Raw genomic sequence first — 60,948 nt, 5'->3', positions numbered from 1 at the left:
ATTCTCCCAGTCCCTCTTTCTTATTAGGCCAACAAAGTACCACACAAATGCCCTATATTATTTGATTTTAACTTTCAATACTGAAACCTCAGTGTTTATGTACTAAAACTGTACATATGTAAAGTGCTCTAACACGGTCTTGTATGCACCACATAAAAATGCAAAATAAACAGCATGTTCGACACTGTACAGCCACACAGAGTAGACAAGCATGCTGGTACTTAGTTTTGATGAATGAAGAAAGGATTGCCCCTCTCATTTTCTGCAGATGACAACACGCCTATTCATTCCTGCAACTCTCATCTAGTGCTCCTAAGGTTCGGTTATGTGTCCCTGGCTGTTATATGTATGTAATATTCTTTCGGCCGATACTACTTCCTTCAAGTTTCATTATTATTTTCATGCCGGTTTGCCAAATATTGCTCTCATTTCCTTCCCTACCACTGAAATTCATAATTGATTCTTACCTTGCTGTTCAACAATATAGCGTTTCTAGGTTGCTCTCTCTTAACCCCTTTAAAACAAAGATTCTATTATTTCTAGCATCCGATCAACAGACACACGACTCTGAGCTTCTTTTTCTTCTGACTCTTATTGCGTCTACCCCTGCTGCCAAGACGCCACATTTGACTATTATGCATGATTAAAAATACAGAATAGCCACTCATGCCTGACGTATTTAACTGTTCAATATGAAGAAGATTTTATCATGCGCCGTTTTCATCCGTGGTTAATGCTACAACCCTTTGACTTTTTTTTATTCTCATTAAAACGTTTGTCCTCGTAAATCCTTTTTTCGTAAGATCTACGCCCATCTTAGACGATTCTTCAGTTCAGGTACCACTTGATACACCACTTTCCTCTCTTATTTCACCACCCTTAGCTCGGTTCAACTTTTTCCCCAAGAGGGTGCTATTTCCAGTACTTTTTAAACAAATAGCCGATCATTAATCTGTCCCTATCGTTCCAAACTGTTAAGCTCTTTTGTCTCCCTCAGCTAGCCTTCTCATACCACAGGCTCTAGCTAAAACCCAATTTCTGAGATCAATTTCTTTCATTTGCCATAAACTGTGGAATGCGCTATGTGCATGCAGGTACATGCAGTTAAATATTAACTTTCTTCAGATCTTCACACTGTTCATTTGAAAACTATGCCCAATAGTTGGATAAAGGTACTTTGTAAATATAATCACTAAGGACTTCAAGCTTGTACCTAAAGAGGGCGTAGGATTTTCAAGTTAAAGTGGATAAACATCTGTAAATCTCCTGAGAGTTATCTCCTGCATGGCTCTGTGTCTGAAAACCTCCCTTACGCCCTGCACAGCATCAATCATCAGTCTTCGAAATTACCATTTGTTCACTAAAAGGTGTAAAGCTGAACCGTGATATAGGCCTATATGTATGTCAAACAAAACAGTAGCTCAGAATCGCCTGGAAGCCTAAAACGCTATCACTATGCAAAAATAAGAAAAATAGTGATACCGCCACACATCAAAAGGGAGCTCCACCCACTCCCATCCACCCCCAAAGTATTCGAGCAGCTAATGCTAACCCCTCCCCAAATATCCAAAACCTTTACGCATTTTCTTTACATAGACAGTTAAAGTAGGATACACGTGACAAAAACGAAGTTTAGCTAATGGTAAGAGCAGGTGCCTTGCTTTTTTCATCTAAGTTCAAAATACCTTGAGAAAAGATACAACAGTGAAGAACTCAGAAGTGGGGATAACTTAATAAGTATTCTTGTCGTGCTGCAGCAACCACGAAAATGAGGCCTGTGCGTTTTAGAAGGAAAACAACCTAAATTGTTAGTAAAACATGGGCATGCAAAATGGTTGAGCTAAACAACATTACAAAAGTAATATACAGTACAATTAGACATAAATGAGATGTATCGACATTTCATCGAAGCCACATAAAGGGTAACCCTTTGACACGCCAGGCACTGTAGCTCGATGCTCACAAATCCTGGTTGCCAACAGCCTACAGTGAAGATTTACAATGAAACATGCAACAGAACATTTGGAGAATATACTACAGAAGCTTTGCACTGGTACAAAAAACAAAGAAAATGGTATTTCCATTTGTAACAGGGCAAAACATGGGGCAAGTATATGTCACTGTGTTTACAGACTAAGAAATGGAAAACAAATTACTCCCCGGATTAAATGGGAAAGATTAGACTAAACAGAAGCTGAACAAGTCAGTCCTTTTCATTATATATTTTACATTTTGTACGAGAATATGCTATTCACTGACTCCAATTTAATTGTTAAAAATGTTCACACATGAAATGTTATTTATAAGATCAAAGGTGTATTCTACGTGGTTAGCAATGGTTGCAAACTCCACTTTCACCCTGGTGCAAAACCCCTTCCAGTAAAATGTATTTACTCCATTTTGTATTAAACAAGCAATGGATTTGTTGAGTTTCTGCATTGGTGTTATTTCTCTGTAATTTGCTTGCTAAAGTAATTTACAAAAAAGTGTAGCAGTTCCTCGCCAGCCCTCCAAAACCATCCGTGCCTTTCCGACAATTGTCATGGAAAGAACTGTACAAAACATTAAAAAGGTTTCAAATTGTTTTAATACAAAAATGGACATTCAAAACAAATGCCTTTGATGATCGACATTTATGTACTTTTCTTGCAAAAGAAGACATGACAGTGAAAAAAGAAAACCAAATTGTATCATTTTATTAAATAACGAGATCAATCTTGCTGCAAATGTGGGACATTTCAAAAGAGAACAACATTAAAAAAAAAAAGAGGTTTGGTGACGCCGAAGTTTACTGGTAGTATAATTCAAGATTCATTCCATCGTGGATTTCATCTGGAGAAAACGATGTAGGGAAAATGTTCAACAGAAAACAGTTTGTCACACAACACGTTTAAAGTACAATTCAGTGTAATGCTTTGATGTAACTAGAAGGTAATTTGGTATTCTGTGCATATCCCGTTTGGTCACAATTGTTTTTTGGTCACAATTGCTTTTTGTACACAGTAAAAAAAAATTTTTTGTCTAAATGTAAAAATTAAGTAGTTTATCTATAGCTGCAGAAATTCTATCCTTAGCTTCGCTGGCAGTGAGATGTAAGCATTCTTACATTAGCTAACCCAACACCCTCCTCATATAAACCACCCTGAAACATTAGCACACTTTGCACTGTCTAAAGGTTAGTCAACAATATGGACATTTCTTTCTCCAACCAAGCACAATGACTATAGAGTAGGCCACCATGACTCCATCAGCAAGAAGACCAAAAGTGTAATGGACTCCGATATACAAATGAAGGCATCCCATATAAAGCGGTGGCTTCTCACCACACAGGTAGAAAAAAAAAAATACCACACCTTGTAATAAACAATATGCCCAACTACCTTTCACTACAAAACAGCAATTCTTTGAGGCGCTACATTAGACACTAAATGATCCTTCATAGATATTGGTGTGTATATCTGTATCTGCACAGATACACACACATGTACATGTTCATATTTAACATTGTAAGCAAGCATATTTATATCAATGTGTATGCATATATGTAAATGTTCATATAAACGCATGCACGCATACAAATTCTACAACTGCCCTTGATAGCTGGCCCCACCAGTTTTATCTGTGGTCCAATGCGTTCACCTAGTTTTAAAAAATAAATAAATACATAAAAAGACTCCTAACGACGAAGCAAATGTTAAACTATTTTTTCAGTTATGTACTTAAATTCTGCTGTAATTAAATGGTCTTATGTTTCTGGGTAGCAGGGACAAGAAGGTATGCACTGAACTTTGAATTCAACATTACAACATACATTCTAGCCACGGGAACTTAACTCACAAAGAAACCCAGCAGTAAAAGAACATAAATGGAAATCATATATTACGGAGTACGGAACAAAACATGTTTAAGTATTTCTGAAAAACAAACCCACCATCAGTTTCCAACTGCGTTTGCAGCAACTCTGCAAAGAAAGAATGAGCACGTAAAAGGAGCGATCCCCCTAACTGAACTCACAGTACTGAGGCTATTTGCAAATCTTTTGGGGTGCATTTTTTAAATCTGCATGCAACAGTCCAAACAATTGCTGTTGTCTTAACTATGTGGGCTCTTGGAAACCAAGAAAAACTAGCACCAAAAAGTGCTTGCCATGGATTCCCATTAATGATGCTGTTTTTTGGATACTGGCCTATTATTTCCTGCTAATGGAGTGGGGTTTGAGTATCCTGTTTTCAATGTGCTCTGTGGGTCCCCGTTTCACGACGAGTATGAGGTTGTCTGGAAGCTGCCTTGTCACTTGGAAGTTTGGCTTGGCAGATGGGACCAAGGACTGAACAAGGAGGTGTCCTGCTCCTGGCTGGGCACTAATGGCTAGCCCTGGGTGTTGTCTTCCTTATGAAACGTCTGTTAATGGGGGTATGGAATGTTTGTTAATTGAGTGTGAAATATAGAATGTGGAACCTGGTTCATATGGAAGGGGGGTGTAAGTACCAGGGGGTTGGACACTGTACATCTCACCTGTCATTCTATAGTCTGTATCTTGTTCTTCTCCTCTTGACATAATACTCCTGTAATTGCACTTAAACTCCACTGGGCACTTGTGTGTACCGCATTTCTTTTACATCTAGATGATGTAACCTGTACATGGATGTAACCTGCAGCTGCACCTGGGTTCAGTGTTGAAAGAGTTTCAAATCACCTAAACTATGATGGAGATAAGACCCAACACTATGCCCATTGACACCAAATGCTTTTTGGGAGCACCATTTTTGGCCTTGTTTATTAAGCCCATAGCTTATTCTAGCAGAGAGCGTAAAAAAAACCAATTCTTGGGATCAAAACAGATTCATCCTTGGCATTAACCAACTAGATGGCAGCAGTTGTCAAGACCCGTTTTTTTCTAGCTAGGTTCACTGAAGGCTGCCCTCCATCTCTTTTCATTGCCTCATAAGGTGCAGATTCTTAATGCCTTACTGCAGTGGTTCTTAACACCCCCCCCCCCCTTACCACATCCACCACTGAATCATTATGAGAACATTGGAACGTTGGCAGCTCCACTGAAAACAATGGAGTGCTGTGGGCTTTTACTGGCCGGTAAAAGCCCGCAGCACCAAAGCTTCACAGAGCCCGAGGGGATTTTAATCGCCTCGGGCTTCGCGAGGAATTTGTTTTATCTAATAGAACTTTCTGCCTGAGTGGCAGAATGTTCTAATAGCCTTAGAACCCGCCGTAGCGGGCTCTACCGGCATTTTAATTTTGATGCAAAGGTTGGAGTGTTCCTAAATTCAAATGAGGCCACCTATCGTCTATCATACTGTATTCTTTTAGGTGCACTTTGACTGCTTCCACAAATCAATGTGAGGACACCAAGTACATTTTTAGCCCCTAATTTTAATATAAATTTACATTTACAGAATGTTGTACGTTTTTCCTTTCTACATTCTTTCTTTCTATATAAATTAATAATCTGTTAATATTAATTTTCTAAGCAGTCACGGACCCCCTGAGTAAGCGTCGCAGAACAGGAGTCCTCGGACAACAGATTAAGAACCACTGCCTTAGTGTCATCTCGTTTGAATTGCTTCAATTCCATCTATCTCACACTTTATCTCATCTACAAGTTACAGTTAACCCGGAACTATGTCACGAGGCTGGCCCTGAGACTTCGCCAAATTGAACATCTCACTGTCCCTGGTTACACTGCACTCGCTCCCAGTAAGAGATCAGATTTTTATTTTTATTTTTTACGTCTGTCTTCTTGGCACATTAAGCCATTTTCATCCCTATCCAATCACAATTAAATTACTGTCCCAGCAGGGTACTGAGATCGAAGGACAAATTTCTCTTGGAGATTACAACGTTCCATCTACAGGCAGTCTGGGCTTTTCCATAGTGGTGGCTATTCAGTAGCCCCTCCATCTTTATCAAGATTCTTATCTGCAACACATTTTTCGAAACTTTTGGATTGCTATTGCCACAGTCAGGATGTTCTAAACACAATGAAAGTTGTGTGTTTCTTATCACCAACATACTCATCAGGGTGAAAGCTTCACTCTATAAATACAACACCTAAGCTAGTTGAAAGAAAACCTAAGAGGAGTGTGAGTAAGCAGGACAAGAAACTGTAAACAAAAGCAGAGTGTGGGGATGAACCCTTTGGGCCACCACTACTGTCCCTTTTAAAACACACATTTTGAAAGGTTACACATCAATGACTGATACTCTGGAAAGAACAAATGTAGTGAGGGCTGTTAAAGTATCCATGCAGTTGTCAAAACTGGCCAATACTCCCACCAATCAGTCACTGCATAATCATAAACATATGAAATTACAGTCGAGTAATAAGGGGAGAAAGCATTGATCTGCATTCACCATGGGTAGATGAGCCAAGTCATATTATATTTAGATATACTGAGCTCGATCAGAGGAGGGTGTCTGTGTTTAACGTGCCTGCTCTTTGACAAGCATTTATTTTAAGATATATGGAAAATAAGCAGATCATGGGTCTTGGTCAAGTACTACGATTAATGAAATTAAACTATTTGCTGTTGCATTCACAGTCCCTAGACCACTCAATGACAGAGGAGATGATATTAAACAGGACTAATGCAAAAATACTTTATATTTCTAGATGTTTTACACTACACAATTTACTTTGTGAAACAGATTAATGGGAGAGCATAAATGCTACAAGTACTTTGCAAGGGGTCATTTTTTGAAAGATTACACATGCAAATGTACAATTATTGCACTGGACAACATAGAAAATGGAAGTAGAAAGCTGGCTGTGCAAAGTATTTGTAACAAGACAGGTTCTACATGCTAACAATACCGTTTCTGACCTAAAACCTATAGTTAATAGGATACAAAATAAATAAATACTTGGAGGACAATCAGAAAGAAAATAATTTATAAGAAAGGATACAATCCCCCAACGTCACATGATCCTTAAAGATAGTATACCTGTAAGATAAAAATGTGTTATTAAAACAACAAGCACTTTTTCTATAATCTTAAACCATTACACATATTTATTAACATAGAAGATATAGAAATGAGTAAATATAATGATGAAACACTAAAACGATAGGACAGATCAGAGAGATCGAAGAAACAAGTGAAAACTTTACAAAGCCACAGTTGGTATGTGTCTATTTTATGGGGAACGAAGACAAGGATAAACAGAATTCGAATAAGCCCAGCATGGGCGAGTTACAAACATGTAAATTCAGAGGAAATGTACAGGTACATATTATACAACCCCCCTATATTCTCACCATGTAAGTACACACAAGAAAAAACAAACAATTTCTTAATACTCACTTGCTTTCAATCAAATTAATCAAACATGTTAAAAACAAAACAAAGGCCTAAGCTTCTGAAGACAAACGGCTCGAATACGATGAGGTAACAGAAATAATTTACATGATTTATCTAGTAAGCAGTCTCAAGAATCATGACAAAGTTTGTCAGATAGACCAAAATGCGAAGAAGGAAGACCACCAAATATACCTCATGCAAGAAGTAACTCTAACTTAGGCTATACTTGCTTACCACACCTAAATTAATTTTCCCCAAAAAAATACCAAATACGGTTTTGGGATAAGATGCAGGGGAAGGGGGCATGCAGTGGAAAATGTGTTAGCCATCTCCAGTCCTGTCACACTTGCTTGGGTTCTTCAATTGCCTTCTGTCAATGGACAGACTTCTGTTACCCACAATTTCTTTTTAACACCCTACCCATTAAAGTGAACTACTATTGAAGAGAGGAATACATCTAAAATGTGCTGCACTGGTCCCCGTTCCTCCAGTATTCAACTCTCTGTCTTAACATTGCAGGCAAGCAAAGAGATCTCGGGAACAAAAACTCTTATCACTGTAAAACCAAAATTCTAAACGGTACGTGCAAAGACAAAACTTCTAAGATGTCACAACAACCTCCTGGAGCCCTTGCCATCGGACTAAGAATGAACCCAAGCTCCTGATGTTCAGGAAAGCGCTAAGAACCCAACCTTCCATATATTGTAAATAAATGACTATCCTTGTTAGGGTCTACTGAGACTAGTTGCATACTTGTAGCATCTGGGGAAGGAGAGCTAAATAACAAACACAAAGTGATTAGCATCAGCAAACTAAAAGCTGCACATTTTTAATATAAATATGGACTCATAATAATAATAATAAGTGAACTTTAATGAGTACAAACCTAACTAATGAGCTAGGAGGTTCTCAGAACAGCTATTACTGCTACCAAACTTAATGGAAGTCTTTTTGCTGGGTCATTCTTTAGACTAATACCCCCAAAAAACATTAGAAAAATCAAGATGGTTATGATACTTGGGCTTCCAACCATTAACCAAGATAACCCTCTCTCCAATAGAGTTATTTAAAATCATTTTTTACAACTAAAACTAAGATTTGAAAAACAACTTGCTGCAATAGAACAGAATCAAAAATCTGTCATGATGCAGGGATACATTCACAAAAATATCTGTAAAAATAACAGCAGAGGCGTATTCCTAAGATAGAATGTAGTGCTATATAACGAAGATTATTTAAATGTACTGTACACTCTTAAATCATTGTACACTGGGTTTAATTTTCTTTGGCGTACAAAATGGCTATACGGGCACCAAAGAATCAGGTATAGTTTGCAGTATAAAAGGGTGCATAAATTGTAGGACACATTAATGTTAAAATGATTATTTAGGTCACAGAAGTTGTCTAAACAAACACTTTATAACTCACCACTTCTTGAGTACAATCTTGTCCCATCTTGTACCAGTTTGAGCAGCAATTAATTTCTTCAAATCCCCTATGGTATCTTCACTGCTAAGTAACTCTTGTTAAAGAAAAAGTACATATTATTTGAGGAGCACCTTAAAATAAAAGGGAATTTCTTAAGTAAAGACCATTAATCACTTATATCGCCAGAGAACCATTCTTAACTTGTTATACACTGCCTTTGGACATGCTGTTGAATAGAGAATCAAGGCTTCAGCAGGAGGATGAGCATGCAAACCTTCACCAACGGATCATTCTCTTTTAGCATAAAGGTGGAAAACCTAAGCTCAACATGCTTATATCATTCAGGGGTTTTCTTATATGTATAACAGGATAGTTCAGATGCTGGAGACTATGACAAAGCTTATAACAATTGTTCAAAACATAGGCCCTTTTACTCATTTATTTAGTTTTAGATGTTACAAAAAAGTTCCAGAGGAGTATGCGAGTGAATCCCGGTAGCATTTTACATGACAGAATTCAGTTTGTATGGGCTATAAAATAATTTTTGCATAGGATTTATTCCAGAAATGAGGCAGGAATTCAAAAGTATGCATCCGTCCAATTAGGTCATCAATCTTAAGAATATGTTTGGCTATACTTTGGGAGATTGATGTTGTTCTTCGACTATGCATGCTTGCTTGCACAAGTGTACTTCTCAAATTACTTATTTAACAGCTCTATCTCTAACAAATCTGTTACCTGAACATTTGTTTAAAAAGTTTTGTATTACCAAGTTGTAAGTTGTGCAAATGTTTTGTTGAAGCTTTACTCAATTGATGACTTTTTGTTAAGGATACTGAAAATATATTAGCAAATTTAAATATGGTCTTCGTCATATTAGGGCTTCCTGTAAATCAATCAAGCGTTCACAAAGCCAATAGTTCTTGCTTTTTAGACATACTGGCTTTGACACTGCAGTTTGCCAATACGGTGTAACACTTGTATAGAACAAAAAGGAAGGGTAAAAAAAAAAAAAAAAAAGCACAGTGACGCAACCGCTGTTGCCTGTCGAGTCATCCTCTGTTGCCAGTCAGAAGCCAATTAGACCAGTAAACCAGTAAATAAAATTACAAAAATTGCACAAAAACACAAATTAAAAATAAAATAAACTATGAAGTGAAGAGCAACAGAAGAAAATGTGCAAGAGAGCAACACAAGGTTGGGGAAAACTACATAATGTTGAGAACACCAGGGAGTAGGGGAAGAGGGTAGAGGCGGAGAGGGCTGGTATGTGGAGGGAGCACATGAGTGAGACAGCTGAAAAACACATGCACCCTCATGGAGTGCATAACCAAAAAGAAAAAAGTGGTTCCCTAAAAGTGACCAGTGAAAGGATACTAGTCAGCTAATTAAAGGAAAGTTTAAGAGGCTACGCTCCAGGAGAGGCACAAACATAAGAAGAAGGCAAACCACTGATTAAGAAGCGAGCAAACAAGAGTGATAATAAAGCCAACCAATGGTAAACAATGGGCCTTATCTCACAGTAAGTTCACAATAGGTCTTTTGCAACCATAAAGCTTGCACTGTCTGGTAGGCGAGATGTAAAAATGTGAAGGTGTAATGTTTTCTATTTCAAGCTAATTAATGTTTCAGTTCAGGCAAACAGCTTGCTTTTTCTTTGCCTTTTCTTGGACTTCAGTGCAGTAGACAAAGTAAACATACACACACATCTCAAGTCTACCTGTAAACTACAAAAGTTAAATGGGATGAATCAAACCCAATGCCAGACCTGTGAATCAGCTCCAGTTTCTATTTCTATGAAGGCCTGGTTGCCATTCTTTTCCAACATAAGTTTTTTTTTTTTTTAGCTAATTATATAGTTGATGCCATAAATTAAATTGTTACATAGTGCTTGAGTTTTATTACTCAACACGTCGCGGTCCACCTTGACTGTTCTAGGCACTGACAAGGATATACTTAGCTCAATCACTTTTTTACCTTTATTCGAATAGACTATATGTCGAGATTATGGGCCTCATTATAACTGCAAGGGAGTTGCCCAAGGTTGTGACCTGCCACCACTCTAATTACATTTATAGATCAGTCTACAGCTTCAGTTCTTGCCTCAGGTCAGCTCTCAGCCTTGGCAAAGAAAGGTATATCTTAGTTTGACTATCTGTGGATGATGCAGCTCCTATGGGTAGCTAAGGAAGAACTCTATGTATTAAGCAGTCTAACGCTTACCACCCATCATAAACCAATGTATCAAGTCAAAGGTAATTATACACAAACTAAGCTAAATACCATTCACTGATCAGAAATCAAAAGGTCATTTGCACCTTTGACGGGCTGTATTCAATTTCTGAGCCCACCAAATCTACAGGCAAGCAAATAAGTAAATTGCACTCTGCTGCTATTACACTTTAATTGTAGACTTGTCACATTATAAGGAAATACTGCAAATCCAGCAATAACTATTGAAAACATAGGCAAATCTAAATGTGCTCTCACATTTCAACATTGTTCAAAAAGTGTTTTCAAAACAAGATTCCTAGCTCTGACTAGCTACCACGTCATAAACTAGGTCTGCACTAGGTAGTGGACAAGATAATTAGATCACTAATTCTAGATACAAACGTGGACATGCTGCCATTGTAACCACTTAATTTAGAGTAAAACAGGAGAAGACGACATAGGGCTGGTGATTATCTAGGTTCAAGGTTGGACTTCGTATCATCAAGCAGTAGTAATGAAAGACATAATTTTTTACAGCCTGGTCCCTTATCTATTGAATTTTAACATGCACTTTATTTCTACTCTCTTTCATTTTTAGTGGGGGTTAAGGTTTCAGTTGAAATTTTACCTGTGCAACAAACCAAATGCTGTCATGCCAACCAAAGTGTAGTCATTGTACGTTCTCACAACCGCCACTGGACTATTACAGGTGTAAAAGGAAACCAAATCAGAATTAGAGGCGATAACAATTTAAGTTACACTACGTTTGTAGTTGTAATGTGACGTTTGCTAATGCTATTTTCCATTGCATTTTATTTTGACTTTGGTGTGTTGATCCACGTTTTCTCTTGGTGAAAAGTGTCAGAGACTTTTCACCAAGAATCAAAAACTTGTCACTGAATAGATAAATAAAACTTCTGATGCCTGACCAACAGATAAATCGTTTTTTAATATACATATATTTGTAATTCTACCTGAATTCAACAGCCTGTATATGTACGCCTCTGGATTAAAAAAGGGAAGAAAAAAAACATCTTTAGAATTTCAGCTGCCCAACTCAATACTAACAACTGAATCCCTCCAAAGAGATATTAAGTCTATGCGTACAAACATTTGTTTCAACACCCCGTAGGGGAGGGGTTAAGGCCCCAATTTGAAAGTCATCCTGCAAATGAGAGCAACCCATTATCTGACATGAGACCTAAATACAGCTTTTGCAATCTTCCCATCTAGGCCATTCCAAAACACACAATGTTTGCTTTCTCAAAGGATACTTGCACTTTACTCTGACTTTCTTCCCCAGCCGGTCGTTACACACAACCTCGATCATTTCTGCAGCCTGCGGGAAAAAAACAAGTTAGTGCCAGCAAAGGTATCACTTCTAGATTTATTAAGGAATTTTACTACGTTCCATAACATAATTATTTGCCATGTCTGTATGCCTGTGAGATTATTCACTCCTTACCTAAAACACTAACTTTGAAGATACATTTCTAATTAAGTATTGGATTTGTAGCACATAAGTTGCACGAAAGAAAGAATTCAGAGGAGATGAAGTGAAGAGAAGCAGGCAGAGAAGGAGATACTTTTGTGATATATTCCAAAGACAGCAAATTTGTGCAACAGAGAGTGAGAGGTTTTCCGTGACTTTACTAACCAGGATATGGACATCACTTCTGTTACTTCAGAAAAACAGAGAAGAGACAACAGGAAAGAAAATACTATTTTTGTTATTGGGTGTAAGTGAAGACTAGTTAACCATGTTCCACAACAGCTCATGGTATGATAAGCATGCTAAAACTAAAACGTGAGCTCTGCTCTTGGAACTTAATTGTCCAACCCCTCATAGCGCAGACATGGTGTGAAAGTGAATTCCCTATAGCTGGATTCACTGAATAAAAAAACTTTGCCCAAAGAGCAACACCTAAAGGAGAAGAGAGAGGTGGCTTAGCCACCAACATTTCAATCTGCTTTCCATCAGAAGCATAAGTGGTTTAAACGAGATGCGCTTCAGTTCTACCTTTACTAATAACAAGCATTGGCAATGCTAATCAGTCTCGGCAAACTGAGAGCTATAGGCACTGGCAACGTTAATGCATTTGTGTATATCAATAAGAGCAGTCGCAGAGCAGTACACAAATACATTTACACTGCCAATGCATACAGCTCTCCCAGTATGTCTAAGCTGGTGTCTGAAATGCTGAGTGAATGTAGTAGGTTGGAGATAGGGACAGTTGTTGGGAGGAAGAAGCCTTGACTGCAGCTAGGTACAGGACACTGAACGAAAGGATCTAACATGAAATAAAGAACTTAGCTGCTTTCTGAGTAGTTAAAAAAAAATATATATATAAAAGGGTACAACCTAACATTTGATTAACTAACTAATCGTTAGTTGAGAAATCAAAAAAATACAGACGTGGCACACTGCACTACCAGCACTATGGTACTGTTAATTAAAAGGTCGCATGTTTCCTGTTTTATGACCAATAAAGCATGGTTGACAAACGTTCTCTCATACTAGTCAGCGCACGTCCCCTCAAAGCAATGAAAACTAGACTTTAGTAGTGATGAGGAATGTGAGCGTTCACTAATAGGAACTAAAATTAACTATACAGCTTAGCAAAGGATAAATGACCACAAAAAGCTCAACCGCATTCCTGAGGCAATATTTATTTTGGTCTCTAACCAACGTTTTCGGCACTGATAAGTTCGCTTTGTTCTTGTCTGCAAATTGTTGTAACGTAGGTAATGTATGTAATTCTTTACACTTATGTATATTGATAGGTTAGCACAGTCTTGTGCTATGATGTAACATTAGAACCTTTGGTGTGGGGAATTCTATGGGTGGCGGTTGGAGTGGAGGAAGCTGGTGGTGAAGGATCCTCTGCCTGTACCATGTGTCTGGGGCTGATAAATAAAGAACCTACATCAAAATAAGACTGCAGTGATGACTACAGAAATTGGCGAAGAAGGTGACGCAGCCCCGCACGTGGTGAAGCAGATTGCGATGATGGCGAGGCAGTGACACTACTCTGCCTGCCCTACCATAATCAAGCTTGCCAGGAGAATCGGACGCAGTACAGGATTGAGGAGGACCAAGGAAATTGTTAATTAGTGAGCCACAAAATACTCGTTCGTTCCCACATGCGTCCTCTAAACATACAATGAATGCACTTAGACAGTCTCAGAGGACGGATTCAGCTGTGGCAAGTATGGGCTTAATTCAGCACGAACGTGAGTACATTTGAAATCCATTACCTACTTTATGCGTCTCCCAGCCAGTCTTCAACTGCCGGATCTTGAGGATTGTGTATCCTCATTACGATATGATATAACTGTACTGTGAATTTACCCTCAGAGTCTCCTCGTGGCAGCCATATTTCTGGTACATTTGCTGTTCCACACGGCTTGTTGGTTAAATTTCAGCATTGCAAAGATTCGCTGATCAGCACAGCTTACATTGTTGACAGATTAGTCAATCATCCTCGGCTGATTACGAACACAAACGTTCGAACATTTTGAATGTGGAATCAATTTGTTGAGTTTAATATCATTAAAATGTTATACAACTGCGCCACCTACTGGGTTTTTATGTAATAACAGCATTTTACACAAATGTATTATTAACAATCAACTGTTCACAGGTTAGTTGATCTCTATTACTAATACATTGCTGTTTATTATCAAATTTAACCAATATATTGTGCACTTGTGTTATTTTCTTTGTTTTCTGCCATCTCATTACAAGCAGTGAAACGTGTGCATTACACTCATTGAACTTATTCAATCCTCAACCATTTATTCCTGCGAAAGGAGAGCCCACTATGCCTTGAAAGGAATGGAAAGAGTACTTTTGTAATTATAGAGACACTTGAGGAAGAGGATTTTTCACCAGAGAAAAAAAAAGGTACTGCTGTATTGCTTAGGTCCAGGAGGGCTTAAACCATACAATCAGATTGAAAAGAAACCCAGAAAAGGAGGAAATGTATTTACGCATACTTTAGAGGCTCTTGATGCACATTTCTCACCTATTGTGTGTGTTGCTGTAGATAGGTATAAGCTTTTCCAGAGGAAACAAGGAAACACTGAGAATGTGGCTGACTACGTTGCTGTACTTCGTGCTCTGGCGTTAACATGTTGTTTGGGTCCACTCCATGAAGAACTTATTCGTGATCAAATTATTATGCATGCGAGCAACCCAAATATTCAGGATAAACTGTGGGTCAACGGTGAAGCACCTCTAAAGGAAGTGATTGCTCTAGTAAAGAAAGCAGAACTTACAGGTATATGTGCCAAAGCGGTAATGGATGAAGTACAAGAAATAAAAGAAGTTAAAAAAATATCTAATGCAAAATCCTGGAAAGATGGTGAAACTAAAAAAAAAAGTTTCAAGAAGCAACAGATTATAATTGTAAACCAATATGTGTGGAATAAAAGAAGTGTTATAGGTGTGGGAGCACTGAGCACTTAGCATTTTTCAAAAAAATGCCCTGCAAGGAATCAAAAGTGTTCTCATTGTGGTGTTGTGGGTCACCATGCAAAGGTTTGCAGGAGGAAATCTATGAACTCAAAAGTGAATGTTAACTACATTAGAGAGGACAGTGACTCTAATTCCGATGATTTGGAGAATACAAATGTTCATCAGGTGTTTGGTATAGATTACGACATTTTAGGTGTAGATCAAGTTAAAAGGATGAAACCATGATGTGAATTGGCGGTGGGGGGGAAGGGGTGATGATTAAGGTGACTGCAGATTCAGGTTCACCTTTACCATAGTGAATGAAGATGTATGGAAGGATAAATTGGTGGTTGGTGGAAAAATTAGGCACACATCTTGACAAATCTGAGGTTGTTGCCAAGAGCTATACTAGAGACAAAATTGAATTTGTGTGTTTCTGGGAGTTAGAATTTCAGTTTAAAGAAAGGAAAGCACAGTGCAAATTGTACGTTTCCAAAAAGGGACCCTCCGACTTAGGTTGGACGGACCAGAGTGATTTAGAAATAATTTTGAACCCCAACAGTCCAGATCCAGCGTTGACAATTAAAGAAAAGGGTGAGGGAAAAGAAGAAATATTGGATTCTTACCCAGAAATATTTTCTGGTAACGTGGGCTGTTGAATGATTTTCGGCACAAAATAGAATTAAAATCATCAGCAATTCCATGTATTCATAAGGTTAGACACATACCTATCTCTATTAAGGAGGAAGGTCATGATGAATTGAAAAAACTGGTGGAGGGTGGCATTATTGAGCAAGTTGAGTCAGAAGAATGAGTTTCTCCATTAGTAGTTGTAAGGCGATCCAAGGGTAAAGTAAGATTATGTGTGGACCTTAGAGAGCTGAATAAAAACATCTTAACTGACCAATATCCGTTACCACGCATAAATGAAATGTTTTCCGCAACAAAGGATATGTGTTGGTTTTCAACTATCAATCCAAAATCCGCTTACCATCAGGTGCCATTACACCAGGATAGTAAGAAATACACAAAGTTCATAACGCCTTTTGGATGTTATCAATGTACTGGAATGCCTTTTGGACTAGCATCAGCGATGTTTCAAAGGTTTATGAGTAATATATTTAGTGGAATCTCTGGGGTGATGTTTTTCCAAGATGACATCCTAGTCATGGGTGAAAATAGAGAGAAACATGATAATAAGTTGAAACCGGTTTTAGAAATCCTTAAGAGGAAAGGTTTGACAATAGAGTATAGTAGATGTAAATTGGCTCAAGAGGAAGTGGCTGACTTGGGTCATAGTATCAGCAAGAATGGCATTAAACCGAAGCAAGCTTTAGTGGAAGCTATCAAAGAGGCTCCTTGTCCTGCAGGGAAAGAGGATGTGAGAGCTTTTCTAGGTTTAATTGAATTTTATTCCAAGTTCATTAAGATCTTTTCTGAAAAAACGTATTATATACGACAATTACTCAAGAACAAATCCAAATTTATTTGGTCAGATGGGTGTCAAAGGGTGTTTCAGGATTTAAAAATTGAAATTTGTAAAGCACCATTTCTGAAGGGATTTGATCCCAAATGCAAATCCATTGTGACAACGTATGCAAGTAATAAAGGGTTGGGGGCGGTACTAACACAGTGTGATGATGAGAACAATGAATGGGTTGTTGCCTTTGCAACACGGTCTTTGACCCCAGCTGAAGAGAGATACGCAGTCATTGAGCGAGAAACATTAGCCTGTGTGTGGGCATTGAACCGTTTTTGTCAATTTGTGTGGGGACTTCATGTCTTGTCGAGGTCTGATCATAAACCTTTAACAAAGGTTTTTAACGACTGCTGGATTACAAAATGCATCTCCGAGACTGAGCACGATGTTGGTAAAATTGCTGGATTTTACTTATGATGTACAGTATTGGCCTGGAGTCAAGAAGAAAGTAGCTGATTTTCCCAGTAGAATGTCATTACCAATAAAAAATGTAGTTTAACTAATGGGTGAGGAGAGTTGTGTGGCTGGATTATTTGATGAGGGAATGGAAGGTATTGATAATATGGAATGGAAGGAAGGATGGAATAAGGATGACAGTTTAAAAAGAATAGCTGGTTACATAAATGGAGGTTGGCCTGAGAACATAAATCTTGGGGCAGATGGAAAAATTTATTGGGAGGTGAGAAATTAACTTTATTTAGAAAACAATATAATGTACAGGAGGTGGATGAGTTGTACCTCCAGTTTCTATTAGGAGAAAGAGCCTAGATTTATGTCATGAAGGAGATCTTGGAATATCCAAAACTAAACAAAGGGTCAAAAGCAGGTATTGGTGGCCTGGTCTTGATAAGCAAATTGAAAACAAATTAAGAGACTGCATGGAATGCAACAGATGCAAAAGTGTCTGAAAATATTTAAACCACCTTTATTACCCATTGCATGTCCAAATATGCCCTGGGAAAAAATAGGTTTGGAAGTGGTGGGACTGGTGGAATGCAATAATGGTGAATACAAATTTATTCTGGTCGCAATGGACCATTTTTCAAAATGGCCAGAGATTGAAATAGTTCATAAGGCAGAATGTAAAAAAATTATAACATTTTTAGACCAAATATTTACAAGAGAAGGTCTACCTAAAAGTATGATTACTGACAATGGTCCTCAATTTGTGGCTGAGAAATTCAAATTTTTAAAAAAAAGAAATGGTGTAATCCATATCACTACCTCATTATACCATCCAGAAGGAAACCGTTTAGTGGAACGATTCAACAGGGTCATCAAAGGGAGTATCCAGTTGGCCAAGAGTAATGGTTTGAATTGGGAAAGTGAGCTATGTAAGTTAATTTGGGCTTACAGAATCACTCCCAGTAGTGTCACTGAGGAAAGTCCATTTTCCTTGATGAGAGGTTGTGAACCTATCAGCAAGGATCTTGGTTGGTTATCGTCTGGTAAGCGGGTTGAATGGTCACCTGATCAAGTAAGATTGAAAATCAACAAGGCTCAACAAGCATATAAGGAGTGGTATGACAAGAAAATCGGAACAAGGGAATCCAAAGTAAAATGTGGCGATTGGGTGAAAGTGAGAAAAGAGAGAAAAGTCCGAAAAGGAGAAAGCAGATATTCAGAACCTCTGCAAGTATGTGCCGTATTCCGTAACTCAGTTAAATTAAGTGATGGGAGAGTGTGGCATTTGGGCAGGATTTCCAAGTGTAGGAATGTTAAACAAGCTGAAACAGAGAATGTCAAGAGTTATTATTGGTTGGAAACAGATGAAAAGGCGAGTAGTGAAATGGCAAATTTATACGGTAGATTAGTGAGGAGTGACAGTAAAACGCGTGCGCTTGAAGCATCAATGCATGATAGTATTCAGCATTCGCTGCGTGATAGTGAAACAACAGGTACACAAAACTTACAAAACAGTACAAACAATGACAGTCAAATCAACACTGGAATGTTTGGTAGTATTATTTCCAAACCAAAGAGGTTTGATGACTTTGAATGTGTTAATACAGTTTAATGGAAAAATATAATGTTTGTTTCTGTTACTTTTTTTTTTAATAAACCTCTATGAATTAAAAAAAAAAAAAAATTAACTTGCTTGTAGTGTATTTATATGATAAGATAAGTGTATGGAAGTTCTACTATTATTTTAGTTTTTTTTTAAATATAAAAAGGGAAGATGTGTTGTAACGTAGGTAATGTATGTAATTCTTTACACTTATGTATATTGATAGGTTAGCACAGTCTTGTGCTATGATGTAACATTAGAACCTTTGGTGTGGGGAATTCTATGGGTGGCGGTTGGAGTGGAGGAAGCTGGTGGTGAAGGATCCTCTGCCTGTCTGATGTGTCTGGGGCTGCTAAATAAATACTGATTTGCATATGGCTGGGTCCAAACTGGGGTGGCATGGGGAGCAAAAGAACGATGGATTAAACCCAGATCTATGACTGGGGGTGAGTGTTTGACAATGTTCAGCATTCCGTCCATCACTTGTTGTTTTTGCTTTGTCGCCCTAAGTGGGAAGGGTATGCCCAGATGTGGGTCCCTTGCTTCCCATGCCACTGGATTCAAGCTAGCCTGGCTGATGAGGGGTGAAACCCCAAAACCGGTCCCAGGATGCTTGTTTCCGGTCCAGTGAGGACCTGGCTTGGCAGTTCGGTCTGGACTGTTCCCATGAGGAACAGGGTCAAGACTGATTTGCATATGTGCTGGGTCCAAACTGGGGTGGCATGGGGAGCAAAAGAACGATGGATTAAACCCAGATCTATGACTGGGGGTGAGTGTTTGACAATGTTCAGCATTCCGTCCATCACTTGTTGTTTTTGCTTTGTCGCCCTAAGTGGGAAGGGTATGCCCAGACGTGGGTCCCTTGCTTCCCATGCCACTGGATTCAAGCTAGCCTGGCTGATGAGGGGTGAAACCCCGAAACCGGTCCCAGGATGCTTGTTTCCGGTCCAGTGAGGACCTGGCTTGGCAGTTCGGTCTGGACTGTTCCCATGAGGAACAGGGTCAAGACTGATTTGCATATGGCTGGGTCCAAACTGGGGTGGCATGGGGAGCAAAAGAACGATGGATTAAACCCAGATCTATGACTGGGGGTGAGTGTTTGACAATGTTCAGCATTCCGTCCATCACTTGTTGTTTTTGCTTTGTCGCCCTAAGTGGGAAGGGTATGCCCAGACGTGGGTCCGATGCTTCCCATGCCACTGGATTCAAGCTAGCCTGGCTGATGAGGGGTGAAACCCCGAAACCGGTCCCAGGATGCTTGTTTCCGGTCCAGTGAGGACCTGGCTTGGCAGTTCGGTCTGGACTGTTCCCATGAGGAACAGGGTCAAGACTGATTTGCATATGGCTGGGTCCAAACTGGGGTGGCATGGGGAGCAAAAGAACGATGGATTAAACCCAGATCTATGACTGGGGGTGAGTGTTTGACAATGTTCAGCATTCCGTCCATCACTTGTTGTTTTTGCTTTGTCGCCCTAAGTGGGAAGGGTATGCCCAGACGTGGGTCCCTTGCTTCCCATGCCACTGGATTCAAGCTAGCCTGGCTGATGAGGGGTGAAACCCCGAAACCGGTCCCAGGATGCTTGTTTCCAGTCCAGTGAGGACCTGGCTTGGCAGTTCGGTCTGGACTGTTCCCATGAGGAACAGGGTCAAGACTGATTTGCATATGGCTGGGTCCAAACTGGGGTGGCATGGGGAGCAAAAGAACGATGGATTAAACCCAGATCTATGACTGGGGGTGAGTGTTTGACAATGTTCAGCATTCCGTCCATCACTTGTTGTTTTTGCTTTGTCGCCCTAAGTGGGAAGGGTATGCCCAGATGTGGGTCCCTTGCTTCCCATGCCACTGGATTCAAGCTAGCCTGGCTGATGAGGGGTGAAACCCCAAAACCGGTCCCAGGATGCTTGTTTCCGGTCCAGTGAGGACCTGGCTTGGCAGTTCGGTCTGGACTGTTCCCATGAGGAACAGGGTCAAGACTGATTTGCATATGTGCTGGGTCCAAACTGGGGTGGCATGGGGAGCAAAAGAACGATGGATTAAACCCAGATCTATGACTGGGGGTGAGTGTTTGACAATGTTCAGCATTCCGTCCATCACTTGTTGTTTTTGCTTTGTCGCCCTAAGTGGGAAGGGTATGCCCAGACGTGGGTCCCTTGCTTCCCATGCCACTGGATTCAAGCTAGCCTGGCTGATGAGGGGTGAAACCCCAAAACCGGTCCCAGGATGCTTGTTTCCGGTCCAGTGAGGACCTGGCTTGGCAGTTCGGTCTGGACTGTTCCCATGAGGAACAGGGTCAAGACTGATTTGCATATGGCTGGGTCCAAACTGGGGTGGCATGGGGAGCAAAAGAACGATGGATTAAACCCAGATCTATGACTGGGGGTGAGTGTTTGACAATGTTCAGCATTCCGTCCATCACTTGTTGTTTTTGCTTTGTCGCCCTAAGTGGGAAGGGTATGCCCAGACGTGGGTCCGATGCTTCCCATGCCACTGGATTCAAGCTAGCCTGGCTGATGAGGGGTGAAACCCCGAAACCGGTCCCAGGATGCTTGTTTCCGGTCCAGTGAGGACCTGGCTTGGCAGTTCGGTCTGGACTGTTCCCATGAGGAACAGGGTCAAGACTGATTTGCATATGGCTGGGTCCAAACTGGGGTGGCATGGGGAGCAAAAGAACGATGGATTAAACCCAGATCTATGACTGGGGGTGAGTGTTTGACAATGTTCAGCATTCCGTCCATCACTTGTTGTTTTTGCTTTGTCGCCCTAAGTGGGAAGGGTATGCCCAGACGTGGGTCCCTTGCTTCCCATGCCACTGGATTCAAGCTAGCCTGGCTGATGAGGGGTGAAACCCCGAAACCGGTCCCAGGATGCTTGTTTCCAGTCCAGTGAGGACCTGGCTTGGCAGTTCGGTCTGGACTGTTCCCATGAGGAACAGGGTCAAGACTGATTTGCATATGGCTGGGTCCAAACTGGGGTGGCATGGGGAACAAAAGAACGATGGATTAAACCCAGATCTATGACTGGGGGTGAGTGTTTGACAATGTTCAGCATTCCGTCCATCACTTGTTGTTTTTGCTTTGTCGCCCTAAGTGGGAAGGGTATGCCCAGACGTGGGTCCCTTGCTTCCCATGCCACTGGATTCAAGCTAGCCTGGCTGATGAGGGGTGAAACCCCGAAACCGGTCCCAGGATGCTTGTTTCCGGTCCAGTGAGGACCTGGCTTGGCAGTTCGGTCTGGACTGTTCCCATGAGGAACAGGGTCAAGACTGATTTGCATATGGCTGGGTCCAAACTGGGGTGGCATGGGGAGCAAAAGAACGATGGATTAAACCCAGATCTATGACTGGGGGTGAGTGTTTGACAATGTTCAGCATTCCGTCCATCACTTGTTGTTTTTGCTGCTAAATAAATAACCTACATCAAAATAAGACTGCAGTGATTACTACACAAATGACTATTGACGCGTGTGTCCCTTCCCATTTGGTGTCATGTACACAGTGGCAATTTTTATGCTTGCTGTTGTGTTTATAGTGCCAGTTATGGGGGCAACAGGCTTTCAGATGTAGCAGAAGACTTTTAGGTCAGTGTTGTTCTTTTGCATGATTAACTGGCTATAGAATTGAAGCGCCCATCACGCTACCACTGTTACCACCGGTGATGGTCTCTGGTCAAACTACACTTCCCCATTGCTCTCACAGATACTACCTTAGGCTGTCCAAAATCTGGAGCGGATCGTTTTTTATAGAATGTATAGCCTTTGTACCTGTGAAACGAGATGGATCCCAGAATGCCTTGTGTCTGTTAGTTGGAGCAGCTGACCGGCACACAACAGATCACCATTTATGTGAAGCTTGTGCAAGATTACCAGTGAGACACTTAAAAGCGACAACAGCTCAGTGAGAGCAACAGCTTTGCTTTTCCGTACATCAAGATGGCGCTGTTCCTTCACTTAGCAGCTGGTTCATCCAGAAATACTATTGAAATTCAAGACAACATGGCATCCTCCTCAGAAGTATATCGTAATTGATAATATATAAATGTAAAATATGGCCTTTGTTATCTGGAATAACATAAAACACAAAGCAATGAAAACAACCCAGTGACTCTTTGTACGCTGAAAATATGCTTCTTCAAGGTAAAACGGCTCTGTGCTGAACATGCTACCATCATGTACGTTGTGTGTGTACATCATGGTGATGAACCGTTGCGTTAATCTGAGACAGGGCTTGGATGCTGGTGTTCTCATTTGGGGTCGTCTTTGGACAGTGGAGGGATGATTCATTGGGGCTGGTTCCAGCTCAACAATATCTACCAGCACTGCCAATCCGGTCCCATTCTTGTTACTACGGATGGTCATGTAAACTCCAGATTAGTACACGTTGATTTCTGCTAATTGTATATATTTTTTGCTAATAACTGATGGGGCTCCAATAGTAGACATCTTATAAAGACTATATTGGAGTGTCTCTCTGGGTTCATATTTTAGAAACAACCCATCTGAAGATGGCTGCTACCCTCGCCTGCAGCACTAGAGAGAGTCCTGATTGCGTACTTTAAAAGTATATTTCTTAAACTATTACAGCTTAATGAAATATGAACAGTATCAAAATTGTGACAGACCGAGTGCAGAGTGGTTAGTGCATAACAGCACTCTGCTATGACGTAAAGATCCTGTGGCTTAATAATACATTGTTGTGCGGTGCTGGAGGCATGTTTGAGGGGGTGGGGGTGAGGGGGAGGTTGCGACTACGAGTGGAGGAGGGTGGGTGTATGTGTAAACAAGAACAGGAGGGTGAGAGTACACTATACAAAAACAGGAGCGGCATGCGATTAAACGAAAAAATAATGAAGTCGGAGCTACAGCGCTCCTAATGCATGGCGGGACAGGCACCTGTTAAAAAAAAAAAAAAAAAAATTGTCCTGAAACAAAAGCTAAAAATAGCTGCTGCCTAGCTTTACAGTACTTGACCGGTACTCTTGGGGACAACTAATCACCGGAAAAGGCATGACATATGCATACCCCTTTTAAATGGTGATAAAAAAAAAAAATGAAGGGAAGAGGTGCCTGCAAATGACAAACCTATGGGCAGGCTGAAGACCCCAGATGTAGACACAGCATGTCTCGGTTCGAGACAGAGCATACATGCCATCTAGAGCAGAGACCGAAAAAACAGGCTGGGCCACTCATAGTGGTAAAATGTCTGTGCTACGATAAATGTTTATACTAACCCATTGTATAAAACAAAAGCATTTGGTATATGAATTGCAGAAGCCCATTCCTCATTTGGAAATGGAGTATCTTGACGATAGTTACTAGAGATTCCAATCTAAATCTCAGGTTCACAATATTAGGAGGACTAAACTTCTAATATCCACCCACCCACCCACCGCTCAACTGACATTCACACAGAAAGGAATATTTAGGTGAAATGCTGTTGTCTCCCTGCTATACACTAGGTCAAAGGTCAATGTGTCCCACTCATTTCTCTCTTGGCAGAGATTTAGTCTAAGATGATTAAGTGGTTGACCTTCCTTTATTCACATTTTTTGGAAATTACCAAATAGTAACAAGCACTGGCAAGGCAAATAGGTCTCGCCTATTCAAGAGCTACTGGCTCTGCCAGTGTGTTTTAGCCATGTTGTTCACCAGCATCACTAGAAAATAGTGGTATAGAGGAGAGTGACATTGAGTGTGGTAGAGTGGAACGGCGAAGAGTTGAATGGAGTGCTGAAGAGTAGAGTGGTAGAGTGTTGTGTACTGGAGTGGCATTGCGTAGAGTGGCATACATTGGAGTGGCAGAGAGTGGACTGGTATAGAGTGCATTGGCGTAAAGTGTTGCAGAGTGTAGTGGGGTTGAGTGTAGTGGCATTGAACTCAGTGGCGTACAATGCAGTGGCATAGAGTGGTGCATACTAAAATTCAGTAGTGCAGAGAGAGTCGAGTGGCGTAGAGTTGAGTTGCATAGAGTGCAGTGGCATAGATTATAAAACCACAGAGTGCAGCAGTATAGAGTGCAGTGGAGTAGTGCAGAGTAGAGTGGCAGAGAGTGCAGTGCTGCAGAGTAGAGTGCAGTTGCGCAGAGTGAAGTGGTAAAGGGCAAAGTTGCGTAGAGTGCAGTGGCAGAGTGGAGTGATGTAGAGTGGAGAAGAGTAGCGTAAGTGCAGTGGCATAGAATAGATTGTTTCAGAGTAGAGTGAAGTGGCATAGAGTGGAGTGGTGCAGGGTATTGTGCAGTTGTATAGAGTGGCATGGGGGCAATGGCGTAGAGTAAAGTGATGTAGAGTGCAGTGAAACAGTTGATTAGCGTGGCGTACTGTGGATTGGCATGGAGTCCAGGGGCACAGAGTAGAGTGCATTGGAGTAGAGTGTCTACAGAGTAGACTACAGTGGCGTAGACTACAGCATGCAGAGTGTCGGAGTACAGTGACAGAGTGGATATGTGCTGAGTAGATTAGTGTAGCCTAGACTGGAGTTGTGTAGAGTGCAGTAGCGAAGAGTGCAGTGGTGTAGAGTAGAGTGGCAAAGAGTGCACTGGCACAGAGTAGAGTGGTACAGGTAGAGCAGAGAGGTGTAGCGAGAAGTGGCATAGAGTGCAATAGAGTGGAATAGTGCAGAGTGCAGTGGTGTAAAGTGGAGTGGTGCAGATTAGAGTTCAGTGATGTGGAGTGGTGCAGTGTAGAATGAAGCATTCATATTGTGGTAGCACATTGCCATTACAGACAACATATTTCAATTGGAATGATCATTACATTTGTACAGACATACAGTTTTTTTTTGTTTAAATAAAAAACTATACAGCGCACAGATGGAAATGTGTGGGAACTGCATCACCTAGTTTAATGATTCGTTTTGATCATATTAAAATATTTGTTTCCAACACTTCAGAAATAATTTTAAAAATTGCTTTACTTGTGCATTCATAATACTGATATATTCTGGAATACTTACACATTTCATTTAAACGTTGTTGTGTGCTACAAAAAAACTCTTTCCTACCGCCGACTTCCCCTCCCAGTATCCAGCAAGATTGATACATAAATCCTCACTTTTAAGTCAGAGACAGAAATGTAAACATGCACCCTTGGAAGACAGTGCCTGACATTTGACCTTGGTCTTTGAATGCACAGCAAAGGTGACGTGATCAGAACAAGATTTAAAGGCTTGTTAACATAAAGCATGTTCGTAAACAGATACAGAAAACACGGTTTAGGCAATGGAAGTGACAAACTGAACCTGGAGAGCCTAAAGTAAACAAAGCCAGAAACTGTGAGTTATAAACCACAAAGCCAATGGTGATCAACAAGAGGAATGTATTTCTATATCAACTTTCTGAACGTCCCTAAGATGTCCCCAAGATGTGGTGGGCTGTGACCTAAAAAAAAAAAAAAAAAAAAACGTGAAAGCAATTACTTTACCCAAGTGATCACAGTCGACACTTTAAATCGTCCAGTTGGCTTGAACAACTATGTACAAAGAGAGTATGTGGCTGGAAGAATTAAATGGGTGGGATCTGCTTTATTTGATAGAAGTATTAAGGACTGGTTGACCAGTTCACTATGCCTCAATCAAACAAATTAATTAATTATAATGAGCAACAGTAACAAAGTTGTTGGAAAAGTTACAAACCAGTAACGTTCTGCTAATATTAAACTTAGTTGGGTCTTTCAGCCTCTCAGGTCAAAAAGGAGCAGAATAGATAACTTAGAATCGTAAGATCACCATTTAATCTAGATCAGGCATTTAAAGTGAGAGAAGCAAGAAAAGCTTATAAAAAAGCTACACAGTCCTCCAAGAGACAGTCAAACAAAAAATATAGGAAAAATATTTTTCAATAAAACCAAAAACAGATCTGCTCCTCTGTAACAGACCGGAAAAAGGCAAGTCCATTTAGTGGGCAGTTAGGTTTCTGAGGAACCTTGGACTGTGCACATCATTAAATTATAGTGGGGTGCACTCTCCCCATGAGCAACTGAGTTGAAAGGATATGTGGCCCCACAGGGTTTCAACCTACGTCTTTAAGGAAAGCAATGTTGCTCAAACCATTCAAAACGTTGTATCAGATAGAGGCCCAAGCCCAAATGGCATCCCTATCACTCTTTTTTAAGAAGGATGTTGAAATCTGGACACATTTTCTTTACCCACTATGCAATAACTGCACTCAGCTTGAAGATGTACGAGATTCCTGGGTCGATCTCAATCTACAAGAATGGTCCAACTACAACTCTGTCTAATTATATGCTAATAGCACTAGCAGATGTGGAAGCCATGTTCCTCACAAAGATGCTGCTAACAGAGCTAGAAGAATGGGCTACCTTGCAGAAAAGCTTTTCAGCCTGCTTTGGGAAATCTGTGCATCATTTTGCCTTTAACTATCATAGCAAAAATCATCCATTGCATCTAAGACCCTTATCCATATTGATTCTTGTGGATCTTAAGTCGGCGTTCAACAAAGTAAACAGGAATCATTTACATCTCAGGAAGACCCAATTTATCACTTCAATACACTGATGATATTGTCCTGTTGAGAAAAAGAGCAGTGGGTCGGCAAAGATTTATTGCTGCATTTGTGCTTTTCTGCTCAAACCATTACATGATAATTAGTTTAGATAAATTAAATTGGTAGTCTCAGGGGTTAAAAAAATAATAACAGGTCCTGAAATACAAAGAGGTTGCTACATGTAAGTACTTGCATATAGTCACTGATCAAAGAGCACTGGCAACTGCTTTCCTACTTAATATCAAATGTTAACTCCCTGGGCTTTGCTTTTAACACCCTAACAAAACAAGCATTTGCAACGGAATGAGTCTTGCATTAGACCTATTAGAGTTGTAAATTCCTAAATGGACTTTTCTTGCCACTTAAATTGAAAATTAAAAGTAAAACATTTGATGTAACGGAGCCATTTCAAAGCGCCATGACCGGCATGAGCGTGAAGGAGAGACACAAAAAGAAAAAGATGTTCGTTCGCAGTCAAACATTTCGGCAATCGTGCAACTATCCATGTAGCAGGGCCAGTCTGCAAGTCAGTAACAAGTCCGCCCTAAGGAGGGACAAACGTAAAGCATTTACCAATGATAAAGGATTTTTGAAAGGCAAGCCCAGGAATGAGTGTGATGGGCTTGCGGTGAGTATGGTTAAAAGTCGACAATACTTGCAAAAGGTCAAAGCGCTTGTGCGCCCGACCTAAAAAGTCACACAGACCTCATTGAAACCAATGCTGAAATAGTCAAGAGTAAGTTTATAAAATCTTTAAGTTACGAGGTTAAAGCAACTCTTAGAAAACATGCCTTGACTATCACCTTAATAAAAAAAGGCATTCCCAACAAGTGCCATTTCCTGAAACATGCTAAGTTCTAAGAAGCTCCTGCCTGATCCTAAAAACACGGATTTGGAAATAAAACAACCCCGACACAAGTTTTTACAATTCGTAGTTCTCTCATTCGACGTCGCTCAACAATGAAATAAAAAAGATACTAGGTCAACTGTTTAAAAGAACTGGAAATAAACATTTAACTGTGCCAGGTATGCCGAAGATAAAACAGTGTTAAGCAATCACTTGCATGTCTGAAAGGTTACAAACTAAAAAACTTTCATGGTCGAAGGCAGCTTAATTTACAAGCAAGTTTCCCTCTTCACCATAACACGAAATAAACTAAATATATTGCTCTGGCTTTTGCCTGAAATCTGCTCCTCCACTAACAGTCATTTGTGTGATTATAAGAAAGAGACTGATTTGCATTATTCTTTTAAGTGTCCATAAAAACTGGCTCAGTGATAGGTTGAACTATTTGGGAATTGCTAAATGCCGGGAAAAACTGATTTTATGTTTTAAAGGTGACAATCAACAATTGACCACTAGACTCATTTAATACATCAACGCTCCTGAGAAACTAATGATCACAACTAAAAGAGCACAATTATAATAACACTGTCCTTTACGACAGCAAATCTGTTTTATTATTTGAACTATGTTAATTTCATACAGTTTGTGATGGGATCACAGACGTACTGGGTAATGGCTCAGAGAGTTGTTTTCAATATGATATTAAGTCACTCGTTTTATCATTTTTGTTTTTGTTTTAACTAACTGCAAATAAACTACTCATTCAGGAAAAAAGCTAGGCACGGGTAAAAGCAATGACATTAAAAAAAGATGAAGGTACACTTTAAATAAGATGAATCGCCAGGCAAAAAGAATGGGAAAATAGTAGAAGTGAAATGTGGCTGAAAGTGTAAACGTTGGGGAGCTATTAGGAGAAAGGGTGAAATAGAAATTGTAATGAAATTAAAGTCAGGTGGAGCCAGGGAGAACCTTAAAGTGAAAACGCAGGAGCTAGAAAGATGGCAGAAGAGGTATGAGAAAAAAGGTAACTGTAACTCCATCTTCACCCGTGTTCAATTTGCTAAGCGAACCATGAAGTGATGAAACAGCATGGTAGACAAAGATTTTGCAAAGTTATGGTCCAATTGATTGAGCTACATTAGTACGAATTTGTAGTCCTTAAATATTTAGGTTTAAATGTGCATACAATCTGATGTATGTTCATATTCAGTAACTGTTTTTCTTCGAAAACTACAATCTTTCTCATGGGGTAAATGCCAAGCGTAGCTAACCTCAAATCAAATTTTAATCCAAGAGGCAGTTATAGGCTTGGAAACCAAACTACATTATGACCTAGTAATAATACAGAACCTCGCTCACCAATCCTAGAAATAGCAAGAGTTACTGTAATAATGCAGCAATGGAGGACTAACTTGTGCGCTGCAAGCAAAGACTAAATTATGTAGAAAAGGAGCCCCAGATATCCAACACTTCAAACACTGCCTGCACTCATCTGGACCTGGATGTTCAGCACCTGGATGCATGATGGAACAACGCATGCGCCAAACCACATATGCCTGAACAACGGGGTCGAAACAATGACCGCGTTGTTTGGTTCCACAAATGCCTTTACCACGCACGCCTTAAAGATTTTTCGTTGTAAAAGCATGCCTAGTAAAGGCATGTGTGGAACGTAATGCGTGGTTTTCGCATGGCACTACCCTACTCGCCCTATAAACACAACTACCCTGACCCCCCCACCTGCCCTAAAAACACAACTACCCGACCCCCCCACCCGCTCTAAAAACTACCCGATACCCCACACCCACCCTTAGCCCTGAAACCTACACGACCCCCATAAATAAAACTACCCCACCCCTGAAAACGTAATTGCCCCATCCTAAAAATAAAACTATCCCTACCCCCACCACCCGCTCTAAAAGTAAAACTACACCGACCCCCACCCACAAAATAAAACTGCCCGACCCCTCCCACCGGCCTCAAAAATAAAACTACCCCGACCCCCACCCCTAAAAACTACCCTGATACCCCCACCCACCCCAGAGCCCTAAAACATACCCTGACCACGCCCTAAAAACAGCCCCACCCAAAAAACAAACTATCCCACTCCTAAAAATAAAATTACCCTGATCCCACCCTAAAAAAAATAAAACTACCCCAACCCCCCACATGCTCTAATAAAACTACCCCGACCCCCCACAAAACTACCCAGACCCCCCCACCCGCACCAAAAATAAAACTACCACGACCCCCACCCACCCTGAGCCCTAAAAGCTACCCCAATACCCCACCCGCCCTAAAAACAACCGACCCCCACAAATAAAACTACCTCGCCCCTAAAAACAAAATTACCCTCACCTTGCCCCTAAAAAGCCGACCCCACCACCTGCCCTAAATACAAAGCTACCCTGACCCCTCCACCCCTGCCCCTAAAAACCCACCCCGCAATATAAAAATTACTCCAACCCCCACCCCTAAAAACAATTACCACACCCTAAAATGATAGTACCCCACCCCTCCCTAAAAAGAAATCTACCCGACTCCTCAACCCCGCCCCTTAAAAAAAAAAAAAAATAATAACCCAACCACCCATAAGAACTACCCCACCCCTAAAAACTACCCCAACCCTCCCCCAGCCCCTTACCTGACAGCGTCCTACCCCAACCCCCTAAATACAAAATTAATATGACCCCCCACCACTTATAACCTACCTGCCCCTTAAAATTCGCCCCCACCGCCCTAAATACAAAAACGTATCCTGACCCCCCAACCCCACCCCTAAAAACCCACCCCAAATACAAAATTACCCCGACCCCGGCCCTAAAAATAAAACTAACCTAAAAAACTACTCCCTGGCCCCACTTACCTGACCACCTCCTCTCCGGATGCGGACTCCCTTTTGTTTGCCTTATCCACGCATGTGCGTTGTTCAGCACGTGTGGTTAAGGCAGAGAGAAAGGGAGTCGTCGTTAACGCGAGCGTGGTTCCGCTTGCGTTAACAATGTTGTCGTAGTTCCGTTGTCATTGTTTCAGACGTTTCCCACCTGGATCAATGACAAACAGCTTCAAACCCAAACTTTCACAGAAGTCACTTGGACTGCAACCCGGACCAGCCTCGTTCTCAAGTTTGCCAAAAAAACATAAGGAATGCAGGTACTAGCTCTCTCTTCTAAAGGAAGAAGAAATATTTCTTCCAGAAAACGCCTTCAAGACTGTCTTTCAAGCCCTCAAACTCCTGCATCCGGATGGTGGTAACACCCTGCTTCATGGCCTCCCACTCAACACTAGCATTCCTATGACAATCTGACAGGCTGCAGCTAGGCTTATCCAGGGCTGGAAGAAATATGATCACATCACTCTCATCCCAATCAAACTCTGTTTGCTTCATTTGCCTCCTCACGCCAGCTACAAAGCCACCATGACCAGCACAACTGCTTATCTTGTGGACCAACTCATCTCTCTGGTGATTTTCTGCAGCCAAGCTACCATCAGACTGGAAACTAAGAAGAGTAAAAAAGTAAAAAACAAGGCAGCAGGCCCTTTCTATGTTTTGTGCACCCACTTGCCTACTGATCAAGTTAAATATGGATTTGAGGTCTATAAAAGCCACATATAATGGCATTACCTTGGTGCTACATATTTGTGCAATTACATAAAGGTGTGTGGTCTGGTCAGTAGAACTCAATCCTTTCCTGAGACCAGCCTGCACACTAGTTAGCACAGCATCAACGTCTATTCAACTCTATAGCCAGCTGGCTAACACTTTTCGATACATTTTGCCTGTCCCATCTAGTAGGGAAACGGGTCTATAATCAATGGAGTTGCTTTTGCTACATTTTTTATGCAATGGGATTATAACAGATGAGTGCCAGGATGAAGGAGTCTTTTCTATAGTAAATGCAGCACTATTCAATTGTGGCAGTGCCCATAACCAGAGTCTAATATCCACCACGACCAGCCCTTGGGTTTTGTTCAGCTTGAAGCTGTCGATAGTAATTTCAGCTCATGAGACTCCCATGCATGCTGCGTTCACTGTTTCCAGCGTTTCCTCGTTATGAACAGGGGCTGGCATTATTCTGTTCATGGTAGTGACTGACTCAACAAATAGGTGAGGGTCACAAGGTAACCTTCGATAATGGTTTACAATGTGCAGAACTGAAGGTGGTATTTTTCAACAAAGTTTGATTAGACCATTTTGACTTAGAAACAAATTTAATTTGGGTGTAGCTTACAAACAACTCATTTGTATATGAAACACGGGCTGACATGAAGAACAAATCAGAATATTTTAGAGGTTCGGGCCGAGAGAGAACCCAATAAACATTCACAATGATTGTGCAGTAAGGTGCGATAACAAAAACTGCAAGGAATTCATATACAATGCATATGTGATTTGAAAGTTTGGTTGTCATTCTTTTAGAATGGTTGTGTTTCTAATTGTCAGTCAAATGAACAAATATGCCAAAAAAAATGTGACAAGTATCAAACATGCCAGAATACATCTTTTCTTTGCCTTACTTTCTCAAGAGCCTTTGGTGCACAGAGGTCCATCCCAGCTAGTTTGATCTCAGGCCACAGAGAATATATTTGAAAAGTTTGCAAGTCCAAAAATACCTCAAACTATTTAAAAATGTTTGCGTTTAAATACCAAAGGCCCGTTCTCCAAAGTATAAGTTCTTAGTTTCCAAAGACAACTGCAATGTCCAGTTAGCACATACACAGCAGAGCACTGAACACAGTTTGGGAGGAGACCAACTACAGATAACAATAATATCCAAAGTAAACACATGTAACACTACAGGTGCTGAGAGAGAGATCTAGCATCCATTGTAGTTGTCCCGGGGGTGCTTTTTTCTATCATCTGAGGAATTCTTAATGATCTCAATTATTACATGGAGAAGGAACGGAGAAGTGACATGTAGCATTATTGTCTAATTTAGCCTTTAAATTGGGATTTTGCTGGAAGAGTAAGAAATAGACAGATAGCTCAAATGTTTGCGGCACTAGGGTATCTAATCTCAGCTAACCGGAGTCTCGCTTAAGGGCTAGAGTGAAAGCACAAAATCTTGTATTCATGTCAGTGTGGAAATAGGGGATACTAAACCCATCAAGGTCTGAGGTGGTACAAAAAGGGTGAGAGCAAGGAAGGCTCATCAAGCTCACAACTCGTGAACATTCGGGTAGGTCCTTGGTTCTCTCGCAAAGCAATATTATAATTGTAGTTTAGAGCAACTTTAACATTACGTCCATTTGGTTCTTGGGTACTCCTTATAGAGACAAAATCCATGCATGCTTCACTCCACTAGACTCTTAGGGGGTCATTCTGACCCCGGCCGGCGGCGGAAGCCGCCGGCCTGGCTGGGACCACCAGAATACCGCTGCGCGGTCAGAAGACCGCCGCATGTATTCTGGGTTTCCCGCTGGGCTGGCGGGCGACCGCCAGAAGGCCGCCCGCCAGCCCAGCGGGAAACACCCTTCCATGAGGATGCCGGCTCCGAATGGAGCCGGCGGAGTGGAAGGGGTGCGATGGGTGCAGTTGCACCCGTCGCGATTTTCAGTGTCTGCATGGCAGACACTGAAAATCTTTGTGGGGCCCTGTTACGGGGGCCCCTGCAGTGCCCATGCCAGTGGCATGGGCACTGCAGGGGCCCCCAGGGGCCCCACAACACCCCATACCGCCATCCTGTTCCTGGCGGCCAAAACCGCCAGGAACAGGATGGCGGTATGGGGGTCGGAATCCCGCGGGAAACCGGCGGTACACTGCCGGTTTTCTGTTTCTGACCACGGCTGTACCGCCGCGGTCAGAATGCCCATGGGAGCACCGCCAGCCTGTTGGCAGTGCTCCCGTGGTCGCTGGCCCTGGCGGATTTTACCGCCAGGGTCAGAATGACCCCCTTAATGTCGTTCTGAGGGGGCAGTTCATTTCCAAAACATGTAGTATATGACCTTTTCTTCCAGAGGAGGACCAAATAGCTGGATTTCCTCTGAGGTTGTAGACTTGTTCCCAGCCTTGTTAGAACACAGTTACTGGCAATGTTCATCACAAGGATAGACTATTCACTGTGTTGGTGTAGTAGAACACCTCCAGAACACCAGATGAATAACAAAGAAATGGTTTGGAAATGTAAATTCTTATGCAGGTCATAGGGCATTGGCAAGCTGATAGGGCCAATCAAAGGCTATACCCTGATTAAAACTGCAAACATAGCAACAGAAGCAGGGAAGGCCAAACACAATGTAGAAAGGTCAAAGTATTACTGACCTGATCTGCAGTCACAACTGCCAACAGAAAAACTTATTTCAGCCAGATATTTGACCTTCAATATTGCCGTGGCCTCGTAGGACTAATCAATGAATGGAGAGGATATTGAACTGAACGTTATTTCAAAACCTTTAGTGCGAGTTACAGTCATTTCCACAATGCAGTATGAAGATTAAACCTCTCATGTTGCGTTACACTTGCAAGGTCATCCGGTAAGTCATCATCAGCACCCTATATGAACACAAGGTGCAACACGTACATACCACCTGTCGCAAACTACTACATACACATAGAACAAGGTGAGATCCCACTGTTCTGGGGACAGGTAAAAACATTAATAGCTTTCAACTCAATTTAAGCTGCCTCCAACTATCAGCCGCACCAAAACTTGATGAGGAAGCGGTGGCCACCCTCCGTTACAAGAAGAAATATGCTTAGATTTGTAGTAAAACGTTTCCAAATATAAGTGTTAAAATACAACTTGGCCTAAAAAAAATAACTGCTTTAAAATAAGTGCATTCATATGTATACTTCTGTCAGCTTCAATCCAAAGCCTCGCTATATATGCTTATAAATTCAGTAGAACATTTTGTTCAATTCAGTTCTACATTCTGTATTACATTATACTTTGTTGCTCTGCCTAGGGTGACTGTTGTGTTAGAGTCTATATTTGTTTTGATGGTACTCCTCTAATTTACTTAGTTTAAATGAATAAATTCCAAAGCAAATTTCCCAAGAGATTAAAAAAGCTTCTCCTTGTTTCACAACACACTTGACCTAAACTTGGCTGGCAGAGATTCTGATCAAAAGGTCAAAGGACTGCCCTCCCAGAAAGTGTCACTGTTGTGTGGGGTCCGCCCCGATTTATAATTCACTGTTTTCCCAGTATATTTAGATAAAGTGTTAAGGCCAGGATTAGCAATAAATCTAGTGGTGGTGTCTGTCCAACTTAGTGAGATGCCTGCCTTGTTAAGGACCCCGTCAACCTGTTTTTTAATAGGGCTCACCCACTGTATTGTTGACATTTTAAGCCCTTCCCCCAATATTTTGATATAATGGGAAAAAGACTAAAACAGATTGTGATACTTTTTCTTTAGGTCCTGGAGCATGAGGCTGTTATTTGGTAGTTACGCATGACAAATAATGTTGCTTTCCATTAGAATTTCAGATTTTAAGACGATTTAGTTCCACTCGAATGATGGAGTTATTCATTTTGTAACTGAGCCTCTTGAAAGGTGTGAATAGCACGTAGCCAAGGCTTACTCCAGAAGGTAGTAAAGAAGCCGTAACTCAAATACAGTATGACACCGTATTCAGACTTCATAAGCTAAATATCAGACCAATTGGTTTCTTTTAAAGTAGGCTGATTTATAAAAGAGATTATGGAATTAAAACTCAAAATTTAGTTTCACAATATATAATCCCCCCTGTTCTGTTTCTTGAATGCAAACTGTTGCGGCATGCCCAAAGTGTCTTTCCAAGAAATAATGGATAGTTGACCCACTAACATGAGATGCACATTGATCTAAATGTAAAAATGGCAAAACATTCACTAAACGAAACAAAATCATGAAATTGTACAACATGACAAGATGGATAACAGTGTGCTTTGCTGACAAGTGGGTGCATGACAAACGAATACATTGCCGGCGACCCAACAACAACCCGTGACGGAGGAAAAGACAACAAACAGGATCGTCTTAGTCTTTCATCCTTCCAAGACTGGGCATTAACATCACCAGCTCCACAACTTCAACTTACTAGGAATGAGCTAAAGATGAACGATAGAGCTGACTCAACCTTTCATACTTCCATTACATGTGTTCTGTTAAAAGATGTGTTACATGTTGCCTTCCCATAATCAAAACAGAGTTTGAAGGAACTATAAACAAGACCAAAACAGTCTCAAGTTTCACTAAACATTACACTAGATAGGACTGATAACTAAAATGCAACGCCTTTTCATTCTCTTGAGCAACAAGTAGCACTGGCCTCTAACCTTGGTAACCCAGCTCGCTCGACCCTACCTCGAATCTTTACTTGCACCGGCAGACAGATCCACGACAGTACAAGCATGCGTAAAGGCTACGAACTGGGCCAAGACGCTAGTGAAATGTTTTAGCCGGAAATGGCGTCCCCGGCTGAAGCTCTGTCGCCACAGAAATAGGACTTTCATATTGTCTTTTTCTGCACGGAGACTCTCAAGGGTGCCATCTTGGAATGGATCAGAGTTTATTTCAATAAGGATTGGGGAGGGGGCAAAATCAATTTCTTAAAATCAGTTCTGGAAAGAAATTAAACATTTTCTCCACCAACTCAATTGAAAATGTATACATTTTTCATATTTAATTCCAATCCTTTGTGAAGTTACGAACATCAGTGTTTGTTGAACCACCAGATATAAAAACTCAAACAGTTAAAGTGTTAGTCCATACTAAAGATTTTTTGGACAAGAATTAATCAACACGGACTACCATAATGTGGCCTACTCTACATAAAACCATTGCCTACTCAGCAGAGACGTGCAAGGACGTTCTACAGCAAGATGTCCGCCGCATAGAAGCAAATATTTTCTCTTTCGTCTGTAGAAAGCACATAGTTAATAGAACGCAACTCTGTAGCGCCAACATTATAACAGGCCTTGAAACTAGAATCTACCCATTCTTAAAACCAAAAAAGGTTGGCTTGCCCTATACGGTTAATCCGGGGAGATGGGGCTTTACGGACAGCAGTGCCGACCGTAACACTAAAGAAGCAGGATCGAATTTCATCGTCGCGTCGAGATTTCTGAGCCTGCGGAAATCATTTAATCGTAATGCGCCCAAAAACGATATATCGTGACTTTTTATAATCTAACTGAAGCTCATGGAAAGCATTCCAATATCCTCAAGTCCGCGCTATATAAAACTGCAAAAAATAAAATATGTGCAAGTGTGGCCTACCGGTTTGAATCTCAATACAGGACGACAGGGAACTTCTAACAGCTCCAGAATTAGGGTGACTAGATTTTGAAATTAAAATAAACGGGGCAGGTTAGACATAAAAGTAGGACTAGAGCCTCTAGTCTCACTTTTATAGCTGGCCTGGCCTGTACAAAAAAAAAGAGAGAGTATACACTCACAGGAGAGCAGGTGGTAGCAGAAGTATTTAAGACTCTAGAGGTGCAAGTGAAAGGAGAGCATACCTTTCAGTTCTGATGCGCAAGTTGACCTGACCTTTGTCCTAAAAACCGGGACATTTATTTCAAATTAACAAAAGCATTCCCAGGTTGACCTGACCTTTGTCCCAAGAACCGGGATATGTAAAATGAACAAGCGTGGGGACACTGGTACAGTCCTCTGAAAACCTCTGAAAACCAGGACTGTCCAGGGAAATCCAGGATGTCTGGTCACCCTACCCAGAATGCGCCTTTTAATTGCCCATTCGTACTTCAGCATCTTTGTGTGAGTGAGTTGTAACCGACAGGGAATGTGTAGTAACAGCATCAGCGTGCGTTTGTCTGCCCTTCCAAACAGAAACTCAATGAAAACAGACGCAAGGTACATGATGAGATGAACCAGCCACCCTGTTAATGGCAGTAGCCCTTAAAGTCAGGACGTCTTGTCATTCACTCTCAGATGGCACTGGGGTGGGCAGTTATGACCTTGCAAATCATTTCTCTGAGATTCATAGTCATGGTCTCTTTGGAAATAATTGTCCCTCAGAGCCCACTGTGTCTTCCGCGCTGTAACAATCTGAACTGACATTCCACACAATTTGAGTGTCAGGCAGTGCTTTAAATGGGCCAGTACTGTCCGGTACTGAGTACCAACACTTTTTTATTATGTGAGGGAGAGAACCTGCACTTCTCAAGAAAAATGTAATACTTTTAATTGGAGGGTACCAGCACTTCTCACAAACAGGCAGGTACTTTGGTACAGAGTACTTGCACTTATATTTTTCCATTTCAAACACTGGACTGTCAGGTGACAGATTGCTTGTACAACTGCTGTCTTCTCCACGTCGGTTCTCTCCAGCTCTGATCATACATATCTTGGTTGGCGTCAATCTTTGTGATGTTGTTCATTTCTTCAGAGTTTATTGAAATCATGGTGAAATGTCCTTTTGATGCCTCATCGTCTTGCGTTTGATGGGGTTACTTTCAAGCATCAGGATTCAGATCAAAGCATAGCATATCTTGTGTACTGCAGTCCTTGATCAGGGTAACCGATCACACTTATGTCTCAGTGTCCAGATACTATTTCCTTGCTCCTACAATTATTACGGGCCCTTGTCTTAGCTCTAAGCCCCGTTCCTGCAGGAGCAGAGTGATTATTTTGCAAAAGAAGGTATGAATTTGGTGTAATTTTGTAGGAAAGTGCCCTTTTTGACATGGGAGGCTTCACGTTTTGCTCACTGGTACTGAGGTTTTTCGACTGAGGTGCACTGGGTCCCTCCTAAACAGGTCTCCAATGCCAGTGCTCATTCCCTAAAAACAGCACAATTGGCACACTCTTCTACTTGTGTAACTCTCTAGCAAGTGCTGCAGTACCACCATGGTTAGGGCAGAGGATCCCCAAGGGCTGCAGCAGGTATTGTGCCACTCTCAGGGACCCCCTAAAACAAGTTAAACACAGCTGCCATTGCAGTCTTCGTGTCCTGGTGCAAGCCAGGTGAAAATACAACATGGCACACCCCTTGTGTGCTACGTCACCAGCATGGTATCTAAATATGTGTCACCCCTACAGGAGGCCTTGGAGCCCTAAGTCAGGGTTCATTATATTTGATGTATGGTTCTATCTGCATGAGCACATATGACTCTGTGATGCCCAGCCCCATTGCTGAGCATTGTTATTGAACAGGGAAGCCATCTGAAGCATTGTTAGTGAACAGGGAAGACATCTTAAGGTATGTGCTGGACACTCGTCATCACGAGTGACCCAGTCACATAATGGCTTTATTGAACCCTATGGTGTTTGGTATCAAACAACTCATCTTAATAAATCCAGGCTGGTGCCAGCCTGGGGTTTATTACGACATGTGACCAGAGGGCACCTTGGAGGTGCCCCTTGAGGCCCACTAGTCTCTGAGTGTGTTGGCTGACTGGTCTTGACCAGCCTGCCACCACAGACAGGTTTCTGACCCTTTGGAGGTGAGAGCCTGGGCTCTCAGAGGTCAGAAACATAGCCTGATCCAGAGGGAGGTGATATCACTTACTCCAGCAGGATGGTTAGAAAATCTGCATACCAGTGCCAGGCACTTGAAAGACCCTGCTGCCTTTAGTATGCAACGCCCTGCTTTGCCAGACCTGGATGTAACCACCCCCTGCCCTGAGACCCATTTGGCAGCAGGACAGGCAGGAAAATTAGTTAGTCAGTAGGCGTGTTCCATCTTTGGGCCAGTCATACCATTATGATGGGCTACCCAAAGTGAAATCTGGAGGAATGCTTCCACCATCTTGTTTCTGGTTGGAACGAGGCCTTCCTCACAGGAAGTGGTCATACAGCGGGACCAGGCACACCAAAGATAAGTAGACATTGGCTACTACCCTACACCCCCCCAAACACCACTAAAGTAAGTATATAGGTGGCCTCCTAACACCATAAGAACAGATTTGCTGGACTAAAGAAGAAGAAGGAACCAAAGAGCCACCAAAAGAAGCACCAAGGAGCAGCAACAGACTTGTCCTCAATCCTGCCAGCCTGCCTTCTGTCCTTGACAATTGCAGCAAAGATGACTCGTCATGCAGCTGTTCCACCTCCAAAAGCCTGGGAGGACGGTCAGCACTTCAAGAAGTAACCAGGATCTCCCATGAAGTAGTGAGCTGCTTCCGTGCACCCTGCCGGCACCAATTAAGACTCAGAAGGGTGCCAAAACTAGACACTGGACAGCACCACTGCACTTGTGCCCCCTAGCCCAAGTTGAAGTGGACCAAAGGTGTCCCCAAGCATTGTGAGAGCTGAGCCCTCCAAGCATTGTGAGAGCTGAGCCCTCCTGTTGGTTCAGATGGACTGCCACCCCACCCCCCACACACAGTCCCTACAGCCTCTTTTTCCCAGGACTGTTTCCCATTGAAACCAACAGGGCACCCAATGCCGAAAAGCATCTCTGAACCCAGATGCCCCTGAGCCTCCTAAGGTGACCTGTTGGTGCTGCCTTGGACCTTGCCCCCTACTTACCTAAACTCCAGAAGTTTGGTCCAGCACGTCACTGTTGAGTACCCGTATGCAATATATTTGTTTTTTTGCAAAGGATTGCATTACCACATTAGAGACATTTCACATGTATTGTCTGTGTTCTTCAAAATGCATAAGTATTTATTCTTGTATCAGTATTCTGGTGTTGAAACATAATATACACAGAAGTAACTATAAACAATTGGTCTTGAGTTCCTTCTTGAGTATGTGTCTCATTTATTGCCTCTGTGAGTACAAAAAATGCTTAGCACTACCTTCTGATAAGCCTGCTAAGCTTAACTGCTCACCCACACTACCACAAACAGAGCTTTTGGGATTGTCTCTTTTAACCCTGTAATCAATAAGGGTCGGCTGTACTATCTGCATAGTGTACCCTACATTTGGTACACTATGGAGATAGCCAGCTTCCTACACAGTTCTGCCTAGTTGCAGGGTTTCCTGTCAGTAGTCAGAGTATGCCTCTCTTGAGGTGGGGTGCCCAGAGAAACCTAAAGTTGAATGTCCACCCGTGTTCATCTTCAATATGCAGAGACTCTTTTGACTATTCTCATACACATTTCTATTTAGGAGTTAACATGAGTCCCCAAGGGTTGATCATTGATATTTATTGCTTATTTTGATAAATATTCTAGGATCTCCTGCTCTAGGAACAAAGTGCTCTTATTAGTGTTGATCACATGTGTGAGGACATATGTGAAATAATTTTCTCGCATTTTGGCACTAAAATTTCACTTATGATTGGTTTTCACCCTCAGTTATCTAGAGAACAAACCAACTACCACTAGTATATGTCAGCTATGTCTCATGTTAGGGTAACCATACTCACAATATCCCCTGGCGTCTGGCTTTGCTCCTTTCATTAGTTTTCACCTTGGGCAGTTGACTGGCAACAAATGCATCATTTGACATCTTCCACAATTAGAATAACAACTGCAGAGAACCTCACCTTTTCCGTTTCTTGCTCTTCAGTTTTTACCATACCTTATTACCCTATTTTCTAGCCTTGTAAGACCTTTAAGTGTACAAGCAATCTACATTTGTAGCATAACATAACAGTGATTTTCTGATTAATATTCAAGTGGCCCATGTGGAAACGTTGAATATTGCAATGAACCTGGGAATAATCACATGTGACATACAACGGATATGAGGCCTTGCAGGAGGAAGGTACAAACAGTAATATGAAACAATTAACAAGTATAACAGAACCCCATATATTTGATGGAACAGTTCAGTGGGTCACAGTGGAAAGTGTAACTTGTCCTAAAGACACATGAAAATATGCAGGAAGACACATGATAATCTGCATGTGCAAAGCAGACTAAACATGCTGAGCAACAGAACAGGAGGTTCAATGGTTCAAGTTTCCTGGGATGGGGGCAATGGAATGCTCAAGAAAAGAAGGTGCCACAAAAGAAGGATAACTTGGAGTGTTCGGTCAGGGAGGTTCCACAAGGGAAGGATGACATGAGCTGGGTGAGAAAAACCTGCAGCACATAGTCCACAAGATGGACTTGTGACAGCCTCTACATTTCATTGTTTGTCAGATACTATCTTTCCAGTGTTTCCCCCGTTCCATCATCATCAGGCAAGATGAATCTCCACACTCAGTATGTGCATAGAGCCCTATTTATTTACCTAAAGAGAACAGGTTATTTTTGCAAAGTTAATTCACCTTTGTACCTTTGTGGTCTCGGGCAGAGGTCTTTGTCCTCCTTCATCTTCCTCCCATTCTAGGAGAAGTAAGATGACAATTTCCAAGGCATATGAGCTCTCAGCTCAGGATCTTCATAATCGTGTGGAAGAAAGATCTTCTACAGGGGCAACCTTTAAGAGTGCTTCTCTTAAAGAAATGTGTTGACTGTGGCTGTTCATCTCATACTTTCTTGTTTTTTTATTATCTGAAATGGACGAGGGGGTAATGACCCAGTTACTTACCTTGTTCTTCATTACTTTGAGTCTAGGTCTTCCTCGTCACAGTCCTGAACTAACCTCCTGTACTGGCTTCCTATCTGATTTTTTTCTCTTCCTGTTTTCTTTCAGCTTGATTATTACACAAAGTGGTCATAGTAAGTTCCTCCTGAATGGATCAATGGAAAATGGGTGCCCTTTGAGAGTAATATTTTGGTCAGGCTAGCTATGCAAGGTCGGTGAGATTGGAGATACATTGATCGTGTAAGGGCTGGGACGCGGAAGACCAGGACTCGGAGTAATAAAGATTAACTGTAAATAACCAGGTCATTTGTTCCCACTTGCAGGCACCCATTCACAAGGGAAGCTTGTATATTACTTTGAGCGATTGAGTGTGGGACTCTCCTGAATGAGTTGTATGTTCTCAGCAGACATGTTGCCTTTCCTCCATTCAATGCTTGTGGCTAGGTTGAGACAGTTTGTTTTCGCCTGGACAATACCCCTTTACAAGGACAGTGTCAATCTCCAGTTCACATTTTGAAGCAAAAGTAGTGTTCTTTGGCGAAGACATATGTATTGGTGGCATTAACAATCTATTTTGAAAGCCGGCATCCTGTACTATCACTATAGCTCCCAAGGTTAATACATTGGTAGTGTTGACTAGTTTTATTGCTCTGTACAAATCATAGTGGAGTCTGCCACAGTGTATCTCTGATGACCTGAAAGGGCTATTTCTGAGTGATATCACAATCAACTTGATGGCTAAAGCTGCTCAGCAAGTCATTCAAAGGTTCTTTTCGCATGGAAAGATTTACAATTAAACTTCTGCAGTGTGCTATCATTCTAAAGAAGCTCATTAACTGTGCGCAGTCTGCCCAGTGGATTTTACTTTGATACTGACCACTTAATGAGGGTCATCAGATACCCCTTTGTCAGTTAACACATACACACAATGAATTCCATACGTGGTTTGAGCTACTTACATTCCTCAAGATCTTCTGAGCGTTTATAGCACAGCTTAAAGCAAGTTGTGATATTTTTGTGCAAATCGCCCATATTCAAAACCCTGGAGACAGTTTGGAATAATTTTGCAGTGAAGGATATCTTGACGCATAGAGGTTTACTCTACTGGATCCCTAAGTGAATGGAGAATGTTATGACGCCAATGGACAACTTGTGCAATAGCTTGGGGAAAACCACCTGGCTCCATTGAGTTCATCCTTTTTAACCAGAGAGGGCGGCAAATGCCTCTTCCCATTGTGTGTTTATTTGAGATGTCGAAATATTTGGTGACACCTCTGGGTTGTTTCGCCTGTTTAAGTATTCCATGGATTTCTCACTTTTTCTGAAATGTCTGCATCCTCCAGCTTTTTTTTCCTTTACTCTTGATCACATGTACAAAGGCTTGCAACAATACCTTAGAGCCAGGAGCACTAATGCAACACCAGTTTGAAGCCATATTTTTTTGTGATAAGATACCACAGTCGATGAATAGGAAGTGAGGCATATACCGAGTGTAGTCCTACTTAAACATGCGCACATTGAGTATGAATTGTATCAGTTGTAGTGACTTTATTGTGTTAGATTCAGCCTCTGGTATAAATATCGTCAGAGTTTCTTTGTTCTCTCCATATGACTCTTAGGCCCTGATTCTAAGCTTGGCGGGCGGCAGTAGCCGCCCGCCAAGCGGGAACCGCCAGAAGACCATACCGCGGTCAAAAGACCGCGGCGGTCATTCTGGGTTTCCCACTGGGCTGGCGGGCGACCGCCGAAAGTCCGCCCGCCAGCCCAGCGGGAAACACCCTTCCCACGAGGAAGCCGGCTCAGAATGGAGCCGGCGGAGTGGGAAGGTGCGACGGGTGCAGTTGCACCCGTCGCGAATTTCAGTGTCTGCAAAGCAGACACTGAAATTCTTTGTGGGGCCCTCTTACGGGGGCCCCTGCAGTGCCCAGGCCATTGGCATGGGCACTGCAGGGGCCCCCAGGGGCCCCACGACACCCCATACCGCCATCCTGTTCCTGGCGGGCGAACCGCCAGGAACAGGATGGCGGTATGGGGTGTCGTGGGGCCCCTGGGGCGGCGCAGCAAGCAGCGCCGCCATGGCGGATTCCCATGGGCAGCGGAAAGTTGGCAGTACACCGCCGGCTTTCCGCTTCTGGCCGCGGCTGTACAGCCGCGGTCAGAATGCCCAGCGGAGCACCGCCAGCCTCTTGGCGGTGCTACCGCCAACCTCCGCCCTGGCGGTATTTACCGCCAGGGTCAGAATGACCCCCTTAGTCTCAAAGATGTCCTGGACAGAATGGGGGTTGAAGATTCATTTGTTGACGTTTCACTTGGCCGAGATCCGGCTACAACCTGTGAAACAGTTCTATGACCTTTTCTTTGAAATATATGAAATATATAATTTAGCAAGGTTTTCTCTTCAACTATAACATTTCAAAAGAACGCATTTTGCAATGTTTTGCTTACTTTCTCGTTGAGTGAGTAGAAACATCACGTGTGTTTCACTGTTTTCCCAGTCCATCAAATACTATACACATTTATGTGCATCCGTTTATGCAGGTGTTGCACCACTGGCTTGCAAATTCTACCTGTCAATAGGGCCGAGGTCTGTACACTGCGGCATAGCGCCTTGCCTTCCCATATATATCTAGTGCACGAGACCTTGCAGCAGAAAGGTAGCTCACTTCCTCAGTATCCTCCCACCGACAACGTTTTGTGCGCCTGAGTTGGAGCACTTCTTTTTTGTACAACCATCACCTGAGTGTTATGATGATTTTATGTCTGTTCTTGTTAAGTTCTTGTTAAAGTGTGTGCAGGTTCATGTTTTACAGACAAACACATGAACACATATTCCATCAGCTCTGATGTTATGATCACTGTATCCCTTACATGAGGGCCTACCTTTCACTCAGTTACCAACAGGGCCGGCTTTAGCTCTGGTGGCGCACGTGCGACAATCTTTTTTAGCGCTCACCCCATCCCATGACCACCTCCTCAGATTCCCTCACTACCACCCAGCAAAAGTGCCCCTCATCTCTCCATAGCCTGTCTCCCACATACATTTCATTTGTTTTAAAGCGATGGTAAAGGCTGGCTTTACTAATCCACTCAGCTAGCCACAGTTACGTTCTTTGCATCAGGCATATTAACCCTCTGCACTACTTTATGGCAAGTCAAAACTGCCACTGAACAAAACACCGATCTCTCGCTCTAGCAAGAACGTTAATCACAAGAAGTAGCTTGACATTTAATTGCTTACTGAAGGCTGGACACAAGGAACTTTTCAGCAAGTGCTTTTAAATCGCAAGTTTCCTACATTTATTGCTAAACACAGCGCCCCCCTGAGGTCATCGACCCCCCATCCAGTTAAGTACTGGGTGCACCGGTCGCACCACCCTAAAGCCGGCCCTGGTTACCAAGCAGGCATCTAGTTTAGGAGTACACCGAGGTTCTATTTCCAGCCACAACTGAAGGCTCTGTCTGGAAGCGCCTTTGAAAATGAGCACACAGAAGGGGGTTGACAAGTTCAGGAGCAGCAGATACCTCGCAGAAGAAACATCCGCACTTCTCAGGGCCTCGTGTACTAAATGTTTTTGTGTTTACCAAGCTTGTGAATCAGGCTTTGCAACCAAAAATCACCTCGTCCCTTTATACAGATTCCCAAGGCTGTTTATCTGAAACAAAGTAGCAGGCGGAATGGCCTTGACTCCTCTCTTACATTCAAAAGACTAGACACTGTAAAAAGAGGGCCTTTGATTTAAGAATTTTCCCAGCAACATTGGTTCTATGCACTTGTGAGGGTGGAGGGAGTGGAGTACATTAGAAAGGGTGACCTTTTGGAAGGGGTTATCTCTGTGGAGGGTGGCATTTAATTGGAATGACTCGGCCTAAAGGCAGGCTTAGATTGCCCTGAGAGCTGAGCGTGGATGAGGGTGACTGCAACCATTTTGAAATAGAGCTTTCTAAGAAAAGGGTTAACCATAAAGGAAAGGAAGAACTGAAATATATGGGAGAGGGCAGCTCAAAGGGCATCGCCAGTCTCTTTGGGGTTAGGTTGTCAGGTAGCCCAAATTAAGTTTCTCAATATTTCGAATCACTTCGAACATTCAGTAAGAAGATATTTTTGAAGTTGTGACTTAGACACTTTTTGACTTCTGGAGGATTGAGACAAAGTGCCAAGCCTGTCTGATAAAATGCTGCATTCCCTGTTTCAAGGCTGTTGGTGCTTTTGAGCACAAAATGAGAGGCTACCATAGGACCCCGAAATTTAGGTATTCAACTTTATGTGTCCCTATCCAAATGTAGCATGCCTCTATGTCCCACTGGAAGATTTTCAATTCTGAAAACGTTTCAAAGTTTGAAGGTAAAACCATTTGGGATAAATTGCCCCCCTCACACACTTTCCCGACCCTCACTCCATTACCAGTCATCCATAGACAGTTCTCAGGTCCTTGTATAGCACACCCTTTTGACATACATTGGATCTTTCCCCAACGTTGTTGTATGGGTGTTTTTGCCACTTTTGTTTAACAATTTGTAGCGTCTGATTCTCTGAACCGATTGTTGTTGTTTTAGTATTTTTCTTCTTCGTACTTAATTCATTTAGGAACTTTATCAAATGTATACATTGACGTTAATGTTTTTACGGTACTAAACAAAACAATACCCACCAAGGGAAGCATGTCACTCAGGCCACAGCTACTATGGGTCACACCAGGATTACACACAGCTACTGGTATTTATTTTAACCACTGGTTTATTTGACTTTGTGGCAGTTGTGCTGCAGCGCCCACAACAACTGAAGCTGCACGCCACGATAATTAACAACCCAGCTTCCTACAGAAGGTAGATGGGGCACACCGTTAAATCTATGGCACTAGGACTTCAGTATTTTAGAGTACAAGTGCCAGTGGTCGTTGTCATTTTTTCATTTAATGGAATAATGTTAGTATGATGTTACTTGTGCTATGAGTAATTAAATACGTATTGAATGCTTTCTCTCCCCTTCTTGGAACTGTATATCTTGCAATGTATTGTTAATAATACATTCAAAAAAATAAGCTATTAGCCTCTGCAAAATTGGAATTTAAAAAAAAACTGGATCCCACCAAAAGCACCTGATTTGATGTTATGAATTCATTGCTATGGATTCATCAATTAGAGTTCACTTACACTTCCCCCATTTGAAAAATAACTATGATGATGCAGTCTGTAAACGAGTTAACTTTGAAAAGTGGTATCTAGGTGTTGTCATTTCTTACATTTCATTGCCTCAAGTTTACTTATCCTATTTCATATGCCTCCTTTTTATTAGGATTGAGCCTGCGTCGCATGCGCTTGCTCATGTGTTTCGCTTGCAAGGCGTGTTAGTAGATAGAAAAGGGCTTGAAGCCCGTCCATGTCTCATCAGTGTCTTTCATTGGTTCATGGGCTTGCCTTTCAAAATCTGCTTGCTTTCATTAGTGGAAGGCACGCATACGTCATGCCTTTTCCGGTGGTTAGCCCTCCTCGAGCGCAGCGACCAAGTACTGAAAAAATGCGAGGCTCGCTATTTCCCATCAGGTCTGTGGACTACTTTTTATCTTTTTTTCGCAGCACGATCACGCTTGGCAGAAGTCCAGCGCTTTGCATGACATAGACCATGTTATGCACTTTTGCCGATAGGTTCCACTACGAGTGAAGTGTAGCAGCGCAAGCATGCTCTTTTTTCCCAGTTTTCAGTACTGTAGCGATTAATTATAACAAAAAAGGGTTAGTGCTGACTACCATGAACGGCAGTTGAATAGTGCTCAGATTTTGCGTCACAGTCTTTATGAGCAAAAGTTGGAGTCGCCATAACTGCCATAGGCTAGATTTTCTGCTGTTCCTTATAAAACATTCTATTTTGTTGCGTAGTGTGTTTTCTGGGGAAATTACCCTGATGCGGCACTAGTTACCACATTTGGAAGAATTAGCAGCTCTCCCCTGCTTAAAAACTGTATGTAAAGGTTGTACAACGTGCATATGAGAGTGGGCATTGGGTCAGAGGAAGAAGAAATAGTATCCAATTGGCATTGTGAGGAAGTAGCACAAACCAGTGCGACTGATGGCTAAATTCATGTATAAAATTACCCCAATGCTAAAACACATAAAGAAACTATATTTTAACTGCAGCAATAATATGTTGTAAAAAAGAACGTGCTTTCCTATTTACAGGATATTTTTAAACATCAATAAATCAAATCTTTTTTTTACAGCGTGTGCAGTTTCTTGCAAATCTAATTGAAGTATCGAGACAGCTGTGCTTTATGGTCTGTTTTAATTTGTGCCTATTGTAAGATGCTGGAATGCAGAAGTAAAACAAACAGCGGTGCTTGATGTGCAGGTTTTTGCCTATGAGATTTGATTTACCCTAATTTAGTGTGATGTGTTATTCGATGCTGAGTGAAGTGCGTGTACGCAGCAAGCTGCTGGGCCCTGTTGGCCAAAGCTGTTGGAATTAATCTGCCTGTGGAAGCTTCGAGGTGGCCGATCGAGGTGGAGGAATGTGTTTGGCCGCCAAAACACTGCTGCGCTTCCTTTTATTTAACCCTTCTGCTTTTTAATTTAGTTGGGTGTTTGATACCTTTCCTTGTAGATATACCTTTATGGCGCATGCACCCTTCATAGATCGTACAAGTGGTTGGTATTTGAGCCTGGTTTGAGCTTCTGCACAAGGCCACGTTATGCACTCGCATTAGCAAATCCAATATGTCCATTTCTGGGGGGGGGGACTGTAGGCTTTCCCAACGCCTTTTGGTAATGGGCAAAATGCCGTGGAGCATAGCCAAAATTAAATAAAAGCTAGAAAAAACGTGAAATGACTTGGCCACAATGTTCACATCATTTTGTAGGTGTGCACATGCATCATTACAAATCTATGCCTATAAATTAGCCCTATGACATTGTTGGAAGTATTGTTGGCTTTTAACCACACCCACCGTACACCTATCATTTTCACTCGTTCCTGGGCTTGCCTTTCAAAATTCCTTTGATATCATTGGTAAATGCTTTACATTTGTCCCTCATTAGGGTGGTTTTGTTACCGCCTTGCAGACACCCCATTGCGTTGATAATTGCACGATTGCCGATACGTTTGACTGCTAGCAAACGTTTTCTTTTTGTGTGTCTCCTTCGCGCTTATGCTCATGGCGGCCACGGTGCTTTTAATCGACTCACTTATGTCAACTTTTACTTTCCATTTTCAATTTAAGTAACAAGAAAAGTCTAGTTAGGAAATTACAACGCTAATAGCTCTACCTCGAGCAAATACGAGACCCATTGCATTGCAAATGCTTGTCTCCTTAGTCTTTTCCCTGTCCCCCCCCTTCATACTCCATGATTGGAACCTTACATCAGAATGTTGGGAAGGAGTTCAGGTTAGAATGTTGGATGAGGAAGACAAAATGCAAAGGGCTTGGGAATATGTAATGCGAGCTTGAGATACCTGATGACTTGGAATACACTCTCTTCATACTTACGCTGTTGTCGCTTCATACTTCAATATTTTAGCAAAGAGGATGGGATGCGCTGTGTAGGGGGCAGCATCCCTTGCTTTAATCTCGCTTTGAAGCTTTTGAGCACACCAGTGGTTCTCTAGTACTCGATTGTCATTCCTCTCACTGTTTTAGGGTGAGTGCTGCTGCCGCTGAGAGGACGATATGTCCTTCTGAGGAATTTCCAGAGGATTTGTGATTTTTGCAGTTGTTGGTGCCTCAGTGGTATCGGCACTGCCGCTTTGCCCCCGACACCCCAATTATCTGTTATTATCTGTGGGGTCCTGACCTCTGCTTTGAGTTTCGGCTACCCTGGTGCCACCCACTACATGCTACCTGTGCGCTGTCATCCAGAGGTTACTTCAGCTTACCACACCCAATCTCAGCAAGAGCTTTTTGGGGAGATGCAGATTGCCTTCCTGCTCTAGTGCTAGGTTTCAAAGTGTCAGATCTCTACCATGCCTCATTTAGGGCTGTGCCATTGCTCTGGTGGGAGAAGACCTGCTGCCTGCCTTGGTCTTGCCAAATCATGTCCTTACTCTGCCTCCGTGGGGGGGGTGGGGGGGGCACTCCTTCAGAGGGCTGGGATCTACTGCCGAGGGACTCCATCCTTCCCTCAAAGTGCACAAAAGCTCTGTGCACTCCTGTTACACCAGAGCTCGTTGTTTCATGTCTGTAGCTAACCGGCGTGTTGTGTGAGCAATGTGATAAACCTTGAGAACTTCATCTGTCAGGTTGACTTGGTGTGAGGAGCACATTGATTGTATCAACGTGCCTCCATCCTGTATATTCTTCTTGGTAACTGAATTTATGGGGCCTAGTGTTGCCATGCCTCGCATAATTATCTTGCTTCATTGAGCGAACATGTGATGCACTGTGTCTCTGATGACTCACTGCCCCAGAAAAGAGTTTCCATTATTTAATCTAGTCCCACATTAATGGAACAGTGATAAATGTTATACCTCACCTGTTCCCTCCCAATATCTAGTAGTACTTGTATGAGAACTATTTTGGCATCTGTGCAATAATATTTTTGTTTTGTGGTCTTAAGGGCATTGTAATTTGAACCTCTTACATTGAGTATTTGAACATTTGAGATTATGTAAAATGACTATGGGAACAGCTAGCATGAACCAGCCCCCACCGATTTTGAATGAGATTAGAGAGCCTCATTTACCTCAGCACGGGTGGATAAAGATTTTCAGTTCATACATAATAGCCATAGGGTGAGAGAAATTCTCAACTGTGCGTAAACAACACATATTACTGCACAATTTGGGAGTTTAAGGCAGGAAAACCTACTAAGATATAGTTGGACATATTTCTGATGAGACCAATGGGAAGACAGATGTATTTAAATCCACTTTGAACAAGTTGAAATGTCATGCTACGGAGTCCACCAATGTAGTGTTCGAGAGACACACATTCTTTAATAGAGCACAAGGTAAGGATGAGAAAGTGGTGATTTATGTAGCAGTATTCAAGGGCTCTCTGCAACATGCGAATTTGGAGCATTCGCAGATTCCTTATTCAAGGACCAAGTAGTAAGATGTACCAATGATTTCAAAGTACAAGAAAAATTATTGTCCTCGAACCCTTCTCTTCCAGAAACAATCAACATTGCCAAAAGTATAGAACACACAGCCATATTTGCGTAAGAAAGAAAAGGGTCAGGGCACATACACAGAATGAGCCGTGAGGTTAATAAATTGAATGATGCAGAAAATGTTTACAAAGTTAAAGACACACAGCCTTCACACCCCGACAAAGAAAGACAATAGATGTAAATGTTTTAGATGTGGTTAAAGTAATCATTTAGCAAATAGTCCCAGATGTCCTCCCGAGGTGCTCTATGCAGGAAATGCAAAAGGAGGGGTCATTTAACAAAGGTGTGTAAAGAAGTGGGTAGTAAAGTACACATGTTAAAAAACGATGAAGAAGAAAGTCACCAGGATGAGGGACAACTTATTTTCCAAATCGCTATGGAATCTGAAAGCAAAGTGTCATACCACATGTGATATATTTTTAGACGGAATCAAGTTAACTGTTTTTGAGATTCCTTTTCAACATTCACCCTCGTTGATAGCAAAACCTTTCAAGAGAAGATGGGCGATAAACAATATATCTTAGAAACTCCTGATATCACACCAGCGGGAATACAATATAGTTAAATTCCCCTGGTTGGTATGGTGAAAATGCACATCACATTTCAGGATTAGCACACAGTTGGTAAGATGTACATCACTGAGAAAGGATCCAATATTTTGGGTTGGAAACACCAGAATGACCTAGTTATAAGGTTAGACCCAATAACAAAGAACAGGTGCCAGTGGACAGATATATTGTAGGCTCTGGAGTACGTGACAAATTTCCAAAGGTGTTTTCAGAAGACCTGGGGCTGTTGATAGGTGTGACACACAAGATTAAGTTAAAAAAATGATGCTGTACCAGTAGTACATGAAACTAGCTTGTCCCATTATTTATGAGGCATTTGCTGAAAAAAGAATTGGACAAATAAGAAAAAAAAATAATAGAGATGATTGATTGCTCAGAATGGTTGGCCCCCTCCAGAGTGGAGGTAAGGAGAGACGCTTGTGCATTGATTTAAGGGGTTTGAATGCCAACATTTTGGTGGACCGCTATCCTCTCCCAAGATCTAACGAAATGTTAAACCTTATACATGATGCAAAAATATTTCAGTGTACTAGACCTCTCTGCTTACCATCAGGTTGCGCTACACCCTGGCTCACAACCGTTAACTGCATTCACCACACCCTTTGGTACGTATACATTTTTAAGGAAGCCATTCGGACTAGCCTCTGCTACAGCAGCCTTCCAGAGGACAATGCAGCATTTTTTACAAGGCATTAGCAAAGTCAAGTGTTTCCAAGATGACAGCCTAATATATGAGTCCACAGAGAAGGGACATGGTAACAATTTGTGTGTTGTGTTGAGTAAGCTGCTGGATGCTGGCCTCATCGTAAAGAAAGAGAATGCAAAATTTGAGTTACCTCTGATGATTATTTGGGGCATACCATCTCCAGTGAGCACATTAAACCCAAGATGTGCCTAGTGAATGCTGCCAAAAACATCCTTTCTCCTGCTAACAAAGAAGAGATGAAATCCTTCTTAGGTTTAGCAGAATACATTGCAAAGTTTGTGAGGAACATGGCCGATGTAACCAATAAGACTTCTATTTAAGAAAAGCACACTTTTTGAATGAGGTGATGAACAGTCAAAATCTTTCTAACAAATAAAAAATACCATAGTCAATGTGCCCAGCATAGGCAGATTTTACTCTAGGGGGGAAGGAATTCTAACTACTGATTGGAGTAAGAAACAAATGGGGGCTACCCTGTTGGAGTAGGAGTGCAGAAGGTATAATAGCACTCACATCTCAAACTCTTAGAGATAGTGAGATAAACCACTCCACTGTAGAAATAGAAGCCTTGGCCTGTTACTGGGCTATTGATCATTTTAAATTCTACTTGGGGTTACCTTTTGAACTAAGAACAGATCACAAACCATTGATTTCTGTGTTTTCCACAAAAGAGATAGAGAACACAGCACCCAGAATTGCCAAATGGGTGTTGGGGTTACAGGGTTATCATTACAAAATGGTGTACGTTTGTGGAGAAAAAACTAAGCTGCAGATTTCCTCTATAGAATGCCTGCATACTTGAATAATGTTAGTGAGGAACTGGAGTTACCTATTATACCAGGAACCATACTGGCTTTGATGGAATATGAGAGGGTAAATGCCGCAACAAATGATAAGGTTTTCGCTTCTGGCTTCTGTGAAAGAGCAAATTGTAAAAGGGTGGCCAGACAGATGTAGTGATGTGGCTGTAGAATTACAACTCTATTAGAATGTGAGACATGAGATACCCATAATTGAACATTCCATTTTTAAGTCTTGCCCTCTAATGTAACTGACCACTGTTAGAAATGGTGTCTCTAGCTGAAAGTACTTTGTACCCTGTCCAAGTAGGAACCCTCACTCTAGTCAGGGTAAGGGAGCCACACAGCTAAGATAACCCCTTCTTATGCCCTTGGTAGTTTGGCATGATCAGACAAGCTTATCTCAGAGGCAATGTGTAAAGTTTTTTTTACACACCCACACAGTAACACAGTGAAAACACTGCAAAACGACTCCACACCAGTTAAAAAAATAGCCAATATTTATCTAAATAAAACAAGACCAAAATAACAAAAATCCAACATACAAGATATGTAAATATCACTTTTTAAAGGTTTCAATGAAACTTAATTCATAGGAATCAATGGTTGTATCTTTTTAGCACACAGTACTTGGGATACGTCAAAAACAAAGATGCCGAGGGCCGCAGGGGAGGTGAGGCGTCGAAAAGCAAAGCGATGCGAGGGTTCCTTACTACACAGTAGAGGTGATGCGTTGGTTCTTTCCGCGCAGGAGAGGCGATGCGTCAGGTTCCTTACTGGCAGGGGAGGTGATGTATCAGTTACTTCCTCACAGGAAAGGTGATGTGTTGATTTCCAGGCACACAGCCTCAATTCCTTACTGAGGTTTGGGGTCAATGAGAAATTGATGTCCTGGGAACGATGCATGGAAAATCCAGATGCGTTGTATTGATGGAGCCGCAGGGAAACAGGTGCTACATTGATTCTGCAGCCACAAGACAGGTGCTGCCGTTGATTCTCCGGCCACAGGACAGGCGCTGAATCGATTTTTCAGCTGTGGTTCTTCAGTGTGTGACGTTTGTCCTTCAGGTTACCAGCTTACACTTCAAAGGGCCCCAGACCTCGAGTTGGCACCACTTGGCAAGCCAGGACTCTCAGCAGAAGAGCCCAGGCACTGGCAGGTGAAGTCTTTGATGTCCCTGAGACTTCTTAACAGGAGGCACGCTCAGTTCAAGCCCTTGGAGAACCTCGGAAAGCAGAATGTAGAAAGCAAAGTCCAGTCCTTTCACTACCAGGACAGAAGCAGCAAGCAGCAAGCAGCAGGCCAGTACAACAAAGCAACAGGCAGAGTGGCAGTCCCTTCTACGGCATCCAGCTTTTCTTCCTGGCATAATGTCCTCAGTCCAGAAGTGTTCTAACTTTGTGGGGTCAGAGGTCCAGTACTTAAACCCATTTCTGCCTTTGAAGTAGGCAAACTTCAAAGTAAAGTCTTTGTAGTGCACAGGACCCTACCTTTCCTGCCCTGGCCCCAGACACACTCAAAGGGGTTAGAGACTGCTTTGTGTAAGGACAGGCACAGCCCTATTCACATGCAAGTGTCAGCTCCTCCCACCACTCTACCTGAGGAAGACCCATGAGGGCACACTCAGCTCCCTTTGTGTGACTGTCTGGAGGGAATTCACAAACAGCCCAACTGTCATCTTCACCCAGATGTTTATTCCACAGCCAGGCACAGGCACAGAATGGTTAAGCAAGAAAATGCCCACTTTCTAACCATTTAAAAACCAACTTCACCAACAGATGTATTTTTAAGTTGTGAGTTCAGAGACCCCAAACTCCTAATCTCTATCTGCTCCGAATGGGAAATTACACTAAAGAGATATTTTAAGGCAATCCCCATGTTACCCCATGGTAGAGATACATCTTGCAATAAAAACATGTAAAACACTCTATTGCACATCCTACCTTTTAAATACACTGCACTCTTGGGCCTTCTTTAGAGGTGACTTAAATGTGGTAAAAGGGCAGGTTTGGGCTTGGCAAGTGGGTGCACTTGCCAGGTCGAAATTGTAGTTTAAAACTGCATCTATATCACAAAAGTAATACAATGGCAGGCCTGAGACATGTTTACAGGGGTATGTATGGGGGTGTCACAATCAGTGCTGCAGTTCCACTAGTAGCATTTGATCTGCAGGCCCTGGGCACATCTGGTACACTATAATAGGGGCTTGCTGGTAACTCAAATATCCCAATCATGGATGCACCAATCACCAATGCCATTTGAAGAGAAAGCACTTGCACTTTAACACTGGTCAGCAGTGGTAAAGTGCCCAGAGCCCTAAAGCCAGCAAAAACAAAATTCAGCACAGGATCAAAAACAGGAGGTCAGAAGCCAAAAAGACAGGGCAAACCATGCCAAGAGCTGACAGGTCTAACAAGTGCATTGTCAATCTAGTCCACGAGGAACATTTAGGGAAGAGCCTGACAGAGCAGGGTCAGAGCAGAATATTGGTTCCCGTACCTGAACACTATTTTAGAAGAAAGAGTTAAGGATTGTTATGCGTGTTGTATTAATTATAAATACAGACAAATACACAAAGCTCCCCTTGAGCTTGTCATTGTAACAGCAAGTCCCTGAGCCAAGGTAGCCCTATTGTGGGCAGTCTCAGTGTCTTGGGAGCCCAAGAGAAGAATATATTAACACTCATTGATTATCACTCACACTAGAATATTCATAGGATTTTTGTAAGACACGTTTGCCTCTGAAGGCATCCCCAATACCATCATAACTGATAATGGAGTTCAATTCTGTTTTGGGGAGATGAAAATCTTCTTGTCAGGACTGTCCATTCAGCATGTAAGAACCCCGTTATATTGTCCCAAATCCAACGGGTGGTAGAAAAGGCTAACAGAAAATTCAAAGAGGTGATCCAATTTGGTTTAGCCTCAGGTATCCCTGTTGTTCAATAAGTCAAGGCTATGTTATGGCCGTATCACACCACCCCAAATAGCATCACAGGCTTGTCCTTGTTTGAGTAGCTGGGGAGAAGGAAACCCTGTTCCAAATTAGTTCCTAAATGGTTATTTGGGGAGAGAAAATCCGAGAAAAATCCTAATAAATGGCACAGAAGGTGTTCCAGAATCAAAGTTAGTAAAACACATGGTCTGATGACAAATGGGGTGTGAGACAACAGAGGTGGAAAAAAGGGCAATGGGTTTTGGTAAAAAAACAATCAACAATCAGAACAGGTTTGGTGAATATTACACACCTTCCAAAATAAAGAGGTCAAATGTAATGTGGTGATCTTGGAGGACAACCATTCATGGAGCATGGATAGACTGGTTCCTTGTCCAAAGAAGTTGGTACCCAAGTGTTCTGTCCCTCCAGACGCTGAAAAACATGTGACTATTTCCAGTAGACAAGGGGGTGAGAAGTGTTTGCAACCTACGTGGCAAAAAGACTATGGCCCTCTTTATGAGCATGGCGGCAATCACCGCTCCGCCGGCAGTGGGGGTAACTACTGCCAACAGGCTGGCAGTCCGGACCATCAAATAATGAAGCACATGAGAAACAAGTAGCAGCCATGTGTAGGAAAGTACCATCTTGCCTGGCATGTTACCCCCATTTTTACTTGTGTGTCAGTTTGTTTTTGCCTGTCTCACTGGGATCCTATATGTAGCTTCACAATGGTAACTCTGAATATGTCCATGTAACATGTCTAAGATCATGGAATTGTCCCCCTATGCCAGATCTGGTATTGGGATGCCAATCCCATGCATCCCTGGGGCTCCACCATGGACCCCGGGTACTGCCAAACCAACTCTCTGGGGTTTTCACTGCAGCTACCGCTGCTGCCAACCCACAGACAGGCTTCTGCCCTCCTGGGGTCTGGCCAGCCCAGTCCCAGGAAGGCAGAACAAATGATTTCCTCTGAGAGAGGGTGTTCCACCCTCTCCCTTTGGAAATAGGTGTTAAGGGCTGGGGAGCAGTAGGCTCTCCCAGCCTCTGGAAATGCTTTGAAGGGCACAGGTGGTGCCCTCCTTGCATAAACCAGTCTACACCGGTTCAGGGAACCCCCAGTCCCTGCTCTGGTGCAAAACTGGACAAAGGAAAGGGGAGTGACCACTCCCCTGTCCATCACCACCTCAGGGTTGGTGCCCAGAGTTCCTCCAGTGTGTCCCAGACCTCTGCCATCTTGAATCCAGTGGTGTGAGGGCACAATGGAGGCCTCTGAGTGGCCAGTGACAGCAGGTGACGTCAGAGACCCCTCCAGATAGGTTTTTACCTGACTAGGTGGCCAATCCTCCTCTGAGGGCTATTTAGGGTCTCTCCAGTGGGCTTTTCCTCAGATAACGATTTGCAAGAATTCACCAGAGTTCCTCTGCATCTCCCTCTTCGACTTCTACCAAGGATCGACCGCTGACTGCTCCAGGACGCCTGCAAAAGTGCAACAAAGTAGCAAGAAGACTACCAGCGACATTGTAGAGCCTAATCCTTCCGGCTTTCTCGACTGTTTCCTGGTGGTGCATGCTCTGGGGGCTGTCTGCCTTCACCCTTCAACCTGAAAGCCAAAAAGAAATCTCCCGTAGGTCGACGGAATCTTCCCCCTGCACCAGCAGGCACCAAACTTCAGCATCACCGGTACTCTGGGACCCCTCTCATCCTGACGAGCATGGCCCGTGCAACACAGGTGGTGGACCCAAGTGACCCAGACTGTCCAGTGGTCCAACTGTCCAAATTTGGAGGAGGTAAGTTCTTGCCTCCCCTCACCAGACAGTAATCCTGTGTACTGCGTGAACTGCAGCTGCTAGGGCTTCTGTGCACTTTTGCATGGAATCCTTCATGCACAGCATAGCACAGGTCGCCAGCACTCCATCCTGCATTGCTCAACTCACTGAGTTGACCACCGGGTTCGTGGGACCCTCTTTTGTAGTGTTGAGATGACCGCCGTGCTCAGTTTTCTTGAACCTGTGTTCAAGTACTTCTGAGGGTGCTGCCTTCTTGTGTGTGGGCTCTCTGTATTGCTGAGGGCCCCCTCTGTCTCCTCTTCCAAGTGGCGACCTCCTGGTCCTTCCTGGGCCCGGGCAGTACCCTTTTTCTTCAACCGCAACCTTTGCAGCTAGCAAGGCTTGTTTGCGGTCTTTCTCCAAAGAAACAAGGACATCTTCTGCAGAAAAGAGAAGTTCCTGGCCCCTTTCGTTGTTGCAGAATCTTCAGCGTCTTCTATCCAGGGGCAGCCATTTTGCACCTTCATCTGGGGGCTTCTGCTCCCCCGGACACTTTCATGACTCTTGGACTTGGTCCCCTTCATTTACAGGTCCTCAGGTCCACAAATCCGTCTTCAGTGCTTTGCAGTCTGTTGTGGTCTTTGCAGAATCTCCTATCACAACTTTAGTGTGTTTCTGGGAAAGTAGTATCACTGTACTCCTACTTTTCAGGGTCTTGGGGTGGGGTATCTTGGACACACCTAGGGGGTCATTCCGACCCTGGCGGTCCAAGACCGCCAGGGCCGGGGCCCACGGAAACACCGCCAACAGGCTGGCGGTGCTTCAATGCCCATTCTGACGCCGCGGTCAGAAAAGGGAATCCGGCGGTTTCCCGCCGGATTTCCCCTGCTTCCCCTGCTTGGGCTGAATCTCCATGGCGGCGCTGCAAGCAGCGCCGCCATGGAGATTCCGACCCCCTTCCCGCCATCCTGTTCCTGGCGGTTTTTACCACCAGGAACAGGATGGCGGGAACAGGTGTCATGGGGCCCCTGGGGGGCACTGGGGGCCCCTGCACTGCCCATGCCACTGGCATGGGCAGTGCAGGGGCCCCCTAACAGGGCCCCATAAAGATTTTCACTGTCTGCATTGCAGACAGTGAAAATCGCGACGGGTGCAACTGCACCCGTCGCTCCCCTGCAACTCCGCCGGCTCCATTCGGAGCCGGCTTCATTGTTGCAGGGCCTTTCCCGCTGGGCCGGCGGGCGCTCCTTTGGCGGGCGCCCGCCGGCCCAGTGGGAAAGCCAGAATGGCCTCCGAGGTCTTTTGACCGCGGAGCGGCCATTTGGCGGTTTCAGCTTGGCGGGCGGCGCCCGCCGCCCGCCAATGTCGGAATGAGGGCCTTAGTGTTTTCTTACACTCCCAGTGACCCTCTACACACTACACTAGACCAAGGGTCCCTAGGTGGTTCGCATTCCACTTTCTTAGTATATAGTTTGTGTTGCCCCTAGGCCTATTGCATCCTATTGCATTCTACAGTGTTTGCACTACTTTTCTAACTGTTTACTTACCTAATTTTGGTTTGTGTGTATTTTTTGTGTATTTTACTTACCTCCTAAGGGAGTATATCCTCTGAGATATTTTTGGCACATTGTCACTAAAATAAAGTACCTTTATTTTTAGTAACTCTGAGTATTGTGATTCTTATGATATGGTGCTATATGATATAAGTGGTATAGTAGGAGCTTTGCATGTCTCCTAGTTCAGCCTAAGCTGCTCTGCTATAGCTACCTCTATCAGCCTAAGCTGCTAGAACACTACTAATCTACTATTAAGGGATAACTGGACCTGGCACAAGGTGTAAGCACCATCAGGTACCCATTATAAGCCAGGCCAGCCTCCTACACCATCTACACACCGCCATCATTGGAGTGCCGACAACGACGGAAGAGGCTGCCCACAGGCCGACGGAAAGGCCCCACCCGCCCAACAAATAATGAAGCACAAGACCACTGTCAGTTCTGGGGTGGGAGTGGCAGAAACAAACCAAATAAAAGGAAACACTCACCGTAGGCACACACAACATGCCGAAGCAGACATAGAGAGAGAGTTGCAAATAATGCCAGTCCTGCTCTTTGCAGTAAACCTCCACGACTGTGACCGCCAATGAAGATGAGTAAAGCAACCTAGTAAACATGGGAAGAAAGAGCACAGTTACACACCCACCCCACCCACCTTGCAACGCACTCCCAACCCCTCCCACCATCACAAGCCATACATAACAGAATAAGAGGTACTTACCCGACACAAGGCAACAAAGACCTGCCCAAAGTACACATATGTGCACCCCACACCCCCACAATGAAACGATGAACCAAGTCTCCATATTATGCCAACAGCACCACTGGGCACACAAACTTTAATACAAAAGTAAAATAGTAATGTCCAAATAAGGCCATTGGCCAGTCCA

The 60,948-nt window shown here is 42.6% G+C and overlaps 1 protein-coding gene across 3 annotated transcripts; it reads right to left on the bottom strand.

The window, feature by feature from the left end:
- Positions 1-2,569: 2,569 nt before the first annotated feature.
- UBL5 (ubiquitin like 5) lies at positions 2,570-37,510 on the bottom strand. 3 transcript variants are annotated; one of them, XM_069231778.1, is made up of 5 exons: positions 37,453-37,510; positions 12,234-12,298; positions 8,746-8,829; positions 6,923-6,960; positions 2,570-2,832 (listed from the first exon to the last, which is right to left on the bottom strand). In XM_069231778.1, the coding sequence occupies exons 2-5, from the start codon at positions 12,287-12,289 to the stop codon at positions 2,789-2,791; spliced, it is 222 nt and encodes a 73-aa protein (XP_069087879.1). In that variant the 5' UTR covers positions 12,290-12,298; positions 37,453-37,510; the 3' UTR covers positions 2,570-2,788. The 3 variants fall into 3 exon arrangements, with proteins under 3 accessions (XP_069087879.1, XP_069087877.1, XP_069087878.1); XM_069231776.1 differs by lacking the exon at positions 37,453-37,510 and adding an exon at positions 36,538-36,659; XM_069231777.1 differs by lacking the exon at positions 37,453-37,510 and adding an exon at positions 36,510-36,642.
- Positions 37,511-60,948: the final 23,438 nt, after the last annotated feature.

The sequence above is a fragment of the Pleurodeles waltl genome, chromosome 4_2 (genome assembly GCF_031143425.1).
Source record: "Pleurodeles waltl isolate 20211129_DDA chromosome 4_2, aPleWal1.hap1.20221129, whole genome shotgun sequence".
Classification (NCBI taxonomy): Eukaryota; Metazoa; Chordata; class Amphibia; order Caudata; family Salamandridae; genus Pleurodeles; species Pleurodeles waltl.
Note: the sequence above shows the minus strand (reverse complement) of the source record. Positions and strands in the feature narration are given on the sequence as shown.

Bases quoted from the DNA above. Each gene is read 5' to 3' on its own strand.
- UBL5 (XM_069231778.1), bottom strand. From the start codon at position 12,289: ATGATCGAGGTTGTGTGTAACGACCGGCTGGGGAAGAAAGTCAGAGTA. The intron at 8,830-12,233 runs GTATCCTTTGAG...AGAGTTACTTAG, and splicing joins AAAGTCAGAGTAAAGTGCAA to CAGTGAAGATACCATAGGGG. The intron at 6,961-8,745 runs GTGAGTTATAAA...TTTATCTTACAG, and splicing joins AAGATTGTACTCAAGAAGTG to GTATACTATCTTTAAGGATC.